The following is a 72,089-nucleotide window of genomic DNA, read 5'->3' as shown; positions in this document are numbered from 1 at the left end:
AATGTTCACTTTGTATTGTTGCGTATGAGATTTTTCTTCAAAATCTACCATATACCCTGTCAGCACCCCATTTCGGTCCATCGGCTCCAGGGGGCAAAATCGTTATTTTTCCAATTTATTACATTTTCTAAAAAAAAAGAGAGAAAAGAAAAAAGGGCCAAATCGGTGAGAACCGATCAGAGCTGGTCTGACCAACAGGATGGATGGGCAGGGTCGGTCAGAGCTGGTCTGACCGATCGTTGCCCACACACAAAATAAAAAAGAAAAGTCAAAGGTCAAACGACCAGTTTGACTTTTCATTTCTTTCCTTCCCGCCCACTTCTTTTCCTTTTCTTCCTCTTTCCTCCTTCCTTTTTCCTTCCTTTCATTTTTGGTCCCTGCAACCGAAAAATCAGGATTTTCGTTTCCGCTTTCGTAAATTTCCAGCGAAAATCTCGCTCGATCTCGGTTTCGTTTCCTTCTTCTTCTCCTTGGCGAAACCGAACGAGGGCCGGGGGGAGCCGAAAGAAAAAACCGAGCTCTCTCTCTCTCTCTCTCTAGGGTGGTCCCGATTCCGGAACTCCGAGCTCGACCTCAAACGGGAACTCCTTCAGCTCGTCCAAGGACACGGCTCCCAGCTCCGAAACTCTCAATCTCCCTGATCCTCTCCCTCAGCTCGCCTCTGATCTCCCTCAGCCCGGGACCCTCAGCTCCTCTGATAACCGCCCCTCGCGAGCCGCCCTCGACCCTCTCCAGGAGCCTCCAGGGAGCCTAGAGTCACCCCGCCAACCGGACGAGCCGCCGGAGCCACCCTGCTCTTTTTCTCAGGTGTTGTCTGCACCAGTGGGGTCTGTCCCGACCCGACTCGCCTCCCCCACAGACCCGATCTCCAGATTTCTTCTTCTCTTCCCGATCTAGCGGCTCAGCTCGGTCCAGTAGCCCAGCCCGTGGCCAGCAGCGGCTCGGCCCACGTCCAGCAGCCCAGCGGCAGCCATCAAGCAGCGGCCCAGCACACTGCAGCGACCCAGTTCGGTCCAGCAGGCCCGTTCGACCCAATCCAGCCTAGTCCACCCCCACCGGATCTCGGCCCATCATGGCCCGGCCCAACTCGTCCAGCATTTTAAATTTTTTTTAATTTTTTTATTTACAGAATCGCCCATCAACTTCTCAAACTAGGTAAATTCTCGACTTAGTGGCATGATTAGGGCTCCATTCCTGAATATTAATGCTTGCTTGATGGATATGATGTGAAATAAGCGGTCTAGGGTTGCGTGGGTGATCGGATTTGTCCCGAACTCGATTTTACGAACTTTCTGTTTTGTCACATTTCAGTCCAGAGGATGTATTTTATTTTTTTAAGATCTGCCCCGAATTTCAAATTTATTTTCAATCTAGCCCCGGTCATTTTATTATTTTCCAATCAGTCCTTGGATTTTTCAGAATTTTTCCAAGAATCCCAAAGAACTTTTCAAATTGTTTCTGTTTAGTCCCGGGACCACTTTTCACCCTTTTCAGACCTGCCCCGAATTTCAAAAATTCTTTTCCATCAAGTCCCAGTTGTTTTACTATTTTCCAATCAGTCCTGGAGTTCCCAGAATTTTTCAAGAATCTCAAGGAACTTTCCAAGTTGTTTCAGTTTAGTCCTAGGGCCATTTTTTGTTTTCAGATTAGTCCAGATTTTCAAATTCATTTCAAATAAGTCCTAGGGCATTTTCAGTAATTTTTAGACAGTCTCCAATTTTTTAAAATTTTCAAATCAGTCCCCTAGTTTTTTTAGAATTTTCAAATCGGTCCCCGAAACTTCATCCGAATTTTCAAATCAATCCCTGCTCTTTTAAAATCGTTCAATTCAGTCCCCTGGACATTTTCTAAAAATATCCGACCCTTTTCTACTTGGATCACCCACCGACAATGTATGTGCCCCATTTAAATATTTTATTTTTTGTAATTATGTACATACAACGTGACCATGTCGGAAATTAGAGCTTATCGGGCGGTCAACTAATGGCTATCTCGATGGCTCGAAATCCGTAGACTAAAGCATTCGGTGAATTTCTAATTAACCTAATATTCTACATATGGGATAATTGGGACGTTAAATTTGGCTAAATTAAATCATTTGACTCTTTTAAATGAATTGTATGAACCGGTTAATAATCTGTAATCGCGTCGACAGTTCAAATACTGTTAGTCACTCCCTTTTTAAATTCACAATTTCAAAAGCATTGAGATGCGTGCTACGTAATCTTGATTTTTCATACACACACATATTTTTCGATTCAAGGGGGATGACTATCGGTTTTTGTCCTGCCGTCACTCTAGTATAGATTTGTGTTTAGAACGGGTTAAAACATGGAAAAACAGATTAATCTCAAACTCGACTTAAATCAAACATGGGCAATAGTCAAATGGAGGGTTAGGTTTTGGGTTTTAGGTGAAAATACTCTTAATCCGTAAAAGCCATATTGTCACGATACAGAATAATTTAAAAATAACCCACACATTCGAGACTTGATTATGGACATCATGTCTGTCGGGTCCGTTAAAATGATGCCGAATGCTACATGCCTTATCCATCATCCCTTTTGTTTGTTTTAAGGTAGGGTTTGTATGCCAAGATACCCCAGTTAATAATTGGTTAACTCATTTAAATTCGACAATAACAAAACCCCATTGTTCGATTATTTGTGCTTATTTGTTATATTTTTGCACATGTTTGTTATGCGGGTCGAGCCCGATCCTTTAGGACACAATTCACATGGGGTCCAACGCCCCAATCATAGATTACGAGATCTACTCCCCTAAACACTGAGTGCGCATCTTAATTTCAGTTTCAGTCTTTTCAAACCACACGATGAGCACGAGTGGAATAATAACCGAGCGCGAACCGATCGGGATTCAGATGTTGTAATTTTTACTTATTTGAAAGGACAATGTAAGGATTTATATTGTACAATTTATTCATGTAAGAATCCCGATCGGAGAGTGGACGGTCGGAGTTTTTTTTCGAATTTACGGTGTCAAAACGTATAAGATGAGCGGAACTTAATTAAGCAGTAATTAAATTAAAATGGCAAGCCTAGACAAGCTAGAGTACCGAAAGGGCGTGTGGGATATAGGCCCACACGTAATAGAACCCCCGAATTCGGAATTTTCGGTTCCGTACAGACCATAGGCCTTATCAATTAGGTGTACCCCGTACCCCTAGACCCGGGCAACTCACCGGCCCTCGACCTTCGGGTCGTAAACAGGTAGTGGCCACTCCTTCTCACGTGCGTCCGTCACGCGTCCCCGGAAAGGTGGACACTCCCAAGTCGCGTTGCATTTAGGCGCGCGCATTGCATGCCCCGACTAGACGAAATTCGGGTGCGCACAGCTTGGCGACTCCACTGGGGTGTCATTCATATGGACGAGTCCTAAGTCAGTCTTCCTTTCGTCTTGGTAAGAGACGCCTTGCTCGGCCTCTTGCTCGTGCCTTGACAAAGTCCGTCAACACACGAGGGTCCCACCGGGTCTCCACAAACAAAGACCGGCACATCTGCCAGAACATCCCCCACTTCAGGCACAACTACTGTAGTCGACCTCACCAACAACATGATCGATCACCTTCGCCGATAAGCTGCTGAGAAAGATGAGGAACTAGTCATCCAACCACAACCTCAGAGGGAGCTCGCTCAGACCCACTGCAAAAATCCAATGCCGCGCTTGCTCAAACTCCGAGTGTGGTGGAAGACTGGTTTAGGGCTTTATTTTACAAAATTTACATTATACTTTGATCGTTTTGAGTCAATGTGAATGGCGGCATTAGTTTTGAAAAACTCACACATCGCATGTATCCTATTCATTTACAGTTTTGCATAACAGCTAACGTCCCACTATGCAAGTGAATGAAGACCTTCTTCACAGGTAGACCAATCACGACTTTCACGGCAAGGCAAGCCGTGACCCGAGGGCCGATCCACCTTCCTTGGCAAAGCTACCTTCTCACTAACCCCGCGCAACCAAGTGTCATCACGTGATCAAGAGCACACGTCTCTTCACGCAACTGAGCACATCCACCAGCACAACCGAGTGCGTCCTTCCGCGTCGTGCGAGCATGCCTCCACCTTACCCATGCACATACCTCCGACGCGCTCGCACGACGCCTACCAGGCTAGTTCGATCCCCTGCGCCCTTACGTTGAAATTGTGAACATAGTTTGCTCCTTCATCGTTCCCCTTTTCCTATTGTAGGAAATAACCGACAAGAAGGCAATCTGAATTCTAAAATCGAGACAGGAAACACTTCTCTGCTACCTCCTCGGACTCCAAACACTGAGGACCGACCTTCCCTCCACGAAAGATCACAGGCGACAGCTCCAACGAACATAGCATGTCCCAGCCCACTCGCCACGGGGCTTCCAGCATGATCACACTGCCGATCGAAGAATGGGCCCAACCCACCCTCCGCTATGGCCACCGACCTGCTACCGAACCAACACACACTTTCCTTCAAATGCTCTTTTACATTTATTCGCATTTCCAAACAAGCTCTTGGTATAAACGACCCATTCAAGGGGCACTTAAACCGTCCCAAAGACGCCCTATTGATTATGTCAGATCTGATCGACTCGCCTGTCCTCTTAGGACCTGGTTCCTCGAGCCTTCCCTAGGACGGCTGCGCATACCAACCCGCAATCGGGGAAAGTACAACTATGCGGTTCCTAGTCACAGTCTAACCGCTCCAGCGTGGCGATGACCGGACTCCCGAAATTGAATGTCCTCCACGCGCGGCACTCCATGGGTTGCGCGCTAGATGAAGGAACTTCCCATGGGTCCACCTTACATTTCTTACCACATATTTCACCGAATAATCACCTAATACATCATCTTCTTTGTCATCCTTCACAGGGGCACGCCGGCTACAAGCAAAGAGCGATACACGGGTTCACACTTCTACGAGAACTCCTATCGGGTCTTTCTCCCTATACTTCGATAGGAAAGAGGCTTGATGCGGAAGTACCCCCTTTATAACGAAGCCGAAGACAAAAACGACTGATTGAGCCACATGCTGTCAACCCAACCATCTCAGTCGATAGCAAGCATGGCCCCCGAAGCAAAGCACGTATGCCGACTTCAAGAGCACCTATCCTCATAGGGGCACCCTCCACGGGAGCGATAAGACACGGTCAAGAACGACGTCCGACGCAGACCATGAAGACCGGGGCATCCGCGTTCAACACTCATGCCGGGGCAACCTCAGTCACCTGCACCCCAGGGCAAATCTTATTCTTCTTCTTAGATGATATGGAAAATCATTTGTAAAGTTTGTAAGGACGAGCAACACGAAGTTCGGCTTCCGAATATCCAAGAGCCAAACCTCCATAAAAGGCCGGCTCTTACGAAATAGGGCAGGGCACACCAAAGCGACCACGCAATGCAAAGTCGAGGAGTTTCCAACAAATACACGAGGGACAAAACAAACCCTAGCTGCAAGAAAAAAAAGAGAGCGAAAAGAAGCGGGAAAAACCCGTCACTGAAGAGAGAGAGAAAATACGTGGGAAAAACCCGCCAATGAACAAAACAAAGCACTGCCGAGATATAAACTTTGGTGCCACCAATTCGAAGAAGAAATCAACAAACCCCGACAAAAAGGGGAGTAGCAGACGCAACTCCTCGACGGATACAGAACACAACGCACTCGGATGTCGAATCCTTCGAACCCTTCGCCCTTGCAAACTCGAGAGACAAAAAAGTCGAGCTCGCTAGGTCGAAAACTCTTTTTGGGGCGGCCTAGGCAAAACTTAGGGCACAAGAGAAGCACAATCGGAAACCCCTTGTGGGCGGCCGTGGCAAAAGGAGAGTTTATTCCCTTTAGGTTGAGAGGTACGGTCCCGAGGCGGGTGACCGTAGCAAAAGAAGAGTAAAATGAGAGATGAGCAAAACAGTCACCCTGAGCCTCCACACACTGCGTGGACTAAGGATCCCTAAGAGAAATGATCAGATTATCTACTCCAACACAATCCCTAATCGACTCCCTAATGCGGCTCAACCGTCCTAGGCGGTTTCTTCCCCAAGCACAGTGCATAAGCAAGCACGCCATTCGAGCACTTCGCAATACCCTACAGGACAAGAAGTCGAAAAAAACGGGGGGTACATCTCGAGACAGGCGTGAACTCGTGTATCCTTTTAGCCTGGGGCAGTGTGTTCCATAAGCTTTCTCTTTTCTCTTTGTCAATCGCATAACTCCAAACGGGTCACAGCCACCCTCCAATCGGCCATCACAAAGCCAAAACCCCAAATATTCCTTTCCGGGAGTCTAGTCAAAACACTTTGGAAATGACTAGACCAAGATCTGACCAAATTTGAACAGAAATCCCAATGCGGGTTACAAACGCAGCTGCCTTACGGTGCCCTGATGAGAAGGTCCTAGGCTGACGGGCACGTCGAACAACCAATAGAGCCACTGGGGCATCATTGAGAACATCTTGATATGCCCATGCACGCCGGCAGAAGCCCCGGGGGGCCTCGTATCGAGGCTTTCGAAAACGAGATCCCATTTGCATCGCCAATACAAAAACTCTTCACGGGTTGCTCGGGCGACTCGAATTTGAAGAGCACGAGTTGCAAAATTCCCTTACGCTTGTGCTTACACATCGCTAGTAACTCACCCGTGACTTACTAATGATAACAGGATCACAAGTACTACAAGCCGCAAGAGATACGGCAGACTCTGATTTTCGACCCCTTGGGATACGTAGGCGCTCCACCCCAGAGCTCGAGTCCCTCATCATACGACCGAGGCATCCCCAGTGAGCTACAATCACCTCTGCGACAAGGCCGGCATCCGGCAGAACAACGAGCAACCATCCAACGGCGTGGCCGACTTCAGGCAGATCAATACCCAACCACCGTTGCAATAGGGCCAAATTCCACCAAGTTGCACGAATTCTTCAATAGCGATGCCGACATTCGGTAGATCAGCGCCTTTGGGACAGCATCAGCCCTGCACACTCAACGCACACCGCCATCCACACGACTAATGGAGAGTCACGCTCACCTTTAAGGGTGAACCACCCACAGTTCTCACTCTTCACCAAGACAAGATGGGTCACGGTCCCAAGCGCCGAGTCAATCCACAGCAGCGCTACCTTGCGGCAGTATTTACAAGCAAAGGGGGCATCCCTGGTGAACACAACAACCGATCCATCCCCGCCAAGCAGGCGATGCGGTACATACGTTTATCCAACTCCCTCCCATGAATCCAAAACCAGAGAGAACAAGTGGCTATGGGGAAAGACGCCAGGACGGTCGCCGAGATCAGACGGGTGCTTCTTATAGTCTTTGGCTGCATGCTCTATCCGAGCACACAACCAAAGAGGGGCATCCTCAGCGAGGCAGCCGCCTCAGCGTGAGACTGGTCATCGACAAATCAAGGACCTCAGGGCTACGCACGACACTGTCATCAAACAAGCACCTCGGTCACACGACGATTCGCAAGCCATAATCACCACTGCATCACCCTAGCGTGATCTTGGCTTAGTGTCAAGCGAACTGTCCTTTCAGCACCAAGCGCTATTCCTTAACACTGATCTTTGCTCCTGCATTCCATGCACTTCACTACCACCATCTCGCACTACATTGGCTCATAAACCCGTGTCTTTACTTTTTTCGCACCGCAGGGGCCCATAAACCTGTGTCATTACTTTTCCTGCACCGCACGGGCCCATAAACCCGTGTTTTTATTTCTCATGCATCTCACGGGCCCATAAACCTATGTCTTATTTTCTCGCATCGCACGGGCCCATAAACCCGTGTCTTTACTTTTCCCTGCACCGCACGGGCCCATAAACCCGTGTCTTTACTTTTCCCTGCATCGCACGGGCCCATAAACCCATGTCTTTACTTTCCCCTGCACCGCACGGGCCCATAAACCTGTATCTTATTTTCTCGCACCGCACGGGCCTATAAACTCGTATCTTTACTTTTCCTGCACTGCACGGGCCCATAAACCCGTGTCTTTAATTTTCATGCATCGCACGGGCCCATAAACTCGTATCTTTACTTTTCCTACACCGCACGGGCCCATAAACCCGTGTCTTTAATTTTCATGCATCGCACGGGCCCATAAACCTGTGTCTTATTTTCTCGCACCGCACAGGCCTATAAACCCGTTTCTTTACTTTTCATGCATCGTACGGGCCCATAAACCCCGTGTCTTTACTTTTCCTGCACCGCACGAGCCCATAAACTCGTGTCTTTACCTTTCACGCATCACACGAGCTCATAAACCCGTGTCTTTACTTTTCCTGCACTCCACGGGCCCATAAACCCGTGTTTTTACTTTTCCCGCACCGCACGTGCCCATAAACCCGTGTCCTCACTTTCCTTACACCATACGGGCCCATAAACCCGTGCCTTTACTTTCCATAAACCCGCGACTTATTGCTTTGAATCTGATTCCCCTCCTCTTATTCACTGATTCCGACATCTGTTCAATAGATTTAGGTACATATACTTAATTTCTTCCCACGCATCCAAAGCTGAGGAACTAGCGGCCATCGGAAGAGAGGTTGAAGCAGTCGCCGGAACCAAAAAGGGTTGCTTCTCATAATCTTTGGCTACATCCTCTAATCGAGCATGCAACCAAAGAAGGGCAAGCTGTTAGCACCCCCATTTCGGTCCATCGGCTCTAGGGGCAAAATCGTCATTTTTCCAATTTATTACCTTTTTCAAAAAAAAAAGAGAGAAAAGAAAAAAGGGCCAAGTCGGTCAGAACCGGTTAGAGCCAGTCTGACCAACAGGACGGATGGGCAGGGTCGATCAGAGCTGGTCTGACCGACTGTTGCCCACACACCAAAAAAAAAAAGTCAAAGGTCAAACGACCAGTTTGACTTTTCATTTCTTTCCTTCCCGCCCACTTCTTTTCCTTTTCTTCCGCTTTCCTCCTTCCTTTTTCCTTCCTTTCATTTTTGGTCCCTACAACCGAAAAATCGGGATTTTCGTTTCCGCTTTCGTAAATTTTCGGCGAAAATCTCGCCCGATCTTGGTTCCGTTTCCTTCTTCTTCTTTCTGGCGAAACCGAACGAGGGGCGGGGGGAGCCGAAAGAAAAAACCGAGCTCTTTCTCTCTCTCTCTCTCGGGTGGTCCCGGTTCCGGAACTCCAAGCTCGACCTCAAACGGGAACTCCTTCAGCTCGTCTAAGGACACGGCTCCCAGCTCCGAAACTCTCAATCTCCCTGATCCTCTCCCTCAGCCCGGGACCCTCAGCTCCTCTGATAATCGCCCCTCGCGAGCCGCCCTCGACCCTCTCCAGGAGCCTCTAGGGAGCCCAGAGTCACCCCGCCAACCGGACGAGCCGCCGGAGCCACCCTGCTATTTCTCTCAGGGGTTGTCTGCACCAGTCGGGTCTCTCCCGACCCGACTCGCCTCCCCCACAGACTCGATCTCCAGATTCCTTCTTCTCTTCCCGATCCAGCGGCTCAGCTGGGTCCAGCAGCCCAGAAGCCCAGCCCGTGGCCAGCAGTGGCTCGGCCCACGTCTAGCAGCCCAGCGGCAGCCATCAAGCAGCGGCCCAACCCACTGCAGCACCCAGTTCGGTCCAGCAGGCCCGTTCGGCCCAATCCAGCCTAGTCCACCCCCACCGGATCTCGGCCCATCACAGTCCGGCCCAGCTCGTCCAGCATTTTAATTTTTATTTTATTTTTTTATTTACAGAATCGCCCTCAATTTCCCAAACTAGGTAAATTCTCGACTTAGTGGCATGATTAGAGCTCCATTCCTGAATATTAATGCTTGCTTGATGGATATGATGTGAAATAAGCGGTCTGGGGTTGCGTGGGTGATCGGATTTGTCCCGAACACGATTTTATGAACTTTCTGTTTTGTCACATTTTAGTGCAGAGGACGTATTTTATTTTTTTAAGATCTGCCCCAATTTCAAAATTATTTTCAATCTAGCCCCGGTCATTTTATTATTTTCCAATCAGTCCTTGGATTTTTCAGAATTTTTCCAAGAATCCCAAAGAACTTTTCAAATTGTTTCAGTTTAGTCCCGGGACCACTTTTCACCCTTTTCAGACTTGCCCCGAATTTCAAAAATTCTTTTCAATCAAGTCCCAGTTGTTTTACTATTTTCCAATCAATCCTGGAGTTCCTAGAATTTTTCAAGAATCTCAAGGAACTTTCCAAGTTGTTTCAGTTTAGTCCTAGGGCCATTTTTTGTTTCAGATTAGTCCAGATTTTCAAATTCATTTCAAATAAGTCCTAGGGCATTTTCAGTAATTTTTAGACAGTCTCCAATTTTTTAAAATTTTCAAATTAGTCCCCTAGTTTTTTTAGAATTTTCAAATCGGTCCCCGAAACTTCATCCGAATTTTCAAATCAATCCCTGCTCTTTTAAAATCGTTCAATTCAGTCCCCTGGACATTTTCTAAAAATATCCGACCCTTTTCTACTTGGATCACCCACCGACAATGTATGTGCCCCATTTAAATATTTTATTTTTTGTAATTATGTACATACAACGTGACCATGTCGGAAATTAGAGTTTATCGGGCGGTCAACTAATGGCTATCTCGATGGCTCAAAATCCGTAGACTAAAGCATTCGATGAATTTCTAATTAACCTAATATTCTACATACGGGATAATTGGGACGTTAAATTTGGCTAAATTAAATCATTTAACTCTTTTAAATGAATTGTATGAACCGGTTAATAATCTGTAATTGCGTCGACAGTTCAAATACTGTTAGTCACTCCCTTTTTAAATTCACAATTTCAAAAGCATTGAGATGCATGCTACGTAATCTTGATTTTTCATACACACACATATTTTTCGATTCAAGGGGGATGACTATCGGTTTTTGTCCTACCGTCACTCTAGTATAGATTTGTGTCTAGAACGGGTTAAAACATGAAAAAACAGATTAATCTCAAACTCGACTTAAATCAAACATGGGCAATAGTCAAATGGAGGGTTAGGTTTTGGGTTTTAGGTGAAAATACTCTTAATCTGTAAAAGCCATATTGTCACAATACAGAATAATTTAAAAATAACCCACACATTCGAGACTTGACTATGGACATCATGTCTGTCAGGTCCGTTAAAATGATGTTGAATGCTACATGCCTTATCCATCATCCCTTTTGTTTATTTTAAGGTAGGGTTTGTATACCAAGATACCCCAGTTAATAATTGGTTAACTCACGTAAATTCGACAATAACAAAACCCCGAATTCGAAATTTTCAGTTTCGTACAGACCATAGGCCTTAGCAATTAGGTGTACCCCATACCCCTAGACCCGGGCAACTCACCGGCCCTCGACCTTCGGATCGTAAACAGGTAGTGGCGACTTTTTCTTACGTGCGTTCGTCGCGCGTCCCTGTTAAGGTGGACACTCCCAAGCCGCGTTGCATTTAGGCGCGCGCATTGCATGCCCCGACGAGACGAAATTCGAGTGCGTACATACCCGACAATATATCCGCTCTTTATATTTGTTACGGACTTATGATTCGGGTTGAATCCACGTGCGATCCTCGTTCTCTCAAACAATCTGCAATACGGGAAGATTCGAATGGTGGTCCGATTTCCCTCTCCACTACTCAAGTCAATCAGGGTTCTCACGAGAGCAAAAGTACCTAATCTCGTAGACAATGGACTTACCTTGATATTTATAGACAATTGTAAGAATATTGATTGCCGTATTTCACGGGATTCTTCGTATATTCACGATATAACATATCTAGATATATTAGGAAAGATACCATGTCAAGATTACCGCCCAAGCAGCCTTCTTGCTTTGCCTGGACCGAATTAGGCTACACCCCTCTGTGGGCTTCGCGGGCCTATGTGGCTCATAAGATATCAGGCCCAAAACTCAACCCCTAATACTGGCCCCTACTTGGGCATACGCTGCGCGCGTGCACAAGGATAAGATTACCACACGTCGCACCACCATTCACAAGACATACCCCACAACAAACACACAGACACCACTCCCCGACCGTTAGATTGGATGAATCTTGCCTTTCAATCTACGATCAATCCACGTCACAATCAATGGTGCCCCCCTAGCCGTTGGATCAAAACCAAGAAAGAAACTTTCAACCTTCCGATCATGCGTCGCTTTCGCTTCGCAGCTGTCAGAGTGGTAATGATGGTAAATTTTGTCATCGCGTCACCCCACTCCCGCAAACCTCTCAGCTTCCAGGGCCTATAAATACTGTTGTCTTTTTCGTTCCATTCTCACTTGCAATCCAGTGCCAAACCTCTGCCATTTTACTCTCTCTCTCTCTCTCTTTCTATAGAGATCATCATTATAGTCCTTAACCTCCCCTCCAAGTAATTCCGATGGCCAGGAGCAACACCACAGGGACACACTAGTGGTGCTCCCGCCAACATTGACGTTGCAAGAACCTCCATGTCTAGAGGCGGAGATAGGAAGGTCATCGACACAAATCAAATAACGAAGGACGACTTCGTTAAAGCAATCAAAGAGGGTTGCATCTCCAAGGTGGAGAACCCTCGGTTCCCTGAACCTATGAGAGGCCTGACCAAGCTTGCGAAGGAGAAATAGTGACATGGCCAGATCGCATCTTCGCCGGGCTCCACTTCCAACTCCACCAAGATGTGGTGGACACGTGCAAAGCGTACCTGATCGTTCCCACCCAGCTCTCCTCCAACGCATGGAGGATCCGGTTCTGCTTCTATCTCCATTGTAAACTTCAGAGGCGAAGGTATTCTTTAAAAGTGTTCCGCCACTTCGATCGACTCGTACGAAACCCTACGGCATCGAAGGGGAATATTACCTTAGTCCCCGCAAAGCCAGAGTAAGTGTCTGTGGTGACTTCGAGCACACCAATGCAGACTGGAGGAAGACATGGTTCTTCATCCGACTCCACAAGCCGAGGAGGGAGGATGAGCCCTAGATGTGATGCAAACCCATTTCTGATGACAACAAGGCTCTTAAGCTGACCTCGATCCCGGAGACCTCCATGGTCATAGCTATCTAGGGCGACATCGCTCCACTGAGGGAAGATCAAAAGCAAGAGCCCCGTCTCCTCTCCATCAAGAAGAACTGCACTTGGCGCAAGAAATAATTCATGCTCCCTCCCCACCCACACCCTCCCCTTACGTAACCTCGGCACCTCGCCAAGTCCAACACGCAAGAGAGGCTTTAACCAAACCAGACGCCTAACCAACCAATCCAAACTGTGAGTCCAAGAGGCTCTCGAGGCTGCTCAATTCATCATTTTATGCCAGTGGATCATAACTTGGGTACGTAATAACACTCTCCTTTTACTTTTGTTGTAGGTCGCTTGTCTTCAATGGCACACTTACTGCAATGCTTCCAAAATGGGGTTCCCAAGCCAAGTCCCTACCTTTGCCCTTGCTTTCGCTCATGCCTCCAAATCCGCAAAGCGCCGCCGTGAAGAATTAGAGGCACTTGGAGCCCCAACAAGGAAGAAGACTGGCAGAGCTCCCTACACAACCATCGTAAATAGGAACAACACTCCTCCCTTAACGAAGGATGAGGAAGAAGAAATTGAAGAAACTCTACTATAGAAACAGAACAAGAATATGAAGATCCCCATCATTGACTAACCCACAGCTGAAGAAGCAGTGGAGACCACTCCACTGGGTCCCATGACTGCTCTACCACAACAGCAACAACGACGACGACGACGACGACCATCATTCCACTAGCCTCCCCCCTCGTGGAACATGACTAGGGACTCCTCAGTCATGGACCAGGGGATCGCTGCACAACATATCATATTCTGCTATCCGCCTAAAGATCGAGCAACCTGCGAAGACACATCACGCTTCGTGGATGAGGAGATGCTAGACATATATCTCCCCGATGAGCTCCGCGGAAACTCTGTTCACTTTAAACTTCCTCATTCACTTAATATTTTAATCAGTTGCTAACTTTCCTTATATGCGTGTAGACCCTCCAACAACGCTACGAGGCAAGAGCCTCATCCTCCCAACAGAAGGAGGCCCTTGAGCAGAAGGAGCATTACAAGAAGAAGTTCAAGGATGGGGAGGTGAAGGGAAAAGAGCGCGAGGCGGAGCTGCGCTCCATGAAAAAGAGCCTGGACACTCTCCAAAATCAGGTCATTCAACTCAAGAAAGACCTACAGGGGGAGAGGACTGACAAAGAGAAAAATCTAGTTTTTACCTTTAGATTTTGCCAAAACTGCACAGGCGCAGCGCCAAGCGCTCATTTAAAGGGCCGAGACGGAGAAAGAGCAGACAGTCAGCGAAACAAGGCTCCAGGCGATGGCAAACTACAAGTGCAGTCCCGATTTCAAGGACTTTGTCGAGGCAAATAACGGTTGTGCAGTGATCGAGTTTACCTAGGCTATATCAAAGAGAAGAATCCTAAGGTCAGGCTTCACGATTACGAATCCTTCTAGTTCGTATACGCGTATCTGAGCTCTACTGGTGTACATGCCAACCCCATTCACGAGGATATTGCCCCGGAGGCGCAATTTGAAGCCCAAGGCAATCCCACGGCCTCTGGCACCGTTGAGCCATTGTCGCAACAGAGGCGATCTTTAGGCCTCCGCCCCAACTTTGATTTTGTTAGTCCGTGTTACCTATGACCCAATTGGATTGGAATCGCTACTATACCGTTCATTTGGCCGATGAGTCACCTAAGTCATCAAAGGGAGCAAGGTACTGATCACCTAAAGATTTGAGTTTGACTTGGTCTTCGAACCAAAGAACTAAGTCCGGAGGCTTTGTTACTAGATTAGAAACCCGCAAGCTAATAACTCGCCCTTTCGGTACCCTTATAGGCTCTTATCAATTTCTAACACTTTTATTTCGAAGTCCAATTGTTTATCCTAAGGTCTTAGCCTTATTTGCGAATGTACAAGTATAAAAAGAATAAAATTTCCAACTTACAAAATCATCACGTATTCACGTGCTTATATACGAATTATATATGTCAACTCTGAAAATGGGCCGCACATTCAAGCTGAAAATAAAATGTGCCATAACTTCAGGCCAAGATATAAATGGACCATATATTCAGACCGACACATTAATACACCGAGGACCCATTTCGGCCTATAGGTGGGCCTAAGACCCAAAGAGAAGAAAATCGACCTAGTGCCCTTAACCTAGAGAAATTCTAAATCTATTTTCCTATATTTGCACTTTTTATTCATAGTTTTATCAAGTATTATTATTGGAGCCATATTTACATGGCTTGGCCAATCAATCCCATAAATCTACAAAAATGGTCCTAGTTCTATCAAGGTCAATATGAGCTTCAATTTTGATCCTAGGACTCAATTAGTGGGTTCATTACCCTAAATCCCCATGGTTCATGTCAATATACATGGTTAACCATTTTAATCTTAGTTACTGAAAGTTACACACAAGAATTGGATTTTTATTCGATTATTCGACAATTAATTCAATTGTGGGACTTTGACTCAGTTAATGATCTCGGTTCCTATTGACCCACCCTTAAGGTCACATGGACCTTCTTAAATGTCCTAAGACACTTAATTGGTTTCTAATTAACCCCAACCCCATTAAATTATTCCCAATTTACATTATTAATCTTAATTGGACTTCAATTTTACAATTTTGACCAATTATACACATCATTTACTCGGCCAACTCGTACACATGCACAAATTGTTCAAAAGTCCCAAATAGACCTATTATCATGCAATTGACACAAATTGGACTTCAATTGTTAAGGGTTAAGTCCTAATTAAGCTAATTTCACTTGATTAAGCCTAACTAGGCCCTAATCATATAAAATTCGACTCAATTGGAAAATACACTGGTATACCCCAAGCGAGTAATCCTCTCCTCCATATCAGTCATGGTTTGCTCCGCCTGAGCAGTCCTTTCGCCTAAGATTTGTGTGGGCCATTGATCTCGGCTTTGCTCCAAGCTCTTTGCAAGGTACCTTATTTAAAGATAAAACAAAACAAAAGCAATACAAACATCAAAGTGAGTATCTTGAAGATAAATGTTGATGCATGAGAAAATATTTGGGTCGAAATATTATCGTGATCCATATTGCACGGATCCTTTTGTTACACGCGAGAAAGATACGCTTTTTGAAATGGCAATCGTGTGACAAAAGCTTCGAGGCTTAAGCATCATCCTATGATCCCATTGACTTATTGCGTGTATATTGTACCTCTTGGCAAATTGATTTATGCCCACTTGGATGGTCTCAAACATATACCCTTCCTATTCAACGGGCACATTTGTAAGGGTTTCTTTCACACTCGTCCCAATGAGAGTGGTTTAAAGTCTCAACATGCTATTTGTAATTGGCACAAGACATCATATCGCGACTTTATATTTACGAATGGTGCCAATTAATAAGGGCATCGAATATCCTACTGTTCCCTTGGCCATGCCTCTCTTGAGTATCATTTATTCGACTCTCTTTTTCCTCGGAGAATTAGGTGTCTAATGGTCAAGAAGGGTCACGGTCAAGTTTAGGGAATGTGAATCTAGGTAATATTCAAGCCGTGTTGTTTTGTAAAACTATGCCATGTATCGAGAAAAAGGTATAAGGGTGAGAGAGATTTCAACAATATGTACGACTCCCTTTTTATTCCCTCCTATATATCTAGGACTACCCCAAGAAAGTTGAAAAAATCAAATACAAAAGATATTTGCTTATCGTCGACCTTTTTTTTTTCGGAAAGCAGTAAACAAGCACAATCAATGGCACACAAGAAGATAAGCATATGACAAGCTTATGGTTTTCTATGGTTGGGTGCTACCTATACCTGCAAATCCTCGGCCCGTAGTTTCCAGTCACCCCAAAGCGAGAATCATTAGATTTGCGGGTCGAACGGGAGTTGTTCAAAATCGTGTCCAGTGGGAACCCCGACTCGTACTAAGCCTCCCTATCTCATCCTATTGGGTATCCTATCATCAGTCCAGAGTCGACGGGGTTATTTGGTGGTTTGCAATGTAAATGAAATTACAATTGCACACAATCCGAGAAAACAATTTCAAACGGGAAGAGGAAGCGAAAATTGACTCAAAAAGAGTCAAGAGAGTCTCGGCCTCTTCCCCTTGAGAATGGCCGAGAGCTCTATTGACTCAAATAGAATCTCAAATGGTTTCTTCGTCCTATTTTGATTGTTTTCTTGAATGTTCGAACAATAAGCATGATAAATAACACGTGTTTTAACAAAAGTCGGTATTGCCATGAGTTGAATAACACTTTCAAACATGCAAACATGCACAAACACGTTCTTTAAGGAATCGATAAAACAATACCGACTTCATTCTCTTGAGAAAAATAATATAAACTCGGAAACTAACTTGGATCGGATCAAGAAGACACATCATAACCCGAAAAAAGCAAAACAGCCTTCGGCCACCTCACTTGAAGATGGTCGAGCGAACTATCGAAAAATAGGATTATCCATAATGTGCTCTGAAAAATGCCGGTTTGGGGATTATTTGGCTTATGTTTGCTCTATTAGCTTTGGATGACCTAGGAAGTTCTTCTGGTGTTCATCCATATCATCTACTTGCTCCTGCTGACTGGAGAATGACTAATGATTTGTCATTCTGTTGAGTCATTTTATGTATTCCTGCTCAAGTCGTAGCCTGAATCATTACGGATATGCATTGCTCGAATTGGTGAGCCAAAATGGGTGCTGACAGCTGATAACACCAAATACTCACAATCTAGTCGAATCATGTAAGGAATACCACTAATTGACACGATTAACTATTTATTAATCAAGCCTAATTGACTAAGAAATCATGCAATAAAGCTCCTAATCTATTCTATCCAGAATGTACAGTAAGCCTAATTTCACGCGAATGGCAAGGTTAGAGACCCAAGTGTGCCAACGCGCGATCCCAAGAAATAGAGAGACCATGGACCGTCCTCACCGGCTTATGACATAGCGCCAACCTTTAGGGTCCATAGGTATAAGCGGCAGCTGGGTTTTGATTTGATTGTAGATTGAATGTGGTCGTATGCATGTTGGAAGTGTTTAGACGATGAAGTGGTCACGAGGGTTAGACCACCGAAATTCTCCCAACTTGCGCTCGACATTGAAATACGGGGGAAATGGGTGGCCAAGTAGCCAGCGTCAAATGGTTGCAGCTTGCTTGCTAGAAGAAGCAGAAGGTATGGATAGCTCGTTTGAAGCAGCCGAAAGGTAAAAGCTCAACCTGGAAGCCGAGATGAATGTAAGTAAAGGAATCAACCTTGAAGCTGAAACTGAAGTACGAACCAGTCCTACTCGGAAACGAGGGATGGTGGAAAGAAATCAAGGAAGTCAATGGCTCCGATAGAAATTGTAAAGTGCGAGCAAGTAAGGTATATAGATGCGAGTGCATGTAATGTAGATATGCGTGTAATATAGATATGAAAGGGTGCACGAGCGGAAGGGATAGTGTTGAAAAGGTAGTTCTGTGTATTGAAGATGCAGGTAACGTAAAGGTAATGTAAAGATAAGAGACATTAAGTCGGTTTGTGTGTTTGTTGCAGGGAGCCTTACAATGAGTGCCTCTTCTTGCTTTTATAGGGTCAGACCTAGGAGATCCAAATAAAGCAAGTTTCGACTTATTCTAATGAAATGAACGGAACTAGGAAACTATAAACTAAGTTCCTTATCTACTCGCTAGAGACTAGGAAATAAACACTACTCTAGTTAATCCTAGGAAAATTACTTAATATTGGCCAGTATGAATGCCAATATATAGGTAATTCCCAAAGATATGAACAATCATCCAAAGCAACAATCCATGGCTGTTAAGTTGAGATGCCAGCCTTGTCTTCTTGCCTTCATGCCCACATCCACCTCACATAGGAAAGAATTTTCGTACTTTCCTCATGTAAAATACCTTCCTTTCGTGTCTAGCCATTCTCATGTTCAATTGATTATGCTAAGAAATGGCTCATTAGCTGCCATCTCTATGCATGAATGCGTCCAAGTACATGTGTGGGTCTTGTCTTGGAAAGGATCTTGAGGGCTGCCAGCCATGTGTCCTCAGCTATTTCCCATCTGATCAGACAAGCTAAGAAATTCCCTAAACTCCTTCAATTGCCATGCCACCACAGCTATCCAAATGGGTTGTGCCGTGGTATCTCGGGTCCGGTTTGAGAATTTGATCATGGGTTACTTCCTTACTTGTGCTCCTTTGTATGTCGAACAAATGATGTTGTCTCGTGGACCTCTAATTAGGTATGAATTTTACCAATTGAGTTCGATAAAGTACTACATGGATCACGGGCTCCGCAACCTACGCTAGGTGCAAAAGACGGATGTAAACACTAACAATAATAATAATAATAATAATAATACAATAAATCTTTTGTTTATCTCTACCATCATAAAGTCTAAATATTCCCTTCATCTCACTTTCATCTTCCCAGATTATCCATGATTGATTATGCTCAACTAATTACAATAATTACATTAAGGACAAATAAGTAATTTTATCAAAAAATTATCACTCCACTTACCCATTTTTCACTTCCTTTTTGCTCTTTATCACTCTCTAATTGTTACGCCTGCGAGGGTTTCATTTTTAAAGGTTCCTTTCTTTGTTCCTTTTTCCTTTTTCCTTTTTTTGTAGTTCTTAATTTTAAATTTTCAATAAAATTTCAAAATTAATTACACTGATGTCAACAAAATATAATTACGCCTTCCAAGGATAATGTGAGAGTATATATATCGAACTATTCATATGTAGCACGGATAGACCTCTAGTTTTTTTTTACTTTCTTAAGGAAAACCGATTGAAGACATTCAAATGACCAACCGAAGAAAAGGAGCAGCGACAGCCTTATAGTTATGGAGGTTTTCTACTGAACTAAAGCATGAGGAAAGCCATCTAAGGCCAAATACAAGACTTTTTAAGGGAAGGATGGATCACTAGCTAGGCAGACTAGAGAACCTTATCACTGCAGGTTGTACGGATAAACCAGAATTGCTTAGTATTGCCGGTGTTTCCTTCGTAGTTCATTCCTTTATATGTTATGGTCGGTTTAATTTTTTTTCTTATCCACATGAACGTGTAAGAATTACTTAAACATTGCCTTTGGTATATAAAAGGGGCCAGCCACTATCTAGTTCTGTTATTACTAATTGATGCGATCAGCCATATTGTGAATTGGGACTCTGAATTGTCACAATCTCTTCTCTGGCTGTAATCACGACAGTTGGAGCAACCGGTCAGAAGAATAGGAAACCAAAATCTACATAAATCCATTCATTCAACCCAAAAATATCTACATAATCAAAAAATAATTAATAAAAATAAAAAGTGAAGCAAATCAATTTACAATTGGGAAAGGGCTTAATCGTCTAAAAAATCGCGAAATTTACACTTTTTAATAAAGGGAAAAATATAAAAATTCCATTGTAATTTGAGCTTATGATAAATTGGACCCTGTGATTTTTCGAGGGACAAATAATACCATGTGGTTCACTTCGTAAGACATAATTGACCTCATTGTTAATTTTTCATCACTTTTGGTCCTCAAACTTTTCTTTTTGTCATTATTATCCTTAAACTTTTTTACTTTTTTATTTTCAATTTGGTCTAAAAATTTGGAAAAAAAAAAGGAAAAAGGGCTAGGCCGCCAATCAGTAACCCCGACCCTACCACCTTGGTCGCATGCACCCACAAAGGATGCCGGTGACCATGGAGGTGGGTCGGGGCTGTAGATTGGCGGCCCTCGCCCTCGAATTGATCAGGATCTTGAGTTTGAGATCCCGGTCAATTTAGGGGCTAGGGCCACCAATCGATGACCTGATCCCACCCTCGAGGTTTTTGGCATTCTCTGTGGGCGTCGGCAACCTCGATGGTGGGGTTGGGGTTGCCGGCCAGCTGCCCAAGCTCCTTCATTTTTTTTTCTCGAATTTTAGGATCAATTTGCAAAAAAATTGAAAGTTTTCAAGATAATAATGACAAAAAGAAAAGTTTGAGGAGCAAAAGTGACAAAAAAATTAGTGGTGAGGTCCATTATGTCTCAAGAAGTGAATCACAATGTGTTATTTATCCCTCGAAAAATTACATGGTTCAATTTGTCTCAAGCTCAAATCACATTGAGAGTTTTTGTACTTTTCCCTTTTATAAATATAGTACGAAATTTGAAAAGTAGTGCAGAAATGCACGACCTTTACATTTTTTTCCTGAAAGTAGCACAGCCTTTGGAGAGTAGCATAAAAAGACACGAACTTTACACTTTTTCTTAAATATAGCACAACCTTTAGGTTTAGCTGCTCATTATTATTCAATCAAATTGTAACGATAACAGCTAACGTGGAGCTAATAGTGCCACGTGACAGAACATGATTACACGAGTAGACCCCACATGATTGGACGATAACAGCTAACATGGAGCTAATGGTACCAGGCGCCATTCATTCAATCATGTTGTACCACATTGCATCGTTAACTCTCACTATCTTTTATCTTTACATTTGACGGAATAATTGACGTTGTGCTAGAATCGCAGCTCAACTGAAAGTCGTACATTTCTCTGCTATTTTTTAAAGGTCGTGATATATTTAAGATAAAAGTGCAAAGGTCGTGCATTTATATGTTACTCTGCAAATGTCATGCTATATTTAGGAAAAAATACAAAAATCTTGTCTTATTGTGTTATTTTTTAAAGGTCATGCTATATTTAAGAAAAAGTGTAAAATCATGTTTTTTTGGTTAATTAACCTCGGGAAAGCTAAGCTTGAAATTTGATTTGGCCGAGCAATTAGGACCCGAACAAGTCATACAATAAGAAATATCAAATCAATTTCTTGCAAGTGAAGAAAATTCCGAATTTGAATGAGAGTCTCATCCTGCTCTGTTCTCTATCTCCGTCTCTGCTTTGTATATATAAACACAAAGTATCCACAGGAGAGTTATGTCTTTACCATAATCTCATTCCTTCTCGTCAAATGCCAATCTTGCAATTCTTATGTCACTCTTTAATATTTTCCTGTCGATACCGCTGAATCAATAATATTTGTCTGGTAATTAAATGAGATGATAGTGTTTGTCTAGAAAGGGTTAAATCCTTCCATAAAAAACAAGATTTCAGATGTGTGCGTTGGTTCAGACCGGAGTTCTTGTGTTCACCAATCGGGTAGGAACGAATTACTGTCTAAGAACCATTCAACCAGATAGTGCAGGAATTACGACTCTAGCTATTTAGCATAATACGCCATGCCATGTCATTTTCTTTTTCCACATATTACAAGAATGTCTCTTTTCACATGATTTTACAATGAGAGGAGAACAGATTAAAAAGGAGAGAACGGACGACCCAGCAAGAACCCCTTCCCCCTCAAATTCCCCGTAGAATACGAGATTAGAAGCCCTAGTGGAACTTGAGGTTAGTCAAAATGTTGTTGTTGACCGGGTCGGCCAAGTGGTCGAGCAGGTTTTGGTAGGGCCCGACGCCGGTCACCAGCGCTTGGATGAAGTATCCCAATATCGCCAACATGGCCAACCTCCCGTTCTTCACCTCCTTCAGCTTCAGGTCCTTCATCGACTTCTCATCCTTCCCAAACCCAAGCGGGTTGAAGAAGGGCCCGCCAGGGTAGGCAGGGTCGCCCGACCCTCCCAGCCCCTTCTCGAGACCTAGGAAGTACTGCTTGCCCATTGAGCCGGGCTTGGCCCAGTCCTGGAATCTCCGGTGCTCGGCAAAGCCCATCAGAGCCATCTCCAGAACAAACAATGTGTAGGGGTCGGCCCAGTAGTTGTAGGTCCCGGCAGGCGGGATCACTCCCGTCTTGAACCAAGGAAGGGCGGTCTCTGGCGGGATCAGGCCAGCCTTGCCCAGGATCTCAGGGGCAATGGCCCCGACAGCCCCAAGCATAGCATAGCGACCGTTGATGACCTCCCCGTAGGCGAGCCACCTGGGCTCGATGAAGCCACCGGTTCCCTCAGGGTCTGAGAGGCCCAATGGGTCAAATCCATAGTCACCAGGTAGGCTGTCAATGAAGGAAAGATAATAACAAAAGTTAAATACAATAAATACAATAAATACATATTTCTGGTGCGGTATTAATTTTACCTGCCGTCCAAGTAGCTGAGACTCTGCTTTGATGCAAACCACAATTGTCGGTCTCCTCCTTGCTGGAAGTAAAACATAATTTAAATCAAACAAATGCGTCATCGCTTGATTCGGTTTTGGAAATTCTGATGTCATCAAAAAATTTCTCCGGGCTATGTAAAGTGATTGAACCGACACGCAAATTCAAAAGCTTAAAAGTTAAGTGATAGTATCCAACCGCGCGTCTTATAAACTCATGGAATTATTATTAACTTTTCGGCTAACTTTCAATAACATTGGATGCTAATTTCCAGCCATTCTCTTGCTTTCTCTACTCATTGATTGTTCTACTACTAACGAAGCACCAAGAAGAAGAGTACCATGTGATGCAAGAAAACAGTCTGTTCATTTCATTGACGATGTAAAATGCTAGACATTTACTGCGAAGATCGGTGAGATAGAGAGACCTTGACTGGAGGAGTGGAGGCGGCCCTGACGACGAAGGAGGCCCTCCGGGGGGACGGGAGGGGCTTGCTCGCCCCGAGCAAGTGCCGGGCAGACTCTACCGAGGATGTCAGGGAGGACGAGACCAAAGCCTGCGTTGCCATATCTCCTTTCCTCTCTTCCTAACTAATCACACCACCACAGACAGAGAGAGAGAGAGAGAGAGAGAGAGAGAGATGGTAGAACAGAGAACTGATCTGCCATGGGCTTCGTAGTTAAGCCATGGAAGAAGAACAGCCACAGAGAGAGCAGAAGTGGGCCCCGCGGGGTATCTGAAAATCCATGGCTGATAGCTGGGGAAGGGCGAGGGAGAGGTTGGGTGGATGAGGATCGGATCTGGTCGGCCAACTAGGATTGTACACGTGGCATTTTTACTCGGATAAGGTGATATCGTCGTCTCTGTTCTGTGGGCTGTTTGCAGATTTTTTCGGCACCACGTGGCAGTTACTGCGCCACTATGTGCTCACTAGCTGACATGTCATTCAGCTGACACGTCAGCCAACAACTCAGAGCAGCGTCCCCTTCTAATTGTTTGGGCTAAAAAAGGAGAATGGATCGAGGGTGTTGAGGAAGGAAGGTACAATCTGGATCAGTCAGATCGTTTCTGAACGTTTCGTTTTATAATAAAAAATTTTCGAATTTTTTAATGAAATTTTTTAATTTTATTATTTTCTATTATATATTATCAATAAAATCTTTTAAATGAAATCTTTCGGTTTAAAAAAAATTGGAAATTAAACAAAATCTTTCGAAATTAATTATATTCGCTTATAAAATTATCAAAGAATATTTTATCCAAAAATCTTTTGGGCATAATTCTAACAGAAAAAAGAAAAACCAAGGTCACACTCCTTAAAATTATAATTTTGTTAGAAAATTTATGTTTAATTTTTAAAATTTTAATGAAATCCTTTACATTTGCAACCCTTAATTTGAAAAATATATATTTTTATTCGTTTTTTCAAAGACCTCCTCCTAGTTAAAATCATACGTCCATCCTTGGCTAAAGTTGACCCACTAAGAGTTCATTTAAAAGTGCGATGGAAGGTTTCATAATCACTTTTTCTTATAATTTGAAGCAGATTTGGTATTTTGTGAGAGTTTTTAAAACCATGGTTTGGATCGAAATTACGTTATAAACATGATTTTCTCAAACAGGTTAATAGGTGCTTATAAAATATGTTTCTACTTATTATGTTTCAAGTATTAATATATTTATACTTTTTACTTTCAGCAGTTTTCAATCGTTACCTCCCAAATGCTTTTGCTTATTCTAAAATTAGTACTTATTTTTCAGCATTTATATTTAGCAACAAAACTCCCAAACCAATAGTAAAATGAATCCTTACCCATGTCCATGCTTATATGTATATGTAAGAAATAATTGTATAATTAGGTGCAATGTACCTCAAATTCGGATGTTTCTTCTTGGGTAAAGCAGAGCAGGGATTTTGAACACAACGACGACTGTAAGAAGGCATTTAGGATGGGGCAAAATCAATTTACATTGATGATAAATCTTGCATTTAAATTATTTGGGCTAGATATCGTCACATTTGATTGCATGTTTTAAAGTGACAATCGCATTATCTTGGTATAAGTACACAATCTCTATATGATTAGTTCGACTCTTATGCTCCGTTTGGTTTCGCAATTAAAATCACAAAAATTTTAACTTTAACTTTAACTCAACACATTACACAACAAAAATACATATTTCTCAAGTCAAAAATTTTAACTTTAACTTTAACTTAATACACTACATAATCATTTGTCTTTTTTCACAATCAAAATCAAAGTTACTTTAATTCTGAAATCAAACACACCATTAAATTCCGTTTAGGGTGTAGGAATATAAAGGGTTTAAAATAAACATCTCATCTTTCACTCCATTTCCTCATTTGATGCCACTAATGTGAGGCTGAAAAAAGCATTTTCTCGCGATAACCTTTTTGCTTCAATTTGATGTCATTAACATTCGCTCATATAAGAAAAGTATTTCTCAATTACTTTTTTTTATATGTATCATATATTTTATTTTAATTTCATATATTTAATAGTATATTTATAATGACACTTCGATAGGAAAAAAAAAAGAAAAAGAAAGTCCTATGTTATAATTATGTTCCCTCATATTGTTATACTCAAAAATTTCTCAATATCATTACATATCATCCTCTATATAACATATTTTATTCCATTCTCATGTGCATTTTATAACATATTTTATTCCATTCTCATGTACTAAATGCACCTTAGAGAACTCGAAACATGGGCTTTACTTAGGCAATTTGGACTTGGCCTGCTCATTCTTAAATCCATATCTTTATCTTTAAGCTAAATGAGAGTTACAAAGGTGGCTCTCTTTTAGCCACATCATTATGTAATAAAAATACACTTTAAAAGCAACGTGGATTATTTCAAGTGGTTCGACGCTTATTCTCCTTAAGCAATATATCGAATTCGAGTCTTGTAAATGGAGAAAATCCACGATAGAAGAGCTTTAACCCTTAATAAGCCAACTCGGTTGGACTGAATTAATCGGGATCTAATTGGACTTCCGGATAAAATGGTTCATACCAAAAATAAAATTAGAGTTTCTTACTCTCCACTTTTTTATTTATAAAAAAAGGAACAATTTAAAGAAAGACTTAAACTAAGGGAAAAGTCTAAAAACTATTTTTCACGTTTTCTTTTCGATTTCATATTTCAATATTTTCTTTTGCTCGTTACAAATGACATCTATAAATTAGAATAAAAGTTTCACTGGTGAGAATCAAATTTAAAATCTCCTATTTAATATATTTTTTGGATAAAACCACAACATCCTCATTTTATTAATAAATGTAATATGTATTACAATTTAATCTATATATATTTAATCTCCTTTTTTCTATATGAAGTTATATGATCCAATGCTATACTTTCATTATTAAGTCGCAATAATGTGTAAAAATAATAGATTTAGTAAAAACGAAATGCCACTATCCTTTTAGTATGTGCCAATGTTATATAAAAATAATATCTTAATTTTATTGTTGTGACACATAATTGCATCAAAATATTATGTACTTTTTGGATATGTATTACAAAATATATTAAGCAAAAATGTGGGCCTCAAAAAGATGATATTGTCCGAAGCAAGACGTTAGTTTATCACTAGTATATGTATATAACAGGAGACTCTAGATTTAGTTGACAGTTGATTAAGACACACAATAATTACCCACACAGTTAGAAATCTAGAGAGAGCAAGAGGACTGGATCAGGTTGAGAGCGGTTACGATCGAGACGATTATTGGTGCCCGTGTATGCCATCGTGGACGCTCAGCTGACAAGGCACGAGGAGGCCAATGACCATCTATCTTCTTGATTGCTATGGAAAATTCGAAGCCGTGTCAAGTGGATTGTGCTACAAGCAGTGACACCGGCACGCGAAGATCGGAACCTGAAAAAAGGACAAAATAGCTAGCAGCATGAATGCATTGTTGCATGTTCGTTTGATTTGTGTCTCTTGGTTGATTTAGCAGCATTTGGAGTTCTAAAAACCAAGATTATCACACTAGAAACCCAACATTAACTCATTAAATATTTTACTTATTTTTTTCTACTTTTTAGTTATTGCATTAATTTTAGATGCATTGTAAAATCATAAATAAAAATACTTATATAATAGTTTTTTTGTCACTTGCATTGCATGGATTTATGTTCATATATCTCGATATCATTTTTATAGTAATTATTTATATTTTTAAACACCAATTATCTTATACAAAATGATAATAATTTTAAACTTTTAATTTTAATGTAAATAATAATCTTCAATAATTTTTTAATAAAACTTATTATAATAATAATTTCTTTTCAATTAATATGCATCAAAATTTTAAATTATCTGTTACTATAAATTTATGTAAATAGAATATAAATTTGTATTTTTAAAACATTGTTTATAATCCTTATCTTTATATTTTTATTTTTTATCAGTTAGTAGCATTAAATTATAAATTTGTTCTCTTATAAGATCATGATAATTTTAGAAATTCTATATATCATCATCTTTTAAGTGTTTATATCATTTGGTGTTTTATATATATGTTCATATTAACACACACACACACTTATCATTTCTGATAACAATTGTTCTGATTTTTGAAATATATATTTGTTCTTTAACACAATAAAATATGTTGCCAGTAAATTCAAAGTTTCATTCAATAATCAATTAATAAAATTACACTAATTTTGAATGGTTCGATAAATATTTTTTAACTAATGATCTCAATGCATTATATATTTATCTAATCGATCAATGTATAATTTGCATATTTTTATAGATATTCAAACAAATTTGGTTATATATTTTTAAAATACAAAATTTGATGACATTCTATTTCAAATATACAATTTATGTTTTCTGTATACAATGATTCACATATTACAACAATTTTACCCTTATAATAAAATATGCTCGAAGTTAATTTGAAGTTTCACTCTATAATCATTTAATAAAATTAGACTATTTTTCAACGGTTCTATAAATATTTTCCAACTGATGGTCTCAATACATTATATATTTATCTAATAATTGTATTATATGCATATTTTTATAGATATTCACACAAAACTGGTTACATACTTTTTAAAGGATTAATTACCTAAAAAAGCATAAATTTTTCACTTTTTATCAATTTTTAGCACGAACTTTTTTTCTTAATCTAAAAATACAGAAACTATCAATTTGTTATCAATATTTGCATGATGTCATTTTTTTTATCGGTGAGACGTCAACGGTGGCCACCGGACCTCAATCGAGAGAGTCTGTGTTGAGATATGTGATGCGAACCTCGACGACCCTGCTGCGAGACCCAATAAAAATAGAATGAGATCAAACCCAGAATCGTCCAATGAAGGTTTCAAGGATAGGGAATATTGATCTGCTAACTATAAAGAGCCAGAAACCAATATTATAATATGGAATATTGACCTGCTAGGTATAAAAAGCTAGAAACTAATATTATAAATATCGGGAATTATAAGTTATCACACTTGCTATATCCGCAAAGTTGCTGAGCAACAGTTCGGAGAAAATATCTGTCACAAAGTTGAATGAAAACTGATCTATTTTCTCTAGGGATGCCACATGCCTATTTATATAGAGAAACTAATAATCTAATTGGGCTAATGGACTGGGTAAAATAAATCCTAAATGTAATGAGCCCAAAAAATGAAATAGACCCAAATTATTGAAAAACAACTAAATTCGGCCATTTAAACTGGGACCATCTTCTAAATAAATTTATAGGATATGAATGGTCGTGGCTTCTTGTTCTACATGCAGCCCGCCCAAGAGCTCGACTTCTCCTCCGTGGACATGCAATAACAACCATTGCATGGCTTGTTGGATTCGCTTGGCTCGTGCTCTTGTACTTGCTCTAGCTGGCACATGCTTATCCCAAAGCTCGCCTTCATGCCCAACCCTGTCATCTTTGGATTCTTCCTCAAGCCCCTGCGAAGGGTCCTCTAGCTGGATCATATCATTCCCCCCTCTCTTCAAAAGGATTCATTCTCGAATCTATGACAATCGACTTGATTGGTGACTGTTCTGAAGGCATTTGCTCGAGAAAGACATTCTTGAATTCCTCACTTTTCACGCCGATGGAATGCTTGATTTGAAGTTGCTCTTCATCCATTTGGTTAGGTGGAAGCGGCAATAGCGTTGCGTTTCGACCATCGCTGTCCAGGAATTGAGAAGCAATATGACCCTTCTCATTGCCATCGGGTTGAAACTTGGTTGTGGGTTTCTCTTTGATTGACTTCAAAGCTATTTTCTCTTCTTTCTTCATCAAAGAACCCCACTTCAATTTACAAGAAGATGAATCGGAAGCTTTGTCATAGCCATTGTGCGCACCCGAATTTCATCTCGTCGGGGCACGCGTGCGTGCGCCTGGTGCAACGCGGCTTGGGAGTGTCCACCTTCCCGAGGACGCGCGACAAACGCACGTGAGAAGGAGTCGCCACTTGCCATTTTACGACTCGAAGGTCGAGGGTCGGCAAGTTATCCGGATCTAGGGGTACGGGGTACACCTAATTGCTAAGGCATATGGTTTGCGAAACCCGAGGTTCTGAATTCGGGGGTTCTGTTACATGTGAGCCTATATCTCGCACGCCCTATCGGTACTCTAACTTGTCTAGGCTTGCCATTTTAATTTAATTACCGCTTAATTAAGTTCCTCTCATCTTGCGCGTTTTGACACCGTAAATTCGAAGAAACACTCCGACCATCCACTCTCCGACCGGGATTCTTACATGAATAAATGTACAACATAAATCCTTACATTGTCATCTCAAATAAATAAAATAAAAATTACAACAACTGAATTCCGATCGGTTCGCGTTCGGTTATTATTCCACTCGTGCTCACCGTGTGGTTTGAAAAGACTTGAATTGAAATTAAGATGCACGCTCAGTGTTAGGGGGTTGGACCCCGTGATCTACGGTTGGGGCGTTGGACCCCCTATGAATCGTGTCCTAAAGGATTGGGCTCGATCCGCATAACAAACAAGTGCAAGAATGTAACAAGGAGGTACAAGTAAACAAACAATGGGGTTTTGTTATTGCCGAGTTTACGTGAATTAATCGATTATTAACCGGGGTATCTTGGCATGCAAATCCTACCCTAAAGCAAACAAAATGGGTACAAGGTGTGAATCGATCAAGGATCGCCTTGGGAAGGTATTTTGCATTCGGCATTATTTTCCGAGAACCTGACAGACGTGACGTCTGTAGTTAGGTCTTGTGTTTGTAGGTTGCTTTTAGGATTGTTCTATATTGTGACACTGCGGTTGTTACAGGTTATTACAGAATATGGATTCCGCCCGTAAACCTTAGAACCTAGTGCCTAACCCGCTATTGCCCATTTTTGTCTTAACCAAGTACACAATTAGTCCGGTATTTGTATTTTGAGTGAATCCACCCGAACTAACTACCCGAGACTATGCTAGAATAACAAAAGCTCATCTGCGCCTAGACAGGTAGCCCATCCCTACCATGATACCGTAATGTTTCTCTTATTCTAACCCTAGAAGTGTCGCTAAGTTGCAAATAGACGATTTTGCCCTCGAGGTAAAAATCATTTTCGGGAAAGAGAGATTACGCGGTGCGGGCCACCTCGGCTTGTGACCGGCGCTAACCGATCCCCTGGAACTTCCAGGGTTGTCAAGAACCCTAAAAAAGCCAAAAGATCGGTTAATCTATCCGGAAGTGATCTAAGAAAAACTTTCACGTCCCGACCTGAGTTTCCTAAAATCAGGTGAGGCCTCGAGTCAAGACGCGCAAGTCCTTCCTAGACATCCAAGTCACATCGAACCACGTGTCTCGAGTTTTATAAAATTTGCAAGTTTTGAGACGCACCAACGCATGTTTGCAATCTATCGACGCGTGTTACCGGTTTATTACCAATTCGTGCAAAATTATTAGGGTCAAGTGATTTAATTAATCGCGTGAACGTCCCAATTACCCGTTAGTGGAATTATTGATTAAATTAATTAATGTTTTTGCTAAATGCTCTAAATATGCGGGTTTCAGACCGTCGAACCGATCATTGATAGACTATCCGATGCTAATCCTAATTCCCGACCACCTTGGGATTTAAAAGTTAATTTTAGGTCGAGTTTGCATAATTAAGCCGATTCATGTGAGGTTTCGATTAAAACGAGAAAATAAAGCATTTAAACATGGATCAAGAGCACATTAACACGTCAAGCACGACAAACATACAAATTTACACAATTGGTGCCGCCATGATCATGATAAACACATACAAGCATACACAATCATAATGTTAACGAAATCGATAAAACGACACTGACTAATGGAAGCAAAAAATCATGTAAAGAGCACGCATCATCACGTTGTATACATATAATTACATGAACAAAATACTTAAACGGGGCACATATGTTGTCGATCGGGGATCCAAGTAGGTAAGGGTTGAATATTTTTAGAAAATGTCCAGGGACTGATTTGAACAACTTTAAAAGAGCAGGGACTGATTTGAAAATTCGGATAAAGTTTTGGGGATTCATTTGAAAATTCTGGACAATTGGGGACTGTGTAAGAATTACTGAAAATGTCACAGGACTCCTTTGGAACGAATTTGAAAGTTCGGGCTGATCTGAGAAGTGAACAAATGCCCCAAGGACTGAACTGAAACGATACGAAAAGTTTCGGAACTAATTTAGAAAATTATGGAAATTTCGAGGACTGATCTGGAAATATTGAAATGATCGAGACTTGACTGGAAATAATTTTAAAATTCGGGGCAGATTTGAAAAAGGCGAAAATGGCCCCGGGACTGAACTGAAACAACTTGAAAAGTTCTTTGGGATGCTTGAAAATTTCTGGAGATTTCAAGGACTGATCTGGGAATATTAAAATGGCCGGGACTTGACTGAAAATAATTTTAAAATTCGGGCCAGATCTGAAAAAATAAAAATGCGTGCTCTGGACTGAAATGAGACAAAAAGAAAAGTTCGTAAAATTGAGTTCAGGACGAATCCGATCATCCACACGACCCAATAACGCTCATTTCACATCATATTCATCCAAGCAAACATAAACATTCAGGAATGGAGCCCTAAACATGCCACTAAGTCGGGAATTTACCTAGTTCGAAAAGTTGAGGGGCGGTTCTGTAAATAAAAAAAATAAAAAAAGAAAATTTCGTCGGACTGGGCCGAATCTTGAAAGGCTGGGCTGGGCCGAGAGGGGCCCCTGGGATTTGGTGCTGGGCCGAATGGGCCGATGGGCCGCTGTTGGGCTTAACTGGACCGCGGGTAGTGGGCCGGACTGGCTCGCGGCTGCTGGACTGGGCTGGGCTGCTGGACACGGGCTGAGCCGGCGCGTGTCTATTCCGCGTTACCTGTTCGACCCGGATAAAAAAATGAATCGACCCGGTTAGTGCCGAAAGGGAAACCGAGGAGAAGGGATGCGATCCGGGTGGCGGTGCGGTTCCACCCGACCCCGGGAGGTCACTGAGTGCGGCTTGGACGGTCTTGGGGCGGCGAGGCGTCGGGCAGGGAGCTAAGGGCAGAACGGGAGCTGCGGGTCTCGGGTGAAAGGTCGAGCTGCGGGTCTCGGGCGTGAGGTCGAGCTCTCGGCCGCGGTCTGTGAAGACGAGCCGAGGACGAAGAAGGAAAAAAAACGAGCTGTGGGTTTCGGCGAGGGAGACCGTGAGGGCGAGAAGAGGAAGAGAGAGCTGGAGCTGAGGGAGTTTCGGAGCTAGGGGGCCGTGGCTGTGGGCGAGCTGAAGGAAAATAAAACCGATCGAGCTGTGGGCGAAAAAATCAGCGTTTGAGCTGAGGGACGCGGCCCGGCAATCCGGAACTCGAGCTGAGAAAATCCCCAAAAATCGAGCCGAGAGTTTTTCGAGAGAATGGGCTTTCGGTTTTTCTTCGTCGTCCCCCTTTCCAAGTCCCGAGCCGCGGGTTTTGTTCCGAAAAATTGAGAGAGAGAGAGAGAGAGATGGCGTGCACGGTTCTCTTGGCGTGTACAGAGTAGTCGGTGTGTGTAGAGGTGGCGTGTGGCAGGCTCTGGTGCAGTGGTCACGGGTCGGGAGGCGTCCCTGCAAGGAAGAAGAAGAAGAAGAAAAGAAAAGAAAAAGAAAAGAAGAAAAGAGGAAGAAGAAGAACAGGAAAAGAAATGATGAAGGAGAAGCAGCGGTCACTTACTTCTGACCGACAGTTTTTTTTTTTCGAATTCGACGCGCGTACGAATTGAAAATTCCGTCTTCTTGATCGGACGTTGAAAAAATAATTCGAGATCGCCATCGTGCTCAGAAAAATTCGTTGATCGATATTATGCGATAAAATTATTTTCAATCTCGAATTTTGTCCCGGATTTTGAAGATTGACGTCGATGTACGCGAAATTCGAAAACGTCCCAAATAGTGTTATTTTTTGAAAAAAAAATCATAAAATTGTTGTAAAATTAGGAAAATTTGCTGTTTCCAAAAAGTCGCGAATACTCGAGTAATTAATCGGAAGTACTTCCCTTATGGGTGGCAAAATGACGATTCTGCCCCTCTGGAGCCGGTCGACCAAAATTGGGTGCTGACAGCCATCTAACATCTGTTCAATCTGCTTGTCTCGCCTTTCCAATCGATCATAAATCAAATCAACCATCACATTCATGCGCTCAAATTGTTGCTGCATATCTCGGATCATCATGTTGTAATCAGTTTCTTCGTTATTCTAATAATTTCCACTGCTTTCTTGTGGGTTGTGGCATGATGAATTCTGCAAGTGAAACTTTAGAAAATAGAGATAGACCTCACAACCGCTCGCTCACGTGTTTGCACTCAAATTAATGTCACTCAACACTCGTGTTTCACTCAATTTTTAGGCTTTTACCCTCTGATATACTCACCACTCTTGTTTTTTTTTTATCTCTAGATTTTCTCCTCAAAGTTCCGAAGAAACTAAGCAATTCAATCGCAAAAGTAAAATCAGTTGATTAGCCCAAAGCATTTATAATCATTGATTTCAGAAATTGAAATCAAATTTAGGATCCAAACCTAAATGAGAAAGGAAATAATAAGGTAGATGAAGTTAACGAAACAACTGAGATGTACAAGGAAGATTTGTGGGAATAAGGAAACAAGAGATTTATGGAAAGTATCGAAATGGAAGGAATGAATGATTTTAAGATACAAGAAAGGAATTTGATAGGAAAATATTCAATTGAAAGGAAACAATATTAGATTTTCCAACTGTATTTAACAGGAAACTTTGGAATTCCCTACTTCACTTGATTAATAATGATATTTAAGGAAGCTTCTTCCACCCCAAAAGTTAAAATTTCACAAACAATTGCTCTTTCATTTTCTTTTTTATTTTCTTTCCTTTTCTTTTTTTCCTTTTTTTTCTCTGTATTATCTTTTTGACGAATTTTCTTTATTTTTTTATTTTTGGGATTTCCAATAAGATAAACTGAAATTTTAGGGTTCTTCAGGACAGTTGAAATCAACCAACAAAAATTACAACTTCTATCAACGATTTACGAACCCTAAGAACAATGGATAATAAAAAAAACGAAATAGGATAAGTGAAACCTGGATTGGAGCCAAAGCTCTGATACCAAATGATACGAACCTCGACGAACCTGCCGCGAGACCCAACAATAATAGAATGAGATTAAACTCGGAATCGTCCAATGAAGGTTTCAAGGATATGGAATATTGATCCGCTGACTATAAAGAGCCAGAAACCAATACTATAATATGGAATATTGACCCGCTAGCTATAAAGAGCTAGAAACCAATATTATAAATGTCGGGAATCACAAGTTATCACACTCGCGATATCCGCAAAGTTGCTGAGCAACAGCTCGGAGAAAATCTCTGTCATAAAGTTGAATGAAAACTGATCTATCTTCTCTAGGGAGGCGACATGCCTATTTATAAAGATAAACTGATAACTTAATTGGGCTAATGGACTGGGCTAAAATAAATCCTAAATGTAATGGACCCAAAAATGAAATAGGCCTAAATTATTGAAAAACAACTAAATTCAGCTATTTGAACTGGGATCATCTTCTAAATAAATTTATAGGATATGAACGGTCGTGACTTCTTGTTCTACATGCAGCTCGCCCAAGAGCTCGACTTCTCCTCCATGGACATGCAATAACAGCCTTTGCATGGCTTGTTGGATTCGCTTGGCTCGTGCTCTTGTACTTGCTCTAGCTAGCACATGCTTATCCCAAAGCTCGCCTTCATGCCCGACCATGTCATCTTGGGATTCTTCCTCAAGCCCGTGCGAAGGGTCCTCTAGCTGGATCATATCAATATGTCCCCGGCGACCCCAATTGTGGGGTGGAGTCCTTTGATGAGGTTCCCGCCGCCGACCCCTTTTCCTTTTCTTTCTCTACCCCCCTCCCCCCAAAAAAAATCGAGCAGTAAAGGCCTCACAGGAGGCCACCACTGCCCCACAGAGTCATCGGCGAATACTGAGGTCGCTGAGTACCTCGATTGGTGGTAGTGGCTAACAATTCCTATTTAAATTAATGAAAAAGTTGGCGCGTGCTAATATTGATATCAAATTGATAGTTTGTGTATTTTTAGGTCAAGAAAAAAAGTTCGTGCTAGATTTGATAAAATGTAAAAGTTTGTGTTTTTTAGGTAATTAATCCTTTTTTGAATACAAAATTTGATGATAATAATTATTTTTATATTTTTATATTACCAGAATTTCATATATTATAATAATTTCACCCTTATAATAATAGAAATTAGGTTAATGTCTAATTAAACAATTAATTGTTAGCATACCTAATTGTCACTTAATTTTTGAATTGAGCATTTTCTAATAAACCGAGAAGATATTGGATTTTCATAATTAGGCTTGATTTGATTAAATCAATTTTCTTAATTTTTAATATATTATTTAAATAAATTTTCTATTGATGAGAGAGCATTTATTACAATAGGATACAATTTTACTTATATATATGCATTATTTAATCCATTTCTTTGTAATTTTTTTGTAATTTTATAATGTTGATATAGGAGTTATTAATAATTTTGAGACTTAAATCAATATTTATAAATTTCAATCAACATCTAAAAATTGGATGATTTTTCTTTTGATGGATAATGAGATGCCATTATAACGTCAAAATATAGGAATATCCGGGTGACTATTGAAGATACATAAGGAGGCAAAATTCGACCTAAAGACATAACATCCATTTGCACTCATTTTCATAGTTGTCAAATGTTGTATAAATTTTAATTTCATCTATGATATGAAGCTCTGACAAAATATAACCTGGGTCGTGCGCTGATTTTTTTTTTTGTGTATTTCTTAACTATTCCATTTGCTATGCATATAAATATAGTTCACATGTTAGACTCATTTGAAATTATGTGATTAATCAATTAATTTTAATTAAGAGGTTTGAGATTGCCATTTTAAACTTTTATCATAAATTAAAATTAATGGATGAGTTATCATTATTTCAATTGGTATATAATATAGAATAATTATTTAATTTAAGTGAATAATCAACTAATTCTAATTAAGAGATGAAGTTTTATAAGTTGATGGATGACTTATAGTGTGTTTGGTTTTAGAGTTGAGTTGAGTTGAGTTTTGATTTTAATTGATTTATAATGATTGTGATGTTGAATTATGAGAAAAAATGGGAAAAAAATAACGAATAGTTGAAAAAAAGTAATGATTGTATTGTTGAATCGTTAAAAAAGTAATGAATAGTTGAAATAATTAATATTAAAAATTGAATTAAATGGTTAAAAATTGAAAAAAAATGAAAAAGTAATAATTGTGTTGTTGACTTTTATTGTACAGTGAGTAGAGTTAAAGTTAGAGTTAAAATCAGATTGCGAAATCAAACGGGCCATTAATTATTATACGCCTGTGTTGTTGGACCGGACCCATTTGGCATGGCAGGACACTATAACTTAATAAACCATGAGATGCCAGTTCGACATGTAATAAAATACTCAGCTGGCAACACAACACAGCATGCAAACACGAAAATAAAATGCAGTATTGTTATTTTGACTTCAAGACAAGATACCCACAGAATATCCTCACAACAACGATGTATCGTCATCTATTCAATCATTAGGTCTTATCGTGTTGGGTCGACTCGTTGACAATACTTATAGGGCTATCACGCCGTGCCTGGCCAAAATTCATTCATTTTCATTTCATTCAATTCTCGCGTACAAAACGGGACCGGCATAATTGCACCAGCCGGAAACGGTACGGGACAATAAGGCTCGGCCTAAGCACGATTTCATCATGCCAGGCCGTGCTATCGGGCTGGGCCAAAGACGATCGGCCCACAAAATTGGGCCTCGGTCTGAACCTTAAGCAAAGAACTCCTTCCAGTTTGGGCCTCGGCCCAACAACTGACCCGAGCCCCAAGCAAGGCCCAGGAAGTGAAGATGACGTGGCAGATATAAAGCACAAAGCTAGGGAGAGAAAAGTTGGGAAAAAATGAAAAAAAGAAGATATTTTTACGGACGAAAAACCCTACAAAAAAAAGAAAAAATAATAAATAATAAATATAAATAAATATCTAAAAAGATAAAACCCAAAACCCTACTGCTAAAATCTCCATTGCCCAGGTGCGGAGGGTCAGACCCCACTCCCTCCATCTCCTTCTTCTTCCTCCTCCTCCCTCTGTTCTTCTTAGGCGAACCGCCATTGACAGATGACTGTCTTGCTCCCGGGAGCCTCGGAGGAGCTGCTGTCACAGTCCTGTGCTGATACTGGGAGTGAATTTGCTGCTGCTGCTACTGGTTCATTTGCACTGCCACATGTTCTGATGCTCAGGTGCGTAACCTCTTGTCCTTGCCGGTGATTGTACGAATGAAGTGGTGGATGAGGCTATCCGTGTCCGTAGGAAGCGAAATGGAGTTGTCGGAAATGTCGCTTCGGTTCCTTTGCCGCCTCATTTCTGGCGCCAATGGTGTGTTCCGTCGCGTGTGAATCGATTTTCCACGTTTGATGGACTCGCTTTCTTCTTCTTCTTCTTCTTCGTCCTCTTATTCTTCTTCCACTTGTTTGTTGCTTGGTGAAATTCGCGCTCGATGAGGGTAGATGATGATCATTTCCGTTGAGAAGCATTGCTTGGAAAGCTTTAATACTTTGGCAATTCTTTTTGCTTCCCTAGGACTGACAGTCTGCTTATATGGCTTCTTCAGAGTGATGGAGACTTCAGTCAATTAGCTTGAGAATTGCAGTCCGTGGGAAGCTGGGAGCATGGTAACGAAGAGGAAAACGCCACTGCAGGTTCAAGCCCTGGAGGACTTTTATTCAGGTAGTGTGGTTATGTACTCTGTATTTCGATACTTTCTCTTCTTAAAAACCATTTACAAGGATTACCTTGTTCAAGGCTAGCTTGTTTTTCATCCTCTCTTTGCTCCGTGTTAATGGTCATTGACTCCAGACATTGCCTTTTTCGATTTGTAATGTCAACGTTATTAGTGTTACTATTTGTACCGATTAACTTTCATCTCAGTCAGTTATTTTGACCAATAGATGGTGACATTTGTCAATGTCGACGGGTTGTCTGCCCCTGCAGTTGTTCTGAGACTACCTGTTTATGTCCAAGAACATGTAACTGTGTACCTGTTCTATGATGATGGCATTCTCTAAATTATTTTATTTATCAATCAGATGACAAGTGTCCCACACCAAGGGCTATGGAGGAGTATGCGGTGGCATTGGGATTGACACTGAAACAAGTGCAGCAATGGTTTTCGGAGAAGAGGAGGAGAGATAAGAAGGGCAATGAAATAGATAGTTTGCCCTGTTCAAGTAAGGAAGCTCTGGTTTCTAGAAGAAAAGGTGAGGTTAGTATTGCCACTAAGAAGATTAAGCGGCGAGAGCTCTCTATGGGAAGTAAAGGCAGGGCAGCTGATTCATTAACTTTGAGACGTGAACTTACAACTTCAGCAGATAGAAGGATTGCTAAAGCTAAGAGATTGAAAAGGCCCATTTGTCTTCAGGATATGTTGTTCACACCCGAGTACATTATGCAAAAGGTGTTCCGCAAGGATGGTCCTCCCCTTGGCATAGAGTTTGATTCTCTCCCTGCTCGAGCATTCAATTCAAATGCAGGTATATTGCAGGCTCTGTGTTGTTCTGTAAATGAAAGGATTTTTAATTTTACATCTCAGTTTGATCCCTTTGTTTTTCTTGTGCGTTGCTTGATTATATATTATCTTATTTTCCTCAAAGTTTCTTTAGTAATCTTTTGTTCTCTGGGTCATGATCTCAATTGTCAACATTAGCATGTCTTCAATAAGGAATGCAGTTCGCATCAGTTTGGTACATCTTGCTTAGTTGATTTCGTTGCAACTTATATTGTCGTATCGATTATTTTTTCTTCCTTCTATTTTTCCTTTGCAATTGCATATTGGTAAATTGGTGTTTTTGTATCGTGGAAATTCTATAACAATTTATAGGATCTTGTGAGGACCTTGCTTTCCACGAGACCCTTCACAAGACGAGAAAGAGAAAGGTACTGTTCAATGTTGTCTAGTGAGATTATTTGGTGTTTCTAGGCCCTGTTATGCATCCTTTCTCTTGTTTAATCTTTCAGATGTTAAGCATTAAAGCCTTTGATTTTACAGGTTCATGACAATTCAACCATGGCTATCACTGATGGACCTATCAGTTGTCCAGAGAGGAGACATGGAATGGGCAAAGGGTTGATGACTGTTTGGCGAGCCACAAACCCTAATGGCGGAGACTTACCTAGTGGAATTGATTTTCTTGAAAGAAATAGTTGTACACGTCGAATATCAAGTTCTCGAAAGCCTTTATGTCATAGCAAAAGGCCAACAAGACAAGAAATTCTTGCTGTAAGTTATTCCTCTGTTGTGCTCTGTACTAGCTATTCATTTTATTTGATTTTCACACATTGTATTTGAACAAAGTTCTCTGAGAGTTTGATTTTTTTCAGTTATCTATAAGATATTGGCTATTCTGACATTATGAGTACTCTCAACATGTTCTGGCCTTTAGAAACAGAGAAGACTAAGAGACAAATTACTGGAGAAGAAGAAGCCCATTAGGAAAAAGAAAAAGGTTAGTAAGTTCTGCCATTAGCCTCTGATTCAGGTCAGATTTAGTGCAGTATTAAAGTTGTTTTCCATGTGCCGGGTGCAGCGCAACCAGGATTCCTTCCTAAAACCACCTCCTAAGGAAAAATGTAAGCTTGCTTTGGAGTCAGTAACAACCCAAGAACACGTTGATCTATTTGCCGTGCGAGTGGATGATGAGGAGTTGGAGCTGAGAGAGTCGCGAACAGGACCAAATCCACTTTCGAGTTGTGATCATTTAGCTTCAGATGCATTGCGTGGCTGTTCACTGTGCAAAGGTCGACTTTAAAAATGTGCTCCGAATATATCTATACATGTGTGTGTGCCTGCATATATATTGGGGATGTTATGCATAATAAATATTTTATCTTAGTCATCTGCAATTTTTTCCATTGATTCTTCTAGACCAAAATTCATTCAATCCTAGATTTATTATGTTCTGCAGATCTACTGCCAAAATTCCCTCCTATTTCTGTTAAGATGAAGAAGCCTTTCTCAATCCAACCTTGGGATTCCTCTCTGGAGATGGTTAAGAAGCTCTTCAAGGTTGGTGGGTCTTAAGTTGGTTATAGTCATTCTTGTTGATGCTGAGCCATTTTCCCTCGAGACTAGGTTGACTTTTTTTTCTACAAATACATCTTTGCCAAATATGTTGAATCATAGGCTCAATATTGCTTGTGACTTATGATTCTTTAGTTTCTGTTAAATGGGAATTCATGTTCTTTGAGAGCTGTGGATTGCTTGAACAAGTACTAGGAAATGTGCTCTGCTGATGTATGTGCCGCAAGAAGATCAGAGCTATCTGCTGCATCTTTGAATATCATTAGAAGCCACTAGACTAGATTTTTATTAATATCAAATATTTGGATCATTTCTGTCAATGATATAGAATAGTCACTTAGATACACAATTCCAGCTAATTGTTGCTGTAATTTTTATCGTTAATTTATATGTAACTATCAATTGTTTCTCGAGACGGCTTCAAAGTCTCATAATCTTTTGTTTTTTCTGTTTGTGCAGGCTTTTCATTTCCTTTATACATATAGTGTGATGCTTGATATCAACTCATTTACACTCGATGAGTTTGCCCAAGCTTTTCATGATAAGGTTATTTCTGAGCATTGGCTCAGTTATATTTGTTAGATTATTCTGTCTTAACAGCTTTATGTGCTATTATGTTAGAATGGTGGGTGACCTTTGTCCATTGTTTGTTTGCCCTTTTGATCATGTACCCACAGGATTCATTATTACTTGGAAAAATACATGTTGCCCTGCTCGAACTTCTCTTTGTTGACATTGATTTGGAGCTCAGTGGTGGACCTTTGCATCATTCAAGCAAATCCTGCAAGTTCTTGGCATTAATCCATTCGGTGAGTGAAAAATCTTGCATGTGCCTTTCCAACAGAATCTTTGATCTCTTGGGTTTTCCTCTGTTTGCATTTTACCATTTCCATTGCTCTGTCCTGTTTCCTGTCTGTTAAGTTGTGAAGAAATATATACTTTTTAGGTTTTTGTGTCTTCCAGCAATACTGTCGAACTACATTTCCATTGACATTTTGGGCGTAGGTCTGAATAATTTTCGGAATAAATTTGTTCTGCTAAGGCCTGCTTATATTCAGATGAATTACATTTTGACAGTGCTGACTCTTTTGAATAGATCTGGAATATGGAAAATTCATTGTCTTTAACCATTAAATTATTTGTGAGCTGGCATCAGTGTTTGGATAAGGTTCCATTCTCATTCTTGAATTTAGATGCTATGATCAGATAGTAAACAAGTTTGCTTAAATTTCTGAGGAAAGAATGTCTTTGTTGAAGCTTCCAATCCAGTTAGTTGAAGATAGATCAAAATAGTAGATAGAAAAGCTAGCTGTTTGACCTTTTATGTTCTCCATGATGGTTTGATGCTGAATATGTAAGTAGGCTTTGTAGAATTAGTGAACAGAAAGAAAAGAAAAAAAATGGAAAAACATTGTATAGGTTGCCTTTTGGATTTTGAGAGTTGGTATAAGAAGACAATTCTGAGATATTTACAGATTTTCTACAAATCTAACTTTAAGGTATTTTTCCTTTTTTCAAAGATATAATTCAAGTAAATTTAAATTATGGGAGACTGATAACAAAAAGAATTGATGAGATGTTTTTATGATAAAATTACTTGCCATGTGACAACAGCTTTCCTGATTGATCAATCATAAGTGCGTCTATATTTCCAAATATAGATTTTTTCTTTTGATGTAATGAACTTCTCTCATTGAGCAAAGAAGGTGATGTTTCAAATTTTGGATTTCTGGAACTGGCAGGTCGAGAATCAGGAAATTGTTGTGGAATTTTGGAAGAAGTTTCTGAACCCTCTGACCTGGCCAGAAGTATTGCGGCAAGTATCAGTAGCTGCAGGTTTTGGTTCAAATCAAGGTTCGTTGCAGCGAGAAGTCATTGACGAGGTAGGTATATCTTGCGCTTGTTAAAGAATGATATTCTGAAGTATCTTTGCTTACTGTGCTCCACTTTTGACTTTGAAACACATGAAATTTTCAGAATAAATATAAGTTGCTGAAACTGGGGGGCAAATTATTCTTAGAATAGCAGAGTGTCGTGAGATTTGATTTGGCATGTTTACACTGTGTTCATGACCCTTCTTTAGTCTCATATATGCTGAGAATCAGCCTCTGGATTCAACATTAATCATCTTCTTGAGTAAAGCAGAGATATTAGCTTCATAATAACCTGAGAAAGTTATATCAGGATTCTTTCTTTTTAGCTGACTTGCTTAATTTCCTAAGGCATGGACTACTTCATGGGTTCTTTGTTTCAGTAATTATATCAGTTTCCTACTCATCTTATGCACTGGTTTATAAGCTGAATATTCCCTTTGTCCGTACACCATATGAATATGAAGATCAGTATGAAGAGCTCACTTTGTACTTGTTTGGGTCAAGCTAGTTCTAATAATCTTTTTCACAAGTAAAATTGTGCTCCTTATTTTATGTTAAGTGACTGCTAGATGATGGTAGCTTCCTCCTCTCACAAAAGAATAAAAAATAAAATGATTCATTTGTTTCTTTCTGAAATAAACTTCTCCACCTTTTATCTAGGAACTGAACCGTATGAGGAAGTATGGACTGCATCCTGGCACTTTGAAGGGAGAATTGTTCAGGCTTTTGTTGCAACAAGGAAATAATGGGCTGAAAGTATCTGAAATGGCAAGATCTCCACAGGTACTTCTCTTAGAAAGGAAAAAAAGAAGGGTCCTTTTGGAAACTAAGGCCACCGACTTAGTTGTGCTTATCACCTTTGTATTTCCACTTTGTTGCAGATTGCAGAATTGAACATCTCCAGTACAACTGAGGAACTGGAAAATTCAATATGTTCATCTTTGTCGAGTGATATAGCCCTTTTTGAAAAGATTTCATCTTCCACCTATCGCTTACGTGTGAATTTCGGCTCAAAAGATGATGGAGATTGTCATTCGGATACTGAGGACTCGGGAACTATTGATGATCAGCATGATGAGAGCGGCCTATGCAGTAGCGGCAACAATTCAGAATGTGAATCAGAAAGTCCTAGTTATAGAAAATCAAAGCATATGAATCATTATAAAAGGAGAAACAGCATGCTTTTTGTAAATGGTGAAATTGATGAGAGTAACCCTGGAGAACCCTGGCTGTTGGGTCTTATGGAAGGTGAATATTCGGATTTGAGCATTGAAGAGAAGTTGAATGCCTTGGAGGCTTTAATCGATCTGCTTCGTGCTGGATCCAGTATTAGAATGGAGGTAATGTTTACCTTCTTAAACAGTATTTTAAATTTATTGATAAAATGACTTGTTTCAAATTGCTTTACACAGTTCCAATTTTAAAGGGGGCTCTAAATATTGAATTGGACTTCCTAGTGCACTTTGGTGGAAGGTTATCTTTGAACATCAATGAAAATATTTAATTGTCTCAAAAATTGCCATCATTGTGGAAGAAAGTTTAATGATCTGCCCTCTGTTCTTGCTGTTGGAGTTGTCCTTTGTTTGGGATTCAGAAGTAAAAGAAATCATTTTATAATAAATGCAACATTTGCTTCTCTTTTTATTTTCATTGGTATGTATTTTTTGGCAAAGATAGGTTAGCATGTCTCATATTTTGCCGGCCGTTTCTCTAAATTGAATTTTCATTGCTCACTTTTGCAATGTAGGATCCAACTATAGCCATGGCTGAAAATGCTGCCCCTGCTATATATTGTGGTTCAGGGGGAAAAATAAAGAGGCCATCAGCAAACCAATGGAACGTTACTAGGCCTTCTTGGGTATATGAGTCCAACCGTGGTGGAAGAACAAATCAATCATCACATGAAACTCACCCAGTTGATTCCAAAGAAGTTATGTCAAAGTTATGTACTTCAGGAAAAACTCTAGGTAGCAGAAAGGGAACAGATCTTGCAGAGGATATACACCCCATGCAATCTGTCTTTCTGGGATCTGATCGTCGATATAATAGGTACTGGCTTTTTTTGGGCCCATGTGATGAGTATGATCCTGGTCACAAAAGGGTGTACTTTGAATCTTCTGAAGATGGGCACTGGGAGGTGATAGATACTGAAGAGGTGTGGTTCTTGCCCTTTTCTTGTAGTAAAGCTATTTTCCACTGTTTGAACTTTTTTCTCTCTTTCTAATTTAACATCTTGCCTTACTACATGCAATGCAGGCTTTTTGTGCTCTTTTATCAGTTTTAGATGAGAGAGGTGCTCGAGAGGGACCACTTATTGATTCATTGGACAAACGAAAGGTGTTCATCTGCCAGGCAATGTTAACTGGAGTTAAACACACTGAGGTTATGTCTGTTTCTTCGTCTTGTCAATCAGAGCTTGACATGGGTACAGAAGCAAATTCATCTCCGATATCAGATGTAGATAATTGCTTAAACCTGACAGTGGCCATTGGAGATTCTATGCCTTTACCTGGTGCTATTGTTCTTGAAAATGGAAAGAAAACAGAAGAACAGAAGAGAAGATGGAGCAGGCTCAAAGCATTTGATGCTTGGACATGGAACACCTACTTGGAACTGAATTGTGTAAAGCTTGGAAAGAGATCTTTTATTGACTCGCTGGTGAAATGTGAAAGATGTCATGATTTGTACTGGCGGGATGAGAAACACTGTAAGATCTGTCATACAACATTTGAACTCGACTTTGAGCTTGAGGAAAGATATGCAATTCATGCAGCCACATGTACGGAAAAAGATGTGAATGTGTTCCCAAAGCATAAAATTCTGTCATCTCGGTTGCAGTCACTAAAAGCTGCAGTTCATACTATTGAGGTGGGTGTTATCCTGCTAATTCATTTTCCGTAACGAGCCAGATTTTCATCACCTGCATTCTGCTAGTTTGGTTCTTCAAATAGTCCCTTGTAAGTAAAAAAGAAATGCTGTTATTGATACATCGTCTGGTACTTATCTAGTAGTTTCCGCACAAATTTCACCTACTATGCCTTATCCAGGGTAAGATTCTGAGACTGTAGTATGTGTTTGGTTCCTATTAAGTTATCTCCCATTGCTCTATTGGCTTCTCTTATGAATCGATGTTTGGTTTTTCATTTATGAAGCGTTTGTTATTTTCTGTTCTTTGCTCTGAAGCTTCTTCTTGTTGCTTTATATAGTCTATAATGCCTGAAGGCTCATTGATTGGTGCTTGGAGTAAGTCTGCTCATCGACTTTGGGTGAAGAGACTGAGACGGACCTCCACCGTAGCAGAGCTTTTGCAGGTTTAAGTAGCTTTATGTTCTTCTATGCAAGCACACACTCAGATGCTATAAGCTGCATCTAAGTCATTTGCGGTGTTTGATGTCGTGCAGGTTCTTGCTGATTTTGTTGGTGCCATTAACAGAGACTGGTTGTTTCAGTGTGATAGCATGCGAAACTTGGATATTGTTGGGGCGGAAATGGTTGCACTATTTCCTATGATCCCCCAAACTTCATCAGCAGTGGCTCTTTGGTTGGTAAAGTTAGATGTCCTATTAGCTAATTATATCCAAGGGGCTAATTCCAACAGAAATCAGCAATAGCAACGAATGTAAAAAGGTTTGCCTCGTTTCCATGACACTTAAAAGATCGTGCTTGGATTTTCTCCCAATATGTTTTACATTGCATATGATTTGTTTTTGTTCACCAGCTCAACTGATGTGTTTATGGAATATGAAAAGAGGCCATTACTTCCAATCTCCAGATTCTTGGCAAATCTTAAGATCTACAAATGATTCTTCTCATTTTTCAGGTGCCGTGATATATTATCTCCTTATTGATATCTACATGGAAGAATGATGATATGCAAGTATTCCTTTTGATCCGAACTGGGTTGAAAGATTGAATATTACTATATGAAAAGTTCCTGCACTTTCTGCTTAACAAGCCCTCATGACAAAGCACCCAACAGAAGGAAGGGATGCAACTAGCTACTCAGATTGTGGGAGAACAACAAATTTCTGCACCACACCAGGGAGAATGGAAATAAGTACTCATACTGGAGGCAAGTGATCCTGTCCTCGGGTATGCTTTTGTTACTGTTTTTGTGCAGGATGACTTGATAATATCGAAAGTGTGAGATTTGGTGTGAAATAATCTCGATCTCCCTGCTTTTAATTGCCAAATGAGCAACAGGGTTTGTATTTTGTCATGTGGGTGAAAAAGTGTGTATGTGGCCTCAATCGATAGATGTTAATGAGGGGAACTAAAGTTTTGTCCATTTTGTACTATAGTTGCTTAGAGTTAGGGCAATTGTTGGGGAATAATTCGTTGTGAGAAACTACGAAAGGAAATACAGGGAAAGCTTTTGTTCCGTTCTTGATGCTTTATCACTGGCTTTATATAGTGGGATTGCCCTTGCAATATTAGTTTCGGACATTTCAGTCCCATTACAGAAAACAGGTTGGCTCGCTCCGGTTGATTCCCGGCATAATTATGGTCTTCAAGTATAGGAAAATGCCAAGATCCAATATTCTAAAGTCTTGGCCAAATTGTCACGGTGTGAGGGGGCAGTGTTATGAAGACAGTGTTGGACTGGGTGATCGAACACGGACTGGAAAATCGACCCTTTTTTTGTTCATAGCAAAAGAAGAGATGCAGGGATATTTTCCTCTTTGTAGCTTATCGTTCGACGGCTTCTATAGTTAAGGTCCCCTGCAGGTTTGAAGTTGTAGGGAGGGAGAGGAGAGTTTAACCAATTGAGAGGAAGGGGGTGGGGCGAATTGGCCGCGCATATAATATATATCGAGTTAGCAAATTCGAATTCTCGAGCAGTATCAAATTCTTTTTTGAATTTTTGTTATATATAAGACAATATAAAAATTATAAAAAATAATTCTTTTTTTTTGGTGAAACTTTTATATCCGAAATTGAATTGAATTTCGACTAATTCAGTCGAATTGATCAGTCCATTAAGAAGTAAAGTTATTTTTCCTTTGACGGTTACAATATGTAAGGAGGAGAGAGAGGACTAAGGGGTAAAGAGGAGAGAGAGGACTAAGGGGTAAAGTTGTTTCAACTTTGACAGTTACAATAAGTAACAATAAGTAAGGAGGAGAGGGAGGATGAAAAGGGGGAGGGGAGGGAGAATATAGAAAAATTGAAAGTTATTGAGAAATATTGAAATTGTACCTTAATCATGTAGTTAATTAGTCTTATTTTTCTAATGATCATTTCGGAAAGTGAAAGACGAAAGACTCACATCGAGCTTTATAATACTATAGATATAGTGTTCTGAGTTAATTTTTCTAAAAAAAATAATTAAACACTCGACCCATGCTATACGCGGATATTATAAAACAATACTTAATCGTGGGAATTTTCATTGATTTATTTATTTATTTATTTTTGTGAAAATTTTGAACAGTTTTGGAATTGAGAATTAGTGGGGTGAGTTGGTTATTGTACTTGATTTATAGAATTACCGATATTCATGAAATAGTGATAGGAGATTTTTTCAATTTTTTTAATGATCGGATTTATAGGGATAAAAAACATTTAATTTGTTTACTATATACTAAAACTTATGAAAATTATCTAACGGTTACTGAGTCAAACTCTCTTCAATAATAGCATTGGATATCTATATCTATATATACACACTTGTAATAATTAATTTTGGGGCTGGTTTTTTGTACTGCTGTATCATCGAAAATAGAAACCTATTATCACAGCTTCACTTCACGTTTTTTTTAAAAGAAAAATAGGGAATTATTTATAGTTGGCAGTTAAACCCGCCTGACACTTAGTGTGGTTAGCAAGAGACAACTTATATGAACTGGTGCAGAACTCTTGCCTTAAGAGAACTTTAATTACACAGAAGATGACGCGAATTCGAGACGTAATGCTAACTGTTTCAAGTCTTAAATACCATGTTGGAAGGTCTCATTGGTGCTTCACCCTACATCTAGTAGCATCTTCTTTTGTCATCACACCATCAATTTAAATATGTAAACCTCTAATTATGTAAATTAATATTTTAAAATAATTCTTGGAGGTAATAAATATTGAAGATCATATATATTCATTTCATGACATGAATATATAAGCCTCTAATTTTTAATATTTGAAATAATTTATATAGGTAAGGTATATTGGAAAATATATATTTTTATTCCAATTTGAAATGACAAATTACTAAACTGTACGTAGATATACCACAGAAGTAACCGTGGTACTTTTCTCATTACTTTCTTTCTTTTCCTTATTGATTAAAGTATCTAGATGCAAACCCATGCGTTGCGCGGTTCGAAGAATTTATTGAATTTATTATGATTTTTTTAAGCAAATTGATACTTTTCATAAATCGAAAGACATTTCATTTTTAAAAAAAATTATTTGCAGTTTTTAATATAATAACTAAAAGATGAAGAGGGAATGACACTGTATTTCTCTCTCTATCCTTTGAACCATTACGAGAAACCTTTGTTATATATATATGGAATCGAAATTTAACTAAAATTTTGGCACAAACTTACCTGATTATAGGCGGATGAGTACATAATCGGTGCTGTTAAATGGAGGTGGCATCAACCGCCAAAGCTAGCTAATGACGATAACATTACGAACTCAGTCAGAAAATTTATAGCAATTAAAGTAGCATCAACGTAATCGCCTTGTTAAATGAAATTACAAAGTTAGAAAGCTTGCAGCAATCAAGGCAGCACCAGTGCACCAGAATTAAGCATTTAAAAATTTCTATGCCAATATTAAACAAACTCAAAAATAAATAATAATACAACCAAATTGATCTAAGAATTCCTACAGTTTAGGAATAAATATATCTTTTCGAGTTCAATTAATTAAATCAATTTTATTCTTTCAATTTTCAATTCTATAAATGCTTAATTATGTTCTTAAAATTGTCATTGGATTTTTTAGTTTAAAGAGGGAGTAATTACTTACATAATTGAAATTGTAAAGAGGTTTTGAATATCTAAACACTATTATAAGTTCTATGTACATATTAAATACACTTAAAATTTAAAAATATGCTAAAAATTTTTATTTATTTAAAAATGAAGTAAATATAATTTTTATTTTATTAAATTTACTTAAAAATTTTTGGGTAAACTAGAAGGCCGAAGCCCTAAATGCGATTTAAAAAGAACTTAAACAGTACATAGGCGAGGCATGGAGACTCTAATTACATCACCAAATAGTAAAAGAGTCAACCCAGGCGAGCACACACTTAAACTATAAACCCCAATAGGAAACAAGCAAGTAAAATTAGCCAACCAATCCGCACACATATTTCCTTCCCGATGTGTATGCCGAGTTGTGACCAGCCAATCTCGAGCCAATAGTTGTTTGTTCTCCTTCAGAAGAGCACCAGCCCAACAACCCTCAACATATGTTGAGGTTAACCAACGAACCAGAGTCTCAGAATCAAGTTCGAGAATGACTCTTCTATAGCCGCAATCCCAAGTTAACTCAAGACCTGACTTAGCAGCCCCAAGCTCAGCAATTATAGCAGAACAACAACCAACATTCTGCACAAAACCACCAAGCCATCGAAACCAGCTATCCCGTAGCAAGCCTCCCCGCAGGATTCCATGTTGAGCTTAATCCGGTGAAGTTCCGGCAAAGTCCATCTAACGTTCTTCCACATCCATTGTTGTTGCATCTGGTTATCTTCCGCAATCCAACATGAAAGCTACGAGCAGCTCAAAGAATTACCCCCACAGCATCAGCAGGTCGTACAAAATGTTCCTCAAATAATGTCTCGTTCCTCCAATTCCAACACAGCCAGCAGCCAATACCAAAGATCAATGCCCACGGCGATGAGACATTTAAAGATTCTTAATCAGCCACTGTTCTACCAAAGATTCTCGATCATCCATTGAAAGTAGACGATCCCACCCCGCACGGGTGACTGGACAATAACGCAAGACATGCAACACAGACTCCGCAGCAGAATTGCACAAACATCTAATGTCATTTTCAGCCAACCCTCTCATGGTTCTATGAGCATTTGTAAGTAATCTTTCGTGACCAACAAGCCACAAAAATTCAGGATCCGTTGTGGACCCCTTCTACCTCCAAATTAGCTTCCATAAAACACCATCAGACGCCACTTCATTCTGAACCAGATTCATATAGGCAGACTTAACAGACAAAAGACCACCGGAATTGAACCTCCAAAAAGGCTTCGTCATCACCACGATCACTGCTCGGTGGTAGTGTCAATGCCACCGCCAATAACGACCCACTTGGAAGGAAATGAGAGAATGAATCCCATCTCCAGTTTCCTGCATGATCGACAAAAGACGAAATAGGTAAATTTCGCCACGACATCGGAATAGTAGCAGAAACAGTGCTTAGAAGAGTTTCATGATTAGGTAGCCGATAGTCTGTCCAAAATCGAGCCTGATGACCCGAGCCTGTACTCCAACTCAATCACTGAGCAATACGCAGCTAAATCTGCCAAAGAGAATTCCAAAGCCAAGAGGCTGTGGCCTCGCTTAAAACTCCCTATGAGGATTCGCCGGCAACTTTGTAATCATTTTATAGGTAACATTACAAATGCTTATTGGACGAAAATGATGAATCGTCTCAGGACTAGGCACTTTTGGAATAAGAACCAGCGATATTTCATTAATACTCCGTGGTGAATGACCCAAATTAATGACACCTTTGATCAGATCTACCAACTGGTCCCCTAATAGAGACCAATTTGATTGATAGGAAAAAAGCATGAAAACCATCCATACCTGGAGCTTTGAATGGATTTTCATACCCCACAATGCCTTCTTCACCTCCTCAAACGTCACTTCTGAGCAGAGATCCATCAAAGCTGGATTGTCCACCGCGGGAAAAGAAGAGCCCAGCTCCGGCCTTTCTGGCTGCATCGAGTGTTTATACTTAAAAAATTAAAAATTTAAACTCTATTAGTGATTTATTTTGTATAAAAGATACTAGAATTCGTACTCGCGCTTCATGTAAGCGTTAAAGGTACTTTTCAAAATTTTCGATAGTTCGCATTTTTAAGAAAAAAAACATAATTGTTGGTAATGATATAATTAAAAAAACTCAATTATTTAATAATAAATTGTATTAAAATATTAGAATAATTAAAAACAGAGGTGGTTCTAACATGTATTACCGTGAGAAGAGGAGAGGGATGAGAGTAGTGGAGGGAGAGAGTGGGGGTTGGGTAATGCGTTTGGGTGGTTATTTGTTGATAAATTATCATAATAATCTCAATTTAGTGTATCACAAAAATTTAAATCTAGAGACGAATGGTATACTAGGGACTTGAAAGTGAGACGAATGGACAACCTTTAGCTTTATATAATAGTATACATAAATCCAAATATATTCTACAATGACGATATTGAAAATTAAGAATTTTGTTAGAAATTAATTGCCTTAATTTCAATTAAAATAAAAATATTATTCATGTGATTTAGAAACTAAAAAGGCTTGCATAAAATTACAAATGTCCTGATATTAATTTTGGATTTTCACATCACGTGAGAAATTTAATTTTAAATCTATCTATAACTGAAATGCAAATTCAAATTCGATGAACTAAGTGAAACAGGAATTTTACGTACCTAAGATATTGTCCAAATAGACTGAAACCGATACTCGTACGTGGCCATTTGGCCCACTTTCTCGGAAGATTTGGCTGAACGGGACATCGGCTCCAACTACACTGAGAATCATGAGAGCAATGTAGCCGAAGCCACTCACTTGATTCATCTCTTTCTCATCTCTTTTATCTATTTCTCTAATTATGTTCTTAATCTAATAAAAACCAAACTTGTGTGCATCGATTTTATAAGGATCACCGCGATCTACTCAGCTATCAACGTTTACACAAGCTAATGCAAAGGATAAAACAAACCACCTCTCTAGATGACTTTAGCATTTTTTTCTTCGGTGGCAACTTTGACAATCATTATAACGTTTTGTTATATAAAAGAAAAACTTAATACAAGAAATTGTTCAACCTTTCCATCCTCAGTGATATTTAACGTTGACAATATTTCTAGGTGGATTCAACTTTTTCTTATTATGTAAATACATACATACTATTTATGTATATACATATATGTATGTACCTAAGTTATTATTTGATTTTCAACCAACTGGTAATAGCTTTTAATTTGTTAGCAAAGATACTAGATTATGAATTATTTCCATGTAAATGCTCAGTTAGTTGTTAGTTTTGAAGTAATAGCACATTTTTGCACCAAATGCACTTTCATCTGGCTAGTCTAGCTAATGTCTTTGGTTAAGACATTTATAGAAATTTTCAGTAAATGGATACTAATCTCTACTATTAAATTAATCAAACTGTTAATCTCTCCCCCATCCAGTTAAACTTCACTCCCCCCTTCCCAACCCACACCTGTATTTTCCAAATGACAAGATACTGGGAAGCCATAATTGCTATAGGGGGTTTGATCTCAACCATACTCCCCCCTGCCTCCCACGATGTATGCGCCGCCGCCGCCACCCAGGGAGTTGCCGCCGCCGCCCCACCCGCCCTGTGGGACTGGGGTGGACTGTGCGGCCCTTACCACAATGCTCCACCACCGGAGCCAGTTTTGGAAGACCCCAAACTCATCATGCTCCGGCCAGTGGCGGGCCCTCGGCCACCTGTGTTACACTATCCACTTCCTCCACCTCCTGCCTAACCGGTGTTATTGAGTTTAAGTTTTTTAATATGCACGATTAGTCATCAAATCTTTGTTAAATGAAATTACAAAGTTAGAAAGCTTGCAGCAATCAAAACAGCACCAATGCTCCAGAAACCTCCATAGCTATTTATTGAGAAAACTATCAAAATGGTCATTGAAAGATTTTAAAACTAATAAATTCCTACTTGAAAGATATTTTGAAACAAAATGATCATTGAAAGATCATAATCCATAACATTTTGGTATCACCGTCAAAATTCCGTAAGTGCCGTTACGGAAAAATGACGTGGACGCTTATGTGGCACCTAGTAGACAAACGGTCCCGATTAACGGTGCACATCAGCAAATACGACGTCGTTTTGTCCTCCTGTTCAAAAAAAAAACAAAAAAAGAGCTGGCCTACACTCCTCGTCACCATCGTCCCTTTCCCTCACCATCTGTAGTCAAAATTAGGGCAACCTACCTCTCACAAAACAGAGCAGAGTTGAACTCGACGCGGCTAGCTGAACCCAGATCAGTTGAACCCGACGCGGCCCCCCATCAGAAGAGTCGTCGTCGAGCTTCAGTTCAATCGGTCGTCGTCGTCGTCATCAGCCAATTGAACCCAGAGTTGGGTACAAAGTTGCTGGTGGAGTCGAACTCAAGCTCGACGAGTTTGTGTGTCCATGACCTTCGGGGCGACAATGACTAGTCGAACTCAAGCTCGAAGATGACTCTTCTGATGGGGGCCGCGTCGAGTTCAACTGGTCTGGGTTCAGCTGGCTCCGTCGGGTTCAACTCTGTTCTGTTTTGTAAGAGGTAGGTTACCCTAATTTTGACTGCATATGGGGAGGGAAAGGGACGATGGTGACGAGGAGTGTGGACCAGCTTCTTTTTTTTTTTTGAATAGGAGGACAAAACGACGTCGTATATGCTGATGTACACCGTTAATTGGGACCGTTTGTCTACTAGATGCCACATAAGCGTCCACGTCATTTTTTCGTAATGGCACTAACGGAATGTTCACGGTGGTACCAAAATGTTATGGATTATAATCTTTCAATGATTATTTTGTTTCAAAAAATATTTCAAGTAATAATTTGTTAGTTTTAAAATCTTTCAATGACCATTTTGCTAGTTTTCTCCTATTTATTCAGTGAAGAAGGTTGGTTTGTTGACTTCTAGGCGTTGGGGTGGCTGGGGAGATTTTGAGAAAATATAATCCAGTAATTAAGATAGAGATGGATCACGCGTGTAGTTGGGGAGGGTGGGGTGAGACCAAGGTTCTTTGTAACTTTTGACATCAATTTGAAATAAAATATTAACGGTTCAAATGGACAGATACATTGTATTTACGTAAACATGTACATCGTAATTACGTAGTATGAACCATGGAGATGGACAAATGAACGAATCTTCAATCAAGAATTAAACTAACCAAGCAGTTGAATACACATTCAATTATGAGCTGAGGGCTTTAAAAAAGTGGAGTCTTGATGCATCCTCATAAGGGCGCCCCAGTTATATATATATATATATATATATTGATTATGACATTTTTATTTCCAATAAAATTAATTACGATAATTTCTTTATTGGAGAAAAAAGACATATGTTTATCGTATGTTCTGTGCATATATGTATGCATGTATCTAACTAATAAGAACCCAACAGTAAAGATAATCCAATTTAATTATGTGTAAATGTGTAAATAATTTAGAGTTAGAAAGATCAATGCCTTAATTAATACTATCTGTAGGGAAAAATATAAATTCTACATATCATAATGTACTAAATGCAAAACTTTAATAGAATATTGAAAGAAAATAAGTATAAGAAAAACTATTTTAATATAATATGCAATTTTATTTTAAAATAAATAATAATATATATGTTCAAAAGATTCAATTTTAGGTTTTAAGTAAATAAAATATATTGTCAATTGTTTTTTAAAAAATTCACCATATCTATATATCTAATAATACATATAAGTTTACTCCTCTACAGTTAATAGAGGTAAATATTAAAAAGATCCAACTTTAAGATTTAAATAAATAAAAGTAGTCAATTATTTTTAAAATACTCATCATATCTATATGCCTGTCAACATATATAAATTTTACTCCTATGTGGTTAATAGAGGTAAATATTTATATAATCATAAACTTAATTTCATATTTTTTTTCAAATATATGTATATTAAGGCGTCACAATTTATAATAATTATGTCAAGCTTCCCTTTTCAATTTTTTAAATTTATTTTATGTGGGATATTAACTTTGTTAATTGACATAACATTATGATTAGTTAATTATGAATCCCAATATATCATATATGATCTCCTATTTTATTTTTTAGTTAAATAAGTTCCAAAAAATATACCATACTCAATGCACATAAATAAAAAATACAAAAATTGAATTAATTGTCAATGTTAATTTGGCTTGTGAAACAAATTTATCTAATCAATCGGTGCAAAACACAAACAAATAACTAGTATATATATAAAGTTGTAACCCATGCATTCAATATGGATAGAAAAGAAAATGTCAAAATAATATAAGGTTAAAGTGGTAGAATCATTGCTAACTCATGTGTTAATATGCTATATATATGTATATACTTCAATCACTTATTATCATATAGTTAACAAATAAAATATATTCATCATTTTTAATAAATAACCAATGCATTAAATAAGGATAGAAAATAAAATGTCAAAATAATATAGGGGTAAAGGGGTAAAGTGGTAAAATCATTACTAACTCATACGCTAATAATGTACTATATATATTAGACATTATAAAGAAAATATTAAAATATATATGAAAAATATTTCAATCACTTATCATCATATCGTTAACAAATAAATATATTCATCATTTTAAGAAAATAAATAATCATTTATACTTATATAAACTTAAAATTAATTTAAAAAGTTTGAGCATTATACTTAATCTAATAAAAGTTTAGTTAAATAAAACTTTCATCCAAGTGACTGAGTCATTTTATTTAAAAGTGTTCAAATTTATAAATTTATAATATGGAATATTAGTTATAATAAATGTGGACAAGTAAATAATGAAGTTTAAAAGTTTTGATAGACTATAAGGTTCTTATTCTTTCATAAAATAAAACTAACGAGCTTATCTAAAAGTATTTAAATTTTAGATTAAGTTTTCTTATAAACTAATTTGATAATTGCAATGATGTATATATATCACTCAATTTCTTACTTGAGAACTTTTGGTATATATTTAATAGAGTTAACTAAAAAAAACACAAACTTTTCACATTTTAACAATTTTAGCATAAACTTTTTTTCTTAACCTAAAAATGCACAAACTTTCGATTTAATAATAATTTTAGCATAATATCAAAATTTTTTATTAATTTAGACGGAAATTGCTGACATGTAAGCCAAGTGGGGTGTGGCCGCTGGCAACCCTAGTCGGGTGGGGGTGGTGGCTAGCAATGAGGCCCCCACCGCCGACCACCACCCCTCTTCCCCGATTTTGATTTTTGTTCATTTTTTTTATTTTCTGAAATAAATTTATTATTAAAAAATATGGTGGATCTCACTCGACCTACACGTTAGCAATTTCCGTCCAAATTAACATAAGATTTGACGCCATGCTGTAATTGTTATCAAATTGAAAATTTGTGTATTTTTAGGTTAAAAAAAATTGTGCTAGAATTGTTAAATTGTGAAAAGTTTGTGTTTTTTTTTGTTATGAACCTTATTTAATATATAATTGTATATTACAAGTTCAAATTTACTGCATAACTTTCTACATGCTAAATATATATTAAAAGTTTATCGTACTAGGCCCATGGACCTCCATTGTAACCGGAAAAAATATATATATAAATCTCAACGACCCTTTGATGCCCTTAATGTACTCGCCGAGATCCTGCAGCACCTAAATTCACATGATATCAGAGACAAAGGTCCGCAATAGTTCGTGTTCACTCCCAAAGAGCTACCTACTCCAACTCAGGTGCCACCCAATGCCCTGTAGTCCCATGCGCCGATGAGTGCATGCGACTAGATCAACACAAGCACCGCCATGCTCCATTGTTAGGGCTAGCACGTGCTCAGCTGGCACACGAGCAAAGCCCAGCGCCCATGTGAATGCTCATTCCTTTGCTTAATTAAGCTCATGTCATTCGCACATGACTGTCCAACTCCTGAATGTTATTCGTGGTCTTGCATGCCAAGGTCCATCCTTTCACGCTCATGCATACCCGTGGCTGAAGTCCGCGCCCAACGAACGAGCCAATCCTACTCCGATAAATAATCACCTGTTCACATCACCACGACTTGGGCTTCTTGATTTAGTACGTCCATCAAAGTACCTCAGGCCCTCACTGATCATACCCCTGTACGCTGAGCTCCACGCCAAGCATGCCCCTGCTCGCTCAGCTTCCACAGGCACACCCTCGCATGAGCACGCTCAATATCCGTGTCGAGCACACCCTTGAATGATCAGCTCCAGGTGAACCTCACACCTGCATGATCAGCTCCATGCCAACCTCGCCCCTGCATGCGTAGCAGCATGTCGGATTTCGGTCCATTTTACACTCAAGCCCGTGCACACCCTGCCTCACATTACACGGTTGAACACCAACCAAAGAACATCGCCCAAAGCCCCCTGACCTATGCACGTCCCCTAGTTTGCCAAGCTGACTTGCCCCCTCCCACATCCACGTAATGTCTCCTGCAAGACATGGATTCAAGGCTAGCACCGATATTAGGTGCAGATCTGTACCCCTATCCTGATTCAGAGATTGAGCCCCTTAGGACACGTTTCCTATGAAGGAATCGAATAAAGCAGAAATGAATGAGTTCAATAAATGAAATGTAACTGATATGATCCAACTAGAGGACCCTTCACACGGGCATGTGGAAGCATTCCAGGATGACAGGGTATGGCATGAAGTCGAGTATTGGGACATGCTGATATGATCCAGCTACAGGACCCTTCACACAGGCATGTGGAAGCATTCCAGGATGATGGGGTATGGCATGAAGTCGAGCATTGGGACATGCACGTGCTAGCTGGACTTAGAAAAAGAGCACGAGCCGAGCGAATCGAACTAGCCATGCAAAGGATGTTATTGCATGTCCATGGAGGAGTAGTCAAGCTCTTGGACGGCTGCATGTGGAACTAAAAGCCACTATCGTTCATATCCTAGAAATCTATTTAGAAGATGATCCAAGTTCAAAGGGCTGAATTCAGTTGCTTTTTAATTACTTGGGCCTATTTCATTTTGGGCTCATTACACTTAGGATTTATTTTAGTCAAAGTCCATTAGCCCATTTAAGTTATCAGCTAGTATCTCTCTATAAATAGGCATGTGGCCTCCCTAGAGAAGATAGATCAGTTTTCATTCAACTTTGTGAGAGAGGTTTTCTCTGAGCTGCTCTGCAGCAACTTTGACGATATTGCAAGTGTGATGACTTGTGATTCCCGACATTTATAATATTGGTTTCTAACTCCTTATAGCTAACGGGTCAATATTTCATATTATAATATTGGTTTCTGGCTCTTTATAGTCAGCGGGTCAATATTCTCTATCCTTGAAACCTTTATTAGACAATCTCGGGTTTGATCTCATTCTATTGTTGTTGGGTCTCGTGGCAGGTTCGTCGAGGTTCACATCATTTGGTATCAAAGCTTTGGCTCCAATCCAGGTTTCACCTATCCTATTTCGTTCTTGTTATTGTTCTTGTCCTAGGGTTCGACAAATTGTTGAACGATTTATTGTTGTTTCGGAAAGGTCTGAAAAACAAAAACAAAAACAAAAGAAAATTCGTCCAAAAAAAAATACATAGAAAAAAAAAGGGGGGAAAAAAAAGGAAAGAGCAATTGTTTGAGAAATCTTTACTTTTGGGGTGATAGAAGTTTTCTTAGATATATCTCTGCTAATCAAGTAAAGTAGGGAATTTCAAAAATTTCCTATTATTTTCTTCTATATCTGCCACTATCCCAGAATTACCTTCCTTTATATATTATTGTTTACTTTGATGGACCACTGGCATATAAAGTGCAATTGGGAAATCTAATATTATTTCCTTTCAATTGAATATTTTCCTATCATATTCCTTTTTTGTCTCTTAGAATCATTCATTCCTTCCATTTCGATACTTTCCATAAATATCTTGTTTCCTTATTCCCACAAATCTTCCTTGTACATCTCAGTTACTTCGTTAACTTCATCTATCACATTATTTATTTTCTCATTTAGATTTGGATCCTAAATTTGATTCAATTTCTGAAATCAATGATTATAAGTGCTTTGGGCTAATCAACTGATTTTACTCTTGCGATTGAATTGTTTAGTTTCTTAGGAACTTTGAGGAGAAAATCTAGAGAGAAAAAAAAAGGCAAGAGTGGTGAGTATATCAAAGGGTAAAAGCCTAAAATTGAGTGAAACACGAGTGTTGAGTGACATTAATTTGAGTGCAAACACGTGAGCGAGTGGTTGTGAGGTCCATCTCTATTTTCTAAAGTTTCACTTGCAGATTTCATCATACCACAAGAAAGCAGTGGAAATGATCACAATAACGGAGGAACTAATTACAAAATGATTATCCGAGATGTGCAACAACAATTTGAGCGCATGAATGTGATGGTTGATTTGATTTACGATTGGTTGGAAAGGCGAGACAAACGGATTGAACAGTTGCTAGATGGCTATGACAAAGCTTCTGGTTCATCCTCTTGCAAATTGAAGTGGGGTTCCTCGACGAAGAAGGAAGAGAAAATAGCCTTGAAGCCAATAAAAGAGAAACCCACAAACAAGTTTCAACCCAACGCAAAGAGAATGGTCATATTGCTTTTCAATTCCTAGACAACGATGGTCAGAACGCAACGCTATTGCCGCTTCCACCTAACCAAAAGGAGGAAGAGCAACTTCAAATCAAGCGGCCCATTGACGAGAAAAGTGAGGAATTCAAGAACGTCTTTCTCGAGCAAATGCCTCCAGAAAAGTCACCAATCAAGTTAGTTGTCATAGATTCGAGGACGAATTTTTTTGAAGAGAGGGGGAATGATATGATCCAGCTATAGGACCCTTCACACGGGCATGTGGAAGCATTCCAGGATGACGGGGTATGGCATGAAGTCGAGCATTAGGACATGCACGTGCTAGCTGGACTTAGAAAAAGAGCACGAGCCAAGCGAATCGAACTAGCTATGCAAAGGATGTTATTGCATGTCCATGGAGGAGTAGTCAAGCTCTTGGGCGGCTGCATGTGGAACTAAAAGTCACGATCGTTCATATCCTAGAAATCTATTTAGAAGATGATCCAAGTTCAAAGGGCTGAATTCAGTTGCTTTTTAATTACTTGGGCCTATTTCATTTTGGGCTCATTACACTTAGGATTTATTTTAGTCAAAGTCCATTAGCCCATTTAAGTTATCAGCTAGTATCTCTCTATAAATAGGTATGTGGCCTCCCTAGAGAAGATAGATCAGTTTTTATTCAACTTTGTGAGAGAGGTTTTCTCTGAGCTGCTCTGCAGCAACTTTGACGATATTGCAAGTGTGATGACTTGTGATTCCCGACATTTATAATATTGGTTTCTAGCTCCTTATAGCTAGCGGGTCAATATTCCATATTATAATATTGGTTTCTGGCTCTTTATAGTCAGCGGGTCAATATTCTCTATCCTTGAAACCTTCATTAGACGATCCCGGGTTTGATCTCATTCTATTATTATTGGGTCTCGCGGCATGTTCGTCGAGGTTCGCATCAGTAACGATATTAAGAGAAAATTTGTATTTTCAGGTTGATATTGAAAACATGGTAGAGTGTAACAGAAAAGTTAAGACTTATCCACCAATATTCTGTTTAAGCAATCAAGATGCATATTTATGTCCATATTTTTTGTTGAAGTGGTGGAATGAGCATTTCGTAACTCGTTGGAAGGAATAATCAATACATCAAATTGAAGAGAAGATCGTAGCAGATGAATGCTCATTTCAACTTTTATAAGTGCAACCAGACAAGATAATAATCCATTTTTATTTCATCCAATTCTCTCGTACCAAACATGACTTACAGATTTTAGGCCCATCCGGGGATCAGTTCATGCACGCCATGGACAACTAGTTAGGAGATTAGAACCTCACGGCAAGGTCAATTTCCATGTGGACAAATAAAATTAAGCATTTCACACTTAATGCCCCCCCAGTTTTAAGTCCTTGCCAATTTTGTCTGGATTTTTCCCTTGTTTTAGGCCCTTGTCAATTTTGTCTAGATCTGTCTCACAGTCTCTTCAAATATTACTGGTTAATTTTCATGTATTTAAAAGATATCATTTGCACCTAAAGTGGAAAAATGGGTGAATGAGCAACAAGTACCTAGGTAAGGCATTTGGGAATGTGAATTCATGAATATAACTGAGATCCCTAATTCATTAACAGGTTTTAATTTGCCTTTGATGTCTAAAACGAACCAAGAAAGCGGTACTGCTGATTCCCCAGTCATTCAGCTGATGAGTAAAGCAAATCAGGTCTTGTCTCGAACTCGTGCATCGAGAAAAAGTATTGACGCATCTGAATCTAGCTAAGTGCTACATCTCATTCTAGTTGGTGACTTTGGGATCCAAAGCAATGGAACTCTGCCCTTATCGGGAAGGTTCTTGACCCCCTTTGGTGAAATCCGTCTGACCAATAGCATAGATTTCGTAAGAGAAAAAGACAAAAATCCCCTTGTGATTAGTGATCGGGATAAATCGTATCATTTTCTTTTATTTGGGATAATTAATCCCCTGTGATTTGCTCCATTAGACATAGAGAGTTGCGGCATTAATTTTTTTCATTTTTAATCATTTTGGTCTTAAATCTTTTTCTTTTATCATTCATATCCTCAACTTTTCATTTTGTTTCATTTTAGTCCTATAAAGAAAAATTGAAGGGAGAAGGGGTTAGGATCACCGATTGAAAATGGAAAAAAAATTAACGCCGTAATCCTTATGTCTAACGGAGCAAACTACAAGGAGGTTAATTATCCCAAATAAAAGAATATGATGTGATTTGTCCCAATCTCAAATCACAAATGGAGTTTTTGTCTTTTTCCCATTTCATTAAACACGGAAGCCTTCATAGATTCCACCTGGCAGATGCCTCCCTTAACAGAGTCTTGGCAGATAACCATGGGAAATAAAGCTACTATTTAATATCTGCTACTTTCCATTCATCTATAATCTAAAGCTGATATGTTGGAAGTCAGCATCCTACAGAAGCTTACGCGATTCCCACCAAGAATGACGAGACCCGACAACTAAAGGAACCCAAGATCGTTCCACAATCAGATTTAATTGACAAACCCTCGACCCGTTATTTACAATATAAACAAGAACCTTGGTATAACTAACCTCAACCCGTTATTTATTGTGAAATAAGAACCTCGGTATATCAGAAGACGCCACAAACAGTGATGAAATACCGTTTGATAAGTCGATGAAGACGACACAAACAGTGGTGGAAAGCCATTTGATAAGTCGATGATGAACACTACGAAAATTTCCGATAAGTTCGAATTAATTATTCAAGAACCAAAAAGAATACTCTCACAATTTCTGAATATTCCTTTTTTATTAAAAATTCACTAAGATGAATATATATATACATAAACTAATCCTAATCTGGCCATATCTCCTCCTATAGATAAGGAAAATAAAACCTAAAATATCGATAGAAATATGACATAATCTATAAATATATGAAATCTAAATATCCCGAGAATATCTCCATGAGATTTAAACTTTAAACAAATCTGATGATATCTTCTCTTGATCTACAAATATTCTAAAAACTTTCTCAAACACTTGTTGAATTTAGCCTTGTCCGGGGATCACGTAATTCATATCCAATAGGCCTCCACGAATTTGCTTGAGCCCAATCCTCTTGAATCAGGCCGTTGAGTTCATCTTTAAACTTCTTTGCTCGTGCTCGCGTAATCGATCCAATTGGAACTTGAACTGGATCCCTTGAAGTCGTGCTACGATTTGCATCAGAAGCTCTGCAAACATCAAAAGCCCATGTCTGCAGATTAAGCCTGAGAACTAACTCTAGATGCTTTCTCATTAGCTCATAATCAGTCTACAGGTGTGTAGAGACATGTCACAGGCCTAAGGCGCAGATGAAGGCCTGGTACTCTTATCTCTTGAAATTTCTCACAGTGCAAAAGGAAGCTAGCAGCTCTTACCTTGGGATTATAGCACCTATTTTCTTGCTCCACTTTGACACAGGCAGATGACAGATTCACAATCACAAGAGTTGTGCGAAAGAATCTGCAAGTCCTCACACCAGTTCCCACCACCATCTTCGAGACCATACAAATTACTTCATGAGTCAAGATCAAATAACAACAATGACCATAGTATGTTGTTGGCTGTCGATTTGCAATGAGACCTAATCGGAAGCCTCTGTTGATCCATGCTGGGAGGCAGATCAATGATCATGCCCTTTATGCAGACAAAAAGGCAATTCCTACAGAAAGACAAAACAATGGCGAGGGAAGAGAGACAGAAAAATCGGACATAGACTGCTTAAAGGGACTCTGTCCTACAATGGCGAGGGAAGAGAGACAGAAAAATCGGTCATAAAGACAGCTTAAAGGGAACTCCGTCCTATGCACCTGTGAATCAAAGTTGGTGAGAGATACACCAATATAAGAAATAGTTATTTAAACTTTCTCGCTGTAATCAGAAGCATCTCATGTCTGCTCATGTTCCTTCTTCTCACCAGTTACTCAATACTCGAGCTCTTCAAGTCCCTGAAAACATGATAAGTTCAATCTATAATGCTAAGCACCTGTAAGAAAAGGGAGAATATAAAGATAAACTAATACAAGATCAAGACGAATGACTTTTGTATCAGCAATATCATCAGATACACACCTTTGTTGCTCCTTCATCACCGGCAGATATCAGCAAAGTTCTTTCTGGCTTCTGCTCACGGGAATTATATTAATACTCACTTGGGACCATCAATTTCCATGTCTGTTCCAAAAGCTCTAAACTTTTTAACAGACCAGTTAATACAAAAGCTTCCCAATGCATAAAGATATATATCTAGTTCAAAGCAGCAGCGTGTATCCTCTGTCCTTGCCCTGGAAAGAAAGGGGATTATAGTGCATGGTTCAGAGTAAAATTAAGTCTGTATCCTCATCATGTCACATTCACCAGATTATTGCTGAAAATAGCGTAAATGCCTAGAAATGATTGATCATCGAATAAAATAGGAGTACATAAAAGAATGAGTTGTGATTCTCGGTAAGAAACAATAGGCCCCCCATGTTTTTACCAACCTTGCTCTTCCTTTCAGTACCTCTCCATGGGTTGACCGTCACTCTCCCAGATTGTGAAATATGGCAAAATACCATAAAAGAATAGCAGCCTGAGAAATAAAATCACAAATTGCCTTTACATCTGCTTACCCAACAAAATAACAACATAGAACGAGATTATAGACATCAACGGACAAAGGTGTAAATAATATCAAATACTATGTTCAGCATCAAGTGTAGTCAACACACAAAGTCAAGAAGAAACCTGAGATACAATAAGAAGCACCGTCTAAAGGCTGATACTTTTACTACCATTGCACACTGTTGCTTCGAGGAATTTCAGCCATAATACCAAAATAGAACGAGCACACCAGAAAAATTTCAACGAATAGAGGCATCAAGGATAATAATGTAATTCTTATTGCAGGGATGTAGCCTTTACAAATCACATAAAACTGCATAAATTTTTCATCCGACTCAGACAAAGATCTTATTCAAGTCTTTTTCCATAGACCAAAGCAGCATAACAGGTGAAAGATATATCATTCATGAGTAAAAGCATTTTAGCATCATGCTACTCTAATTACGCTATGCTCGAAAAGTTCTCAGGCACCACAAAGGCCTTAAAATCTAACAACCCAAAAAGCTCAAAAGCCGATCATCACTGGAACAGTAGGGAAACAGAAGAAATTGCTACTACGACCCGATCCTCAGATCAGCTGGCCCAATAGCGAGCCTGTCTTCCGCAGCAGTGAGCTTCTCCTTCTCGAGAAGGAAGGTCTTCGTGATCATGTTGCAGAACAAGTACACGAACTGCACTGAGTCGTTGGCCGGGACAGGGTACGTGATCCTCTTGTAACATTCCCACGGCATCCTGGAATCAACCAAAGCCACCACGGGAATCTGCAACTTGTCAGCCTCGAGGATCACTGAGGACTTCCTCTCGGTGTCCAGAACCACAAGGCAGTCGGGGGGGCTGGTGGGACCGAAGCAGAGCTTCTTGTTCCGGGAGCGAAACTTCTTCGGGCTGCAGCTGTTAGTGAGGAACCCACCGGTCCTCCAGAGGACGTTGTTGCTGGGGGAGTAGCAGCCAATCTTCTTGGTCATCTGCTCAACAATTTCGTCGAAGAGTGGGTTGGTGTTGACAAACATGAACCGGCCCTTCTGGCGGACCAGAGAGCCAATGAAATCGCAGGCGCTGCGGAGGCAGATCAGGGTTTTGTCCGAGTCGATGATGGGCATCTGGTTCCGGATCCCGTAGGTGAAAACCTTGAAGTGCTCAGAAGCCGCTCGGCGGCCCACATGGGCATTTCCACTCAGGAGCTTTTGGATAACAATCGAATGGAGCGTCATTGGAATGTAACTGCATAAAAGAGACAGCGAGCTGAAGAAATATTCCAATTTCATCCGACACACGTTTAGTGCAACTGATCGTAGAGTAAGCAACAAACAAACACAGATGACAACAGGAAAACCGAACCAAATCTGCTCAGCTAAGTAGCAATGAACGACCATACATTCCACTCAGAAAAATGTGTTTTCTTTTTGTTACTGCCTCTCATTCATTGTTAGCCCAGAACTGGGTAAAACAACATATAGTGAAAAATCAAACTTTCCTCTTCAGCTCATACATTCTGATGAGACAATCAATCCCTTTTCCACAGAGAACTCACTGACCCATCTTTAAAAAACCGAAAATCCCCAAATTTCAGTCAAAATTGACGCAGGAACATGAAATGAAGGATAGACCTGCGAAATTCAGAAAATTGAGGTAAATTTCTTGATCTCTCTGGAGCAGCAGCAGCTTGGTCGAGGTGGAGAGGAAGGTCGGTGGAGCAGTTGGAGCTGGTCGCGGTGGAGCGGGAGGCCGGAGCAGCTCTGGTCAGGGTAGAGCGGGAGGTTGGAACAGCAGCTGGTCGCCGGTAGCGGTGGAGCTGCAGGGGGCAGCACGTCGCGATGGGGAAGGAGTAGCAAGGGCTCCCGGAAGCACCAATAATCGCCGCGCCGGTCAGGGAAGGTCCGTCGGAGGGTAGGGTTGTGGGGAGGGAGAGGAATAGAAGAGATGAGGGGTCTGATGGGAGATTTCTATTTCATTTTGCCCCCGAAAAAAATTTTGTCACCAATTTAGTCCAAGTTTTCATACTTCATCTACCATTTTAGTCCGTCTTTAACTTTTTAACAGAACGAAACGCAGTTGTTCCCCTGAACGAAACGAAATTAAAAATATTACATATCATTTAATAGTCAGGTTAAGTTTAATTTAATTTGATTTAGTTTGATTTGAGAAGATAAAAAAAAAGTAATTGGAAAAAATACGTGAGAAATTTTAAAAAATGAAGATAAAAATATAATGATTATATTTTTGAATTAAGAAAAGTATTGAAATTGAATAAAAGTGTTAAATAATTAAGAGAATTTAGTATTAAAAGATTAATTTAAATAATATATAAGAAAAAAATATTAGAGAGAATTTGAAGAAAAATATAAAAAAATAATGATTGTGTTAAATAGTTAAGAAAATTTAGTATTAAAAATTCATTTAAATAATAAATAAGAAAATGTATTAAAGAGAATTTGAATAAAAATATAAAAAGTAATAATTGTGTTGTTGAATTGTGGGAAATATAATGTTAAGTTAAGTTTAATTTTATAAACAAATATAGTTGACCTTTTAATCAGATTTATCAAAACCACATCATTCTCGCTTTTTAAACATGTAATTCTTTTTCTTTATTATCATTTAACATCTTCCCGACAAACTAATTAGGTGCTGCTAGGCCGGCTTGCCTGTTATTCTCCTCTCTGTTTTGAGTAAGAGGGAACAGATCAAGCTCCAGTGGGGATTCCCTATCCGCGATCTCCCTTGTGGGGGAGGTAGCCTAAGCATGCTTGGAGCGAGGTCGTTGGCAGGCAGCCCCACCAGTGCTCTTCCTCTAATCATGTAAATGAAAAAAATGAAAAGAAATGTAAGAAAAAAGGGAAACATAATGACGTATTTGATGTTTTATGTATTTTTGTGAAAGGCACACGGTTGATTGACTGAGGGATCAAATCAATGTATACTAAGACCAAATTGATTAAAAAAAAAGATCAAATTGATGTATACGTGAATAAAATTGATATATACAAAGATGTAATTGATGCAAAAATTATGAAGTGGACCCAATCGATACAAATGTTTTTTTTTTCCCCCTAAATTTAGTTTGGATTTCAATATATTATGCAAAAGGAAAATTAAGCCTAGATCCCCTAATCGAGATCATCAATGAGAAGGTGAAATTACTTGGTAAAACAGTCGAAGAAAAGAGAAACATCTTGAACAGGGTACAAGAAATGCACTATGTCAAATGGGATAATACAATGTACAATTGCTCAATCACTCGAAATCCTAGCCCTCAAATTGATTGCCCCCGGCCTATTGTTCCAACTTCTTTCTTAGTCACCACTTTCATGAGTATTGAGATTTAATTCCATGTGAAAAAGTTAAGAGTAATTGAATGGATTTATATGAGATTAGATTCTATAATCTATCAGCTCGAGATTCTGGATTAAAGATTGAATCAATCACTTATAGACCAAGTGAAAATTTTACATGTTATCAGAGTAAATTATGTTTTGGCACGTCCATATTGATTCACACCACATCAAGTTTAATGTCTCTATGTGTTTAGGATCAGAAGGTAAAGAAAGCGAGATTTAGGATCAAAAGGCAAAGAAAGCGAAATTCGGGTCAGTAGTGATTGGTGTCATAGAGCCTCTTCTGTGCCTCAACTCATTTTGCTCGTATGTTATCCTCGGAATTTGATGAGTCTTCCAGATATTAATTTTAATTAGAGAACAAAAAAACCATAGGACATGACTATATTTTTAAGTTCCCATTTCGCTTTCTGACTTCCTAGTCAGTCCCCACTCCATTTGATTTTACAATCACGTTTTAAAAATTTTAACTTTAATTTTAATTCTACTCACTACACAACAAAAATCAACAATACAATTATTACTTTTTCTTTTTTTTCAATTTTTTAACCATTAAATTTAATTTTTAATATTAAATTCTCTCAACTATCAATTACTTTTTTTAACAATTCAATAACACAATCATTACTTTTTCTCAACTATTTATTACTTTTTCACACTTTTTCTCATAATTCAATAACACAATCATTACAACCCAATTAAAATCAAAACTCAACTCTACTTAATTCTAAAACTAAACACACCAGTAGTTTCCGACAACATCTTGACAAAAGTATGAATTGTTCGGTCAAAACTGTTTCAAATGATTCTACGATTACAGACACTTCGAATAACTCGGCATAAAGTTATCCCCACCAGAAACAGCAACTCGTGGAAGATCCACAAGCAAATACCGAATGCACTGCTTCAACTCCAAATTACTCCGCAGTCAAAAGTTTAAAAAAAAGAAAAAAAGAAAAAGCAACTGTACATAACAATGAAAGCACAGTACCTCTTGCATCTGATAGCTCCATCAAAGCCTTGGCTAGGATCCTTGACAGGTCGCCTCACATGTGATACCATGTTAGATTGATTTCAAACTTTTTCTTCCCCTTGCTCACTGTCACGTCCCAATTTCAGCCTTGCTCACTGTCACGCCCCAATTTCAGCTAATACTTTACGAGCGCAACCAATCGTAAACTGTCTAATTTAATCCAACAAAAAGAAAAAGCCTAACATACACATATTTTTTTTATATGGATATACATACCTCAATTGAGTAGTTTTCCACAATAACGAATATCAACATCAAATCCATATTGAATAAATCTTCAAAGGAACCTCCAACCCTCCAAGTACTTCTATCTAATGCAGTATAGTCTCCAAACCTTTCTAAATCTGAAATTGTAGGAATATAAAAAGTGAGCTCATTCACCAATAAGTAACTCATTGCTGAGCAAGTAAGCATGACTCACTTCTACTAGAACGAGCGTTGTCAAATCTTTTATTTAAACAATATACAATTTAGTCATCTTGCATGAAGAGTAAATTTCATATAATTAACTTAAAATCATAAACCATCGTTTCATAAACCAATTTTCAATAATCGACTAATGATGTCAAACTCTGATAAACATCATCTAGCATTAAGTTCATCCAATATTATAAAACATATAAATTGAATGTTTCAATCCATGCATATTTTCATAAAACTGATTAAACAATTGCTTTTAAAGATACCACTATATAAACTCCGTTTGATAGTTCGAATTAACTTAAAAGTTTAGTTGGTAGAATAGACTTTATAAATAGCTATATAAAAACTATTAAAACTATAGTTCAACATTTCATGTGAATGAATCGCATTCAAACATATTGTATAACATAAATTCAATAATTCATAATATCGATATCAAAACCATTTTGTTCATTGTCTGTGATACTACGGTGACACTTCATCCTATCACACAGACCGTAATACCATATTAGCCGCTGGCCCGGCTCGAATACCATATTAGCCGCTGACTCGTTCCGAATACCAATTTATTCGCTGGCATGGCTCGAATACCAGATTAATCATTGACACGGCTCAAATAATAGTATCGTGATACTTAATGACATAGTAGACAAATGAGCCTTAAAACATAAATCCATGATATACCTAACATGCCTGATATAGTGAGAATCTTGGCACTTGCATTCCCGTCATCTATTGCTATTAGAATATCTCCTTCCCCGTAGCATTCTTTCGTTACTACCACATTCCCCGAGAGATTGCCTTGCTTGCCTTTTTGCCTTGGACAATTTCTCTTGAGATGGCTTTCCTCATTTCAATTCTAACAAATCAACTTTCTACCCACCGACTCACTCATGCCAAGAGATCCCTTCTTGCTCGATCTACCCCTCGCTACTAGGCCTTCACCTTTGCCTCCATGGTACTCCATCACCTCTTTTGCAACTCATTCGAGTTTAATGCCATCCTGACGTCCTCTAAGGAGATGCTTGTCCTACTATATAGCATGGTATCCATTAAACTCCCATGCAACTCCGGAAGAGAACACAACAATAATAGAGCCTGATCCTCATCTCCAACCTTGACTCTCACGTTTGCGAGATCCATCAGGATTTGATTAAAGAGGTCCATTTAATCACCTACGGAGGTCCCTTGACTTATCTTTAATCGGTACAACCGCTGCTTCAAATACAACTTGTTCGTCAATGATTTCTGCTAATATAGAAATTCCAACTTTTCCCACACTTTCAAAGCCGAGCCCTGATCGGGTAACTCTCGTAGAACTTTATTCGACATGCTCAATTGGATGTCACTCAAAGCCTTCGATATCACTGTCTTATTCTCCTCTAGTGTCAGAGTCGCAAGCCGCTTCTTCTCTTTTTCCAATTCTCCCTCAAGGCCGTGTTGCACTAGCAAAACCTTCATCTTGAACTTCCATAGCCTAAAATTGTTTGTCCCGTTGAACTTCACCACCTATTACTTTACTCCTGACATCTTCACCTGCTTCCAAACCTCATTCTGATACTAATTTATTAGGAAAGCGTGTCGATTCGAGGAATTTAACCTAAGAAGAGAGAATAAATAATACCGGAATATGCTTGGTAAAACCCTCAAGGCGAGGTAAACATCCATGGATAAAGTATGGAGATTCCAATAGATCGATAAACTAGAGATTACAACCTCGAGATGAAATTCGTGCTTCTTAGCACTCGTTACAAGACCCAACCCGAAAATAACTTCACAATTCCCTTAATTCTCACCACTTTCTCACTCTACAAACCTTAGAAACTCCAAGAAAGTAAACTCGAGAATTCTCAAGAAGATTACTTGTGATTCTACACATTGTGTTATTTTGATACAAGACCCTCTCCCATTTAAATAGTTACAATACCTTCCCAATATGTCAAAGATATCCTAATATAATATTAGGATATTCCTCCTTTAAGATATTCTAAAGATATTCTAGAATTATCTCTAATATTTCTAAAAGATAATTTACCTATTTTAAGATTTAAGAGATATAACTAAAAGATCCCTACAAAATGAAATATAATCTTAAGCAAAATCTGAAATCTCGCCACTTCCGTCTCGTTCGATCTCTTACCGCTTCCGAGTCTTCAATTGTCATATGAATACGAGACATACTCCACCTATATATATATATATATATATAATTGAGGTTCATTTATAATTTCTCTATATTATAATCTCTATATAATATAGGGTAAAAGATAAAAACTCCTCTTGTGGTTTGAGGTCGGGACAAATTGCACCATGTTCTTTTGTTTGGGACAATTAGCCATATGTGGTTTGCTCTGTTAGACATAGGAGGTTACGTCGTTAATTTTTTTTCATTTTTAGTCCTCAATCTTTAGCCTTTTAATCATTTTGGTCATAAATCTTTTTCTTTTATCATTCATATCCTCAACTTTTCATTTTGTTTCATTTTAATCCTATAACGAAAAATCAAAGGGGGAGGGGGTTGGGGCTGCCAATCGGCGACCCCGAACCCTTCACCGAGGGCGTCAGCACCCACAGAGGACGCCAAC

The 72,089-nt window shown here is 39.4% G+C and overlaps 3 protein-coding genes and 1 long non-coding RNA gene across 5 annotated transcripts; 1 reads left to right on the top strand and 3 right to left on the bottom strand.

Annotated features, from left to right (window-relative positions):
* Positions 1-22,141: 22,141 nt before the first annotated feature.
* Positions 22,142-23,712, bottom strand: LOC116189368 (chlorophyll a-b binding protein 8, chloroplastic). The gene is made up of 3 exons (XM_031519009.1): positions 23,457-23,712; positions 23,011-23,072; positions 22,142-22,927 (listed from the first exon to the last, which is right to left on the bottom strand). The coding sequence occupies exons 1-3, from the start codon at positions 23,595-23,597 to the stop codon at positions 22,312-22,314; spliced, it is 819 nt and encodes a 272-aa protein (XP_031374869.1). The 5' UTR covers positions 23,598-23,712; the 3' UTR covers positions 22,142-22,311.
* A 13,908-nt stretch (positions 23,713-37,620) lies between these two features.
* Positions 37,621-46,960, top strand: LOC116187940 (homeobox-DDT domain protein RLT3). Of its 2 annotated transcripts, none has more exons than XM_031516986.1 (18): positions 37,621-37,859; positions 38,231-38,346; positions 38,706-39,149; positions 39,497-39,552; positions 39,665-39,895; positions 40,059-40,121; positions 40,203-40,413; positions 40,581-40,681; positions 41,156-41,242; positions 41,374-41,505; positions 42,439-42,579; positions 43,231-43,353; positions 43,452-43,910; positions 44,318-44,725; positions 44,827-45,438; positions 45,777-45,881; positions 45,972-46,197; positions 46,391-46,960. In XM_031516986.1, the coding sequence occupies exons 2-17, from the start codon at positions 38,289-38,291 to the stop codon at positions 46,179-46,181; spliced, it is 3,441 nt and encodes a 1,146-aa protein (XP_031372846.1). In that variant the 5' UTR covers positions 37,621-37,859; positions 38,231-38,288; the 3' UTR covers positions 46,182-46,197; positions 46,391-46,960. The 2 variants fall into 2 exon arrangements, with proteins under 2 accessions (XP_031372846.1, XP_031372847.1); XM_031516987.1 differs by having other exon boundaries at positions 38,200-38,346.
* A 2,746-nt stretch (positions 46,961-49,706) lies between these two features.
* On the bottom strand, positions 49,707-51,584 carry LOC116187238. Its single transcript, XR_004152011.1, has 2 exons — positions 51,351-51,584; positions 49,707-50,888 (listed from the first exon to the last, which is right to left on the bottom strand). It is a non-coding gene; the product is annotated as an uncharacterized LOC116187238 (long non-coding RNA).
* Positions 51,585-64,960: 13,376 nt separating this feature from the next.
* LOC116189061 (ribosomal protein S2, mitochondrial) lies at positions 64,961-66,672 on the bottom strand. Its single transcript, XM_031518589.1, has 2 exons — positions 66,321-66,672; positions 64,961-65,934 (listed from the first exon to the last, which is right to left on the bottom strand). The coding sequence occupies exon 2, from the start codon at positions 65,922-65,924 to the stop codon at positions 65,268-65,270; it is 657 nt and encodes a 218-aa protein (XP_031374449.1). The 5' UTR covers positions 65,925-65,934; positions 66,321-66,672; the 3' UTR covers positions 64,961-65,267.
* Between the last annotated feature and the right edge of the window lie 5,417 nt (positions 66,673-72,089).

Source organism: Punica granatum, chromosome 8, assembly GCF_007655135.1.
Source record: "Punica granatum isolate Tunisia-2019 chromosome 8, ASM765513v2, whole genome shotgun sequence".
Classification (NCBI taxonomy): Eukaryota; Viridiplantae; Streptophyta; class Magnoliopsida; order Myrtales; family Lythraceae; genus Punica; species Punica granatum.
Note: the sequence above shows the minus strand (reverse complement) of the source record. Positions and strands in the feature narration are given on the sequence as shown.

Excerpts from the sequence above, each read along its gene's own strand:
- LOC116187940 (XM_031516986.1), top strand. The coding sequence starts at position 38,289 with ATGGTAACGAAGAGGAAAACGCCACTGCAGGTTCAAGCCCTGGAGGAC. Across the intron at positions 39,896-40,058 it reads CAAGACAAGAAATTCTTGCT|AAACAGAGAAGACTAAGAGA; the intron begins GTAAGTTATTCC and ends TCTGGCCTTTAG. Across the intron at positions 40,122-40,202 it reads CCATTAGGAAAAAGAAAAAG|CGCAACCAGGATTCCTTCCT; the intron begins GTTAGTAAGTTC and ends TGCCGGGTGCAG.
- LOC116189368 (XM_031519009.1), bottom strand. The coding sequence starts at position 23,597 with ATGGCAACGCAGGCTTTGGTCTCGTCCTCCCTGACATCCTCGGTAGAG. Across the intron at positions 23,073-23,456 it reads CCTCCACTCCTCCAGTCAAG|CAAGGAGGAGACCGACAATT; the intron begins GTCTCTCTATCT and ends TTTTACTTCCAG. Across the intron at positions 22,928-23,010 it reads CTCAGCTACTTGGACGGCAG|CCTACCTGGTGACTATGGAT; the intron begins GTAAAATTAATA and ends CTTCATTGACAG.
- LOC116189061 (XM_031518589.1), bottom strand. The coding sequence starts at position 65,924 with ATGACGCTCCATTCGATTGTTATCCAAAAGCTCCTGAGTGGAAATGCC.